The 72,089-nt window shown below is 40.7% G+C and overlaps 1 protein-coding gene across 1 annotated transcript; it reads right to left on the reverse strand.

Moving 5' to 3' along the window:
• Positions 1–19,575: 19,575 nt before the first annotated feature.
• LOC134579052 (chymotrypsinogen A-like) lies at positions 19,576–30,341 on the reverse strand. Its single transcript, XM_063438185.1, has 7 exons — positions 30,243–30,341; positions 30,049–30,152; positions 28,850–28,929; positions 26,183–26,261; positions 23,486–23,666; positions 22,023–22,156; positions 19,576–19,787 (listed from the first exon to the last, which is right to left on the reverse strand). Exons 1-7 carry the CDS (start codon positions 30,292–30,294, stop codon positions 19,626–19,628), a joined length of 792 nt encoding a protein of 263 aa, XP_063294255.1. The 5' UTR covers positions 30,295–30,341; the 3' UTR covers positions 19,576–19,625.
• Between the last annotated feature and the right edge of the window lie 41,748 nt (positions 30,342–72,089).

Below are 72,089 nucleotides of genomic sequence, written 5' to 3' on the forward strand. Positions count from 1 at the left end.
ATCATGTGCCTACGCAATGCAGTTGTACCTAGGTGGGTGTTGGACCTCCCACGACTCAGTTTCCTTTGGCACAGGTTGCAAATGGCATCGCTGTTGTCAGAGGCAGACACACAAAAAAAATGCCACACTGCTGAGCTCTGCAATGACGGCATTCTGGTGGTGGACACAGCATGCGTTGATTGGCGTGCTGTCGGGCTGACCCCGGGTGCCGATGCATGCTGTCTGACTGTGCCACTAGCTCCTTGCGACGACCCCCCCCTGCTTACAACTCATCTCCTCCTCCTCCTCTCTGTCTCCCCATCTGAACTTTCGCCCTGTTCTTCTTCTCTTCTAGCGGGCACCCACGTGACATCCATGGACGCATCGTCATCATCAACCGCTTCGCTTGTATCTGACAACTCAGAAAAGGAAGCAGCATCGGGTACAACATCATCATCACACCGTACCTCCATGTGTTTAATGCTGCCTGCCTGAGACATATCCCTGTTATCTACATCCTCTAGCAATAATGGTTGCGCATCACTCATTTCTTCAAACGGGTGTGTGAATAACTCCTCTGACATACCAAGTAAAGCGGCTGTGGTGCTAGTTTTGGTGGTGGCGGCAGGCGGGTGAGTGCTATCTTGAGAGGTGCCTGAAGCTAAGCTGGAGGAGGATGGTGCGTCAAGGTTCCGAGCGGAGGCTGTACAAGATTAGGTGTCCTGTGTTAGCCAGTCAACTAAGTCCTCAGAACTTTTCAAGTTCAGGGTACGTGGCTTCTGAAAACTGGGCATTATTCTAGGGCAAAAGGGAATCACAGCACCACGACCATGACGGCCCCTGCGGGGTGGCCTGCCTCTGCCTGTCATTTTTTGGGGGATTTGTGGTACTATGCGTGCAAGCTACTGTGAGACCAGATATGATTGGCAATGTGCACTGGAACAGTTCTGAGGAGCACACACTGTAGGCCTGAGACACCCGCTTGAAGACAAGTAACTGTTATTCAATCTATAACAGTGAAAAACAAATTTTGTTTTTAAAAGCATGCTATAGAGACACCAGATATGATTGGCAATGTGCACTGGAACAGTGCTGCAGAGCACACACTGTAGGCCTGAGACACCCGCTTGAAGACAAGTAACTGCTATTCAATCTATAACAGTGAAAAACAAATTTTGGTTGTAAAAGCACGCTATAGAGACACAAGATATGAGTGGCAACTGTCAAAGCACGCTGGCACAGGTCTGCAAAGCACACGCTGAAGTAGGCCTGACACCAAGATGCTTGCAGACAACTAACTGATCTTCTATTACAGTGAAAAAAAATTATTTCTTTTAAATCTAAAGCTTAACCAATTGTTAAAACAGATATGAGTGGTGGCACTGGGCAAATAGGCACAGTATCCAATGTGAACCTCACACAGAAGCTGTCAGGCAGGCACCTGCTCTTCTATTACAGTGGAAACAAAATTTTGGTTGTAAAAGCACGCTATAGAGACACCAGATATGATTGGCAACTGTCAAAGCACGCTGGCACAGGTCTGCAGAGCACACGCTGAAGTAGGCCTGAAACACAGACGCTTGCAGACAACTAACTGCTCTTCTATTACAGTGAAAAAAAATTATTTCTTTTAAATCGAAAGCTTAACCAATTGTTAAAACAGATATGAGTGGTGGCACTGGGCAAATAGGCACAGTATCCAATGTGAACCTCACACAGACGCTGTCAGGCAGGCAACTGCTCTTCTATTACAGTGGAAACTAAATTTTGGTTGTAAAAGCACGCTAAAGAGACACCAGATATGATTGGCAACTGTCAAAGCACGCTGGCACAGGTCTGCAGAGCACACGCTGAAGTAGGCCTGAAACACAGACGCTTGCAGACAACTAACTGCTCTTCTATTACAGTGAAAAAAAATTATTTCTTTCAAATCGAAAGCTTAACCAATTGTTAAAACAGATATGAGTGGTGGCACTGGGCAAATAGGCACAGTATCCAATGTGAACCTCACACAGAAGCTGGCAGGCAGGCAACTGCTCTTCTATTACAGTGGAAACAACATTTTGGTTGTAAAAGCACGCTATAGAGACACCAGATATGATTGGCAACTGTCAAAGCACGCTGGCACAGGTCTGCAGAGCACACGCTGAAGTAGGCCTGAAACACAGACGCTTGCAGACAACTAACTGCTCTTCTATTACAGTGAAAAAAAAAAATATTTTAAATGTAAAGCTTAACCAATTGTTAAAACAGATATGAGTGGTGGCACTGGGCAAATAGGCACAGTATCCAATGTGAACCTCACACAGAAGCTGGCAGGCAGGCAACTGCTCTTCTATTACAGTGGAAACAAAATTTTGGGGTTGTAAAAGCACGCTATAGAGACACCAGATATGATTGGCAACTGTCAAAGCACGCTGGCACAGGTCTGCAGAGCACACGCTGAAGTAGGTCTGAAACACAGACGCTTGCAGACAACTAACTGCTCTTCTATTACAGTGAAAAAAAATATTTATTTTAAATGTAAAGCTTAACCTATTGTTAAAACAGATATGAGTGGTGGCACTGGGCAAATAGGCACAGTATCCAATGTGAACCTCACACAGAAGCTGGCAGGCAGGCAACTGCTCTTCTATTACAGTGGAAACAAAATTTTGGTTGTAAAAGCACGCTATAGAGACACCAGATATGATTGGCAACTGTCAAAGCACGCTGGCACAGGTCTGCAGAGCACACACTGAAGTAGGCCTGAAACACAGACGCTTGCAGACAACTAACTGCTCTTCTATTACAGTGAAAAAAAAATATTTATTTTAAATGTAAAGCTTAACCTATTGTTAAAAAAGATATGAGTGGTGGCACTGGGCAAATAGGCACAGTATCCAATGTGAACCTCACACAGAAGCTGGCAGGCAGGCAACTGCTCTTCTATTACAGTAGAAACAAAATTTTGGTTGTAAAAGCACGCTATAGAGACACCAGATATGATTGGCAACTGTCAAAGCACGCTGGCACAGGTCTGCAGAGCCCACGCTGAAGTAGGCCTGAAACACAGACGCTTGCAGACAACTAACTGCTCTTCTATAACAGTGAAAAAAAATATTTATTTTAAATGTAAAGCTTAACCTATTGTTAAAACAGATATGAGTACTGGCACTGGGCAAATAGGCACAGTATCCAATGTGAACCTCACACAGAAGCTGGCAGGCAGGCAACTGCTCTTCTATTACAGTGAAAAAAAAATATTTATTTTAAATGTAAAGCTTAACCTATTGTTAAAACAGATATGAGTGGTGGCACTGGGCAAATAGGCACAGTATCCAATGTGAACCTCACACAGAAGCTGGCAGGCAGGCAACTGCTCTTCTATTACAGTGGAAACAAAATTTTGGTTGTAAAAGCACGTTATAGAGACACCAGATATGATTGGCAACTGTCAAAGCACGCTGGCACAGGTCTGCAAAGCACACGCTGAAGTAGGCCTGAAACACAGATGCTTGCAGACAACTAACTGCTCTTCTATTACAGTGAAAAAAAAATATTTATTTTAAATGTAAAGCTTAACCTATTGTTAAAACAGATATGAGTGGTGGCACTGGGCAAATAGGCACAGTATCCAATGTGAACCTCACACAGAAGCTGGCAGGCAGGCAACTGCTCTTCTATTACAGTGGAAACAAAATTTTGGTTGTAAAAGCACGCTATAGAGACACCAGATATGATTGGCAACTGTCAAAGTACGCTGGCACAGGTCTGCAGAGCACACGCTGAAGTAGGCCTGAAACACAGACGCTTGCAGACAACTAACTGCTCTTCTATTACAGTGAAAAAAAAATATTTATTTTAAATGTAAAGCTTAACCTATTGTTAAAACAGGTATGAGTGGTGGCACTGGGCAAATAGGCACAGTATCCAATGTGAACCTCATACAGAAGCTGGCAGGCAGGCAACTGCTCTTCTTTTACAGTGAAAAATATATATTTATTTTAAATGTAAAGCTTAACTTATTGTTAAAACAGATATGAGTGGTGGCACTGGGCAAATAGGCACAGTATCCAATGTGAACCTCACACAGAAGCTGGCAGGCAGGCAACTGCTCTTCTATTACAGTGGAAACAAAATTTTGGTTGTAAAAGCACGCTATAGAGACACCAGATATGATTGGCAACTGTCAAAGCACGCTGGCACAGGTCTGCAGAGCACACTCTGAAGTAGGCCTGAAACACAGACGCTTGCAGACAACTAACTGCTCTTCTATTACAGTGAAAAAAAAATATTTATTTTAAATGTAAGCTTAACCTATTGTTAAAACAGATATGAGTGGTGGCACTGGGCAAATAGGCACAGTATCCAATGTGAACCTCACACAGAAGCTGTCAGGCAGGCAACTGCTCTTCTATTACTGTGAAAAAAAAATATTTATTTTAAATGTAAAGCTTAACCTATTGTTAAAACAGATATGAGTGGTGGCACTGGGCAAATAGGCACAGTATCCAATGTGAACCTCACACAGAAGCTGGCAGGCAGGCAACTGCTCTTCTATTACAGTGAAAAAAAATATTTATTTTAAATGTAAATCTTAACCTATTGTTAAAACAGATATGAGTGGTGGCACTGGGCAAATAGGCACAGTATCCAATGTGAACCTCACACAGAAGCTGGCAGGCAGGCACCTGCAATTACATTACACAGGAAAAAAAAAAAAAAGCAGCCTGATGTTATAGCCCTTAAAAGGGCTTTTTGGGGTGCTGTCCTTACAGCAGAGATCAGATGAGTCCTTCAGGATTGTAGTGGACACTGAATACCCTAGCCTAGCTATCAATTTCCCTATGTAATCAGCAGCAGCTAAACTTTCCCTCCTCTCACTAAGCATGCATCTTCCGAATGAATCGAAAATGGATGCTGGGAGGGAGGTTGGAGGGTGTGGAAGGGAGGGAGTGCTGCTGATTGGCTGTAATGTGTCTGCTGACCGAGAGGCACAGGGTCAAAGTTTGCCCAATGATGACAAATAGGGGGCGGATCGAACTGCGCATGTGTCCACCCGCCGTGGCGAACGCGAATACGCTAATTTCGCCGGGAACTGTTCGCCGGCGGACAGTTCGGTACATCACTAAAGGTAAGTAAGATGTTATTGCTTAAAGAAACATGTATGAAAAACAATATGTTCCATTTCTAACACTTTGTCAGTTTGCAATATCTCTTATAGACAAAGTACACAGTTTAAGAAATACAACATTTCATTCTATAACTTCTAATATTTGCATTTGCAACATTAAACAGTAAATGAGACAAGTTACAAATGTTACAGAAATAGTAAGTTTATGAGGACCCTGCTCAAACGAGCTTACAGTCTAGAGGTGGTGGAGTACTGTAACGGATCACCTGGCAACCCGACTGGGTACCTCATTTGAAGGATGCTCCTAGCGCTTCCTGAGGGCTCCAAGCACTCCAGCCGACACCATAACCACCGTAGACTCCTTCCGAGAGCAAGACAGGAACAAGCTCTTGAAAGAGCTTAGAAGTGATTATGCAAGGGAGCATGCAGAACATTGCAGTCCCTTGTAGTGATATAACAATTCCCCCAATAAGAGACAGGACTCTAGATTGAGGGTGAAGAAGAACTGAACTTTTAATCACACACTCTGCTTTTATGCCCATTTTACAAACATAGTACCGCCCACAGGGTTTTGTAAAACAACCAATAAAATACGTCATTACAAAAAAACACTCCCAGCAATTACACACAAACACTGCCCTCTGCCTGTGATATAATTACTGAACACAATGGGTTAAAGTAATTATCACAGGCAGGAAAAATATACTTTTTACACATACACTGTAACTTTAAAAATATACATTCAATCTTCATATTCGAACTCAGCACACTTTAATTACAAATATATCAAAAATTCAGCCAACTCCTTCCAGTAGATAAAAAGTTAGCTGGAAGTCCTTTATGACCGACCGCAAGCACATTTTCCTGCCCAGAACAGTTCCATAGGTTTGGGCTGTGCGGTCGGTCTATTTTGCACAGAAAAATTACTAAGTCCCATTCAAAAGTACAAACGGGGCCGTTCGTGCATTTGGCTCAGTATAGCAGTGAGTTCAAACTGCCGAACGGGACTTAGACTCTGTAGATGAAAACTGAGTGCAGGAGAAGGTAGGGGTCAGCGGTGTTCGTTGAAATGTGTAGCCAATTTTAGTTCCATGAATTTGGCTACACATACCGCTGACCTCGTTCGAATGAACAAAGAAGGCCGCCGCCATGTGTTCGTTTGCACGAACTGCGGCCACCCAGCGGTTGGCAATTTACCTACAGCAGTCTCCCAGCCTGGGAGGTAAATTGTCTGCACACTTCCACTTCTGGGCCTGTGTGGTACTTGGTTCAGTAAGCCTCATTTACTGAAGGCCTGGGGACATAGTCTTAAAGGAGCATTGTTCCCAAAAGTCACACTATGTCCCCAAACGGTTCTTAAAGGGCCAGCACGGTCCAATAAAAATCCATAAGCCCCAATGCTGTTCTTAAAGGGCCATACCCAGCAGGGCCATAATTATGAGGAAGGAGGCTGGCAATTAGACTTCTCCATAAGCCAAGGACACAGGGCAATTTGTCACATAAAATCCCAGTTACAAATGGCAGTTTGTAACAAGTACTAAACTCAATAGAACAAAGAATAGCAATCAAACAAGGTGGGAGTGAAGCAGAACTGGAGGAGAGAATGGAGTGCTGCCCTTTAGGGGAGAGCAAGGGACAGGTATGTGAGGTAGAGGTTACTCTGGGACTAAGCTTACCTGAAGATATGGGTTTTGAATGACTTCTTAAATGATTGAAGACTAGGGGAGAGTCTGAGTCTGATGGTGGTAGACAGGCTGTTCCAAAGGAAAGGAGCCGCCTGCAAGCACAAGTTAGCAGTATGGGTGCGAGCAGCAGATGGGAGAAAGTCATCAGCAGAGTGAAGAGACCAATAAGGGGCATAATTATGAATCAGTGAAGAGATATAACAGGGGATGGAGTTGTTCAATGCTTTAGAGGTAAGGATTCGTATTTTGAATTGACTCCTATAAGATACAAACCGTACGGTGGTTCTGGACAGATGAAATGGAATAAGTCACTGTACTGCTCTTGTTGGTATCTGCCTTCTAAATAACAATCTCTCCTGCAATCTATCTCAGTGCCATCGAGGGTACCTATCCCTAGCTATTAAGGCTTATTCAATCTTGAATAGTCCCTTCCTAAGGAGAGCAAAAAACATGTCGCAAGAGAGTGCTGAGGACGGACAACAGCTCAATTAGTCTGCCTTCGGTGGGTCCCCGCTCAATTCTCAAGCTGGTTTTAGCTCATCTTGTGCCATTACAAAGAGAACCAGACCATGCATCTCAAACTGATTCCACCCAACAGGGCAGAACAGATCCAAAATACAAGCCGGCTCTCTTTGCACGAAAGATGTAGCAAAACCAGACGATCGTTTCAGCCTTGTTAGACATCATCAGTGAGGCATAGCTGATATCTCTCTAGGCACCGTGAGCAAGTTCCTTCCTAAACCTTTAAAATCCAAGAAAACTAATAATGCAGGTGGATCCTTTCAGTTAGGTAGGATTATGTATAACTTCCTGTCCATTTAAGCGTTCATGTTAGTATGCCTGAAGGACGCCACTGAGCCCATAATGCCATTTTGCCACCAGGCTCATCACCAGGCTAATCAGCTCACTAAACTGGTAGATGAGTTTCAATCCTGTGTATATTGCTGATGCCTGACCACTTGTAGTCAAAATAAGAAGGTCAATAAATATTGAGTAAGATATAGTACAAAAAGGAGAAAGATCTGGTTTAAAAGATAAAGGATCTATACGTAATATACTCATCTATACCAGGCTTTGTAGACTTTGATGAAGGTGCCACTAAGAGCACTGAAACGCGCGTCACGCACAATTAGCACGTTAGCACTTTATTCACTTTAAGCATGTCTTGTTACTGTGTCTCTATTGTTGAAAGCAGTGCTTTCATAGCTGTGCCAAACCTAGTGGTATTATTTAAAAAGTGGAGTTATAAGAGAGGCTGATCAGTATAGAGTAAACTCAGATATGTTGTGAATTAGTGTGAGTAAACCTTGTATAGATTAGTGTATTAGAGATAGTTTAATCAACTTGTCAAATCAGCCAAGGGAATCAGAATTTGGATAAAATATGAGAACTCTAAAATATGATTTGGTAAAATGGGAAGACCAAGAGGTTATTCCTGAGACAGGTGTAGGAGAAGGATAAATCGAGGTCTCAAAGGCCAGAAGGGAAATTCTGCTAGAATAAACATCCTTTCTTCCCTGCTTTTGCACAGATATGGGAAGATTAAAAAAAAAAAATAGGAGTGGAATAGTATTTATTATGGGCACTGATCTATCACTTCACAAATGTTGACCAAGTCTTTGATATAAGGCACAACTAATTTTAATAAGCTCTGGGACAGGTTAAAGTAGCTACAACAAATGGAGGGGTATAGAACATGTGTTAAATGGTCTGGTAGCAGTTTCCTGAAAAAAGGGACTTTTTGGGACAATATTCATTTTGCGAGATATCTCACTGCCCAATGGAGGGAGTGATTACCTCTATGGTGTGTCCAAATGGGATGGGTTCTGCTTTGGGGACATTTGCTTTTACATAAATTAAGTGGTTATAAGTGTAGCAATAAAATAAGTTACAAACTGATATGAACAGGAGAGCGCAATCGTAGTAAATAACATTCTTATAATAATAGTATACTTAAGCAGCTAAACACAAAATAACGTTCTTTAAAAATCTTTACCTAGATATTCAAAAACAAAGTGTCAGCGCTATATATGATAACCTTGCATTTAGGCAATCTATAAAAAATGTGGAAATCAACAACTTATCTCTGTGAATTAGTGGTATATACATATTAACACCTATATAACACAAAAAGTTAGAACACGCACATAAAAAATATAAAAACTTGCTTAAGAGTCCAAAAGTTCTGAGTGGGAGTCTTTAGAGGGTTAATCTTGTGCTGCAGCAGAACATGTAACATCCCTGGATACACTGTAGCTCTATGCAGATTGTACCTTAAAAGGATACAAAAAAGCCTTTCATAGTGTAAAACTGCTTTTATTAATAAAAAAAGATTCTCTTCCCCCAAATAGAAACCCTTACATTAGCAAGTGGTGATACTTGTCTCCAAGATATCACAAACACATTTTGACAGAATCAGAGGCTGAACAGCCGTTTACCGTCCACTGGTTTCAGCAGTTCAAAACTCCCGCCCGATCTCAGCGCTGATAAGGTGGAGTATAGCATGTGAACTGAACATCTTGGTGTGTGGTCGATGGAAATCAGGCTGCCGTCATCAGTCCTCTGTATCCTGAATGCCAATAGCACCTCAACGCTTTTCGCCCGCTATAACGGGCTTTTTCAAGATAGTGTATCGGCTGTGGGGAACGTTCTTAAATACGTTCCTGTCTGCTCAGTTCATAATAGACCGCTGGTGGTATCATGCTTTATACACATTGAATACAAAGAGCATCTTCTATTTAAAACATAATACATTCTGACAAGTTATATTCTGTATTAATAAATGAATCTTATCAATAAGTTATTTAAATAGTCAGAAAATACATGATATAAAAATAAAGACTATTATACATAGACTTGGCAATAAGCATATATACTAATAAAAATACAACAGGATACACGGTTATAAATTTACAAAATGAAACATAATATTCATAAAACTGTTATAGAAAAACTTTATTATTACATGCATACATTACTGACACTGCAGGTGAGCTGATTAACTATTTCATTCACATTATATGAATGTAGTGAGTTATGAACATTCTCAATATTAGTGTTAAATAATTTATACCTATTCATCTGTTGATTAGTGCAGACTATGAACGTCAAACGATGCTACCATGTATATCATCTAGTTAACTCTCTAGTGTCCATGGTATATAGTAAAATATGTATTTTCTCCACATTGGTGCTTTATATTATATATTATATTATATCTGTCTATTAAGGCAGAGTGTGGAAATTATCTAGTATAGCCCACACTCCGTCCCTACTTTACAGGTGAACCAAAAATCCCACATATTACAAACAAAGAGCAAAAATAGGAAGAGTCAGTGTCTGCATGCCATCATTTGTCATATCAGTGCCCCCAAACATAGTGAAGAGCAAACTCCCTGGAAAAAAGCATCATCTATCAAGGGATGGGTGATGCAACTAATGTGCATATTAGGGCAAATATCCCATGTTAACCCTTGCAACTCAAAAATTCAATCATAATAATGAAAAAAAAAGAACATATTAATGCATTCAGAGTGGTGAAGAGAAAATTGCCCCAAAAAAATCAAGGGATTATACCCGAGAAGGGCAGTTTTCAATTTTCTCCCCAAGATTCATAAGTACATGACTGAACCACCGGGTAGACCAATTATTTCAGGGATTGGGTCCCTGACCTCTACTCTATCCCAGTATAGTGACACATTATTACAACCCTCAGTCAAGAGTACAAAATCATATTTAAGGGATAGCAGTGAGTTACTCCGCTTATTAGAGGGCATAACCTGGAAAAAGACCTATTGGCTGGTGACGTGTTACGTAACTGTCACTGTGTGTCACTGTACACAGTCATCAAACACGAACTAGGATTAAGAGCAGTAAGAGATACTCTGTATAGAGTCTCAGGACTACAGATGGAACAGATTGAATTTTTGGTGGAGTGCATCAATTTTATTCTTACGCATAACTTTTTTTGGCACAATGATGAGGTTTATTTACAAGTCACGGGTATTGCTATGGGGACCAGGTTCGCACCCAGTTACGCCAACATGTTTATGGCATACTGGGAAGACATGAATATATGGAGCGGCCATCCATGGGTTGTGAACCTGGTCCTCTATAGACGGTATGTGTGCCATTGAATGGGGAGGAGTCAGGCATCCATCTTGGCCGCATGGCTCAGACAAAGAAAGTCTCCAAAAAGGTGCTCACTACTCCCCCTAGTGGTACAATTCTAAAATGGCACTCAACATAATAAACTGTAGTAAGTGATTTCTAATGAATAAGACCATAATAAACCCGTGTCCATTACAGAGGGTCAAAGCTCAATTCTTAGAAAAAGCATACGAATAGTGATGTACCGAACTGTCCGCCGGCGAACAGTTCCCGGCGAAATTAGCATGTTCGCGTTCGCCGCGGCGGGCGGACACATGCGCAGTTCGATCCGTCCCCCATTCGTCATCATTGGGCAAACTTTGACCCTGTGCCTCTCGGTCAGCAGACACATTCCAGCCAATCAGCAGCACTCCCTCCCTTCCACACCCTCCAACCTCCCTCCCAGCATCCATTTTCGATTCATTCGGAAGATGCATGCTTAGTGAGAGGAGGGAAAGTTTAGCTGCTGCTGATTAGATAGGGAAATTGATAGCTAGGCTAGGGTATTCAGTGTCCACTACAATCCTGAAGGACTCATCTGATCTCTGCTGTAAGGACAGCACCCTAAAAAGCCCTTTTTAGGGCTATAACATCAGGCTGCTTTTTTTTTTTTTTTCCTGTGTAATGTAATTGCAGGTGCCTGCCTGCCAGCTTCTGTGTGAGGTTCACATTGGATACTGTGCCTACTTGCCCAGTGAAACCACTCATATCTGTTTTAACAATAGGTTAAGCTTTACATTTAAAATAAATATTTTTTTTTCACTGTAATAGAAGAGCAGTTGCCTGCCTGCCAGCTTCTGTGTGAGGTTCACATTGGATACTGTGCCCACTTGCCCAGTGCCACCACTCATATCTGTTTTAACAATTGGTTAAGCTTTAGATTTAAAATAAATAATTTTTTTTCACTGTAATAGAAGAGCAGTTGCCTGCCTGCCAGCTTCTGTGTCAGGTTGGATGCCTTGCCCATTTGCACAGTCAGTGACACCACTCATATCTGTTTTAACAATTGGTTAAGCTTTAGATTTTAAATAAATAATTTTTTTTCACTGTAATAGAAGAGCAGTTGCCTGCCTGCCAGCTTCTGTGTGAGGTTCACATTGGATACTGTGCCCACTAGCCCAGTGCCACCACTCATATCTGTTTTAACAATTGGTTAAGCTTTAGATTTAAAATAAATATTTTTTTTCCCTGTAATAGAAGAGCAGTTGCCTGCCTGCCAGCTTCTGTGTCAGGTTGGATGCCTTGCCCATTTGCACAGTCAGTGCCACCACTCATATCTGTTTTAACAATAGCTTAAGCTTTAGATTTTAAAGAAATCATTTTTTTTCACTGTAATAGAAGATCAGTTAGCTGTCTGCAAGCATCTGGGTGTCAGGCCTACTTCAGCGTGTGCTCTGCAGACCTGTGCCAGCATGCTTTGACAGTTGCCAATCATATCTGGTGTCTCTTTAGCATGCTTTTACAAAGAAAAAAGGTTTCCAGTGTAAGCTAATAGCAGACAGTCAGTGTTCTTCAAGCGGCTCTGTCAGGCCTTCCTTCAGCGTGTGCCCTGCACAACCCTGCCATCGTACTTTGACAGTTGCCACTCATATCTTGTGTCTCTATAGCGTGCTTTTACAACCAAAATTTTGTTTCCACTGTAATAGAAGAGCAGTTGCCTGCCTGCCAGCTTCCGTGTGAGGTTCACATTGGATACTGTGCCTACTTGCCCAGTGCCACCACTCATATCTGTTTTAACAATTGGTTAAGCTTTAGATTTTAAAGAAATCATTTTTTTTCACTGTAATAGAAGATCAGTTAGTTGGATACTGTGCCTACTTGCCCAGTGCCACCACTCATATCTGTTTTAACAATTGGTTAAGCTTTACATTTAAAATAAATAATTTGTTTTCACTGTAATAGAAGAGCAGTTGCCTGCCTGCCAGCTTCTGTGTCAGGTTGGATGCCTTGCCCATTTGCACAGTCAGTGCCACCACTCATATCTGTTTTAACAATAGCTTAAGCTTTAGATTTTAAAGAAATAATTTTTTTTCACTGTAATAGAAGATCAGTCTGCAAGTGTCTGGGTGTCAGGCCTACTTCAGCGTGTGCTCTGTAGACCTGTTCCAGCGTGCTTTGACAGTTGCCAATCATATTTAGTGTCTCTATAGCGTGCTTTTAAAACCAAAATTTGTTTTTCACTGTTATAGATTGAATAGCAGTTACTTGTCTTCAAGCGGGTGTCTCAGGCCTACAGTGTGTGCTCTGCAGAACTGTTCCAGTGCACATTGCCAATCATATCTGGTGTCTCTATAGCGTGCTTTTAAAACCAAAATTTGTTTTTCACTGTTATAGATTGAATAGCAGTTATTTGTCTTCAAGTGGGTGTCTCAGGCCTACAGTGTGTGCTCTGCAGAACTGTTCCAGTGCACATTGCCAATCATATCTGGTGTCTCTATAGCGTGCTTTTAAAACCAAAATTTGTTTTTCACTGTTATAGATTGAATAGCAGTTAATTGTCTTCAAGCGGCTCTGTCAGTCCTTCCTTCAGCGTGTGCTCTGCAGAACTGTTCCAGTGCACATTGCCAATCATATCTGGTCTCACAGTAGCTTGCACGCATAGTACCACAAATCCCCCAAAAAATGACAGGCAGAGGCAGGCCACCCCGCATGGGCCGTCGTGGTCGTGGTGCTGTGATTCCCTTTTGCCCTAGAATAATGCCCAGTTTTCAGAAGCCACGTACCCTGAACTTGAAAAGTTCTGAGGACTTAGTTGACTGGCTAACACAGGACACCCAATCTTGTACAGCCTCCGCTCGGAACCTTGACGCACCATCCTCCTCCAGCTTAGCTTCAGGCACCTCTCAAGATAGCACTCACCCGCCTGCCGCCACCACCAAAACTAGCACCACAGCCGCTTTACTTGGTATGTCAGAGGAGTTATTCACACACCCGTTTGAAGAAATGAGTGATGCGCAACCATTATTGCTAGAGGATGTAGATAACAGGGATATGTCTCAGGCAGGCAGCATTAAACACATGGAGGTACGGTGTGATGATGATGTTGTACCCGCTGCTGCTTCCTTTTCTGAGTTGTCAGATACAAGCGAAGCGGTTGATGATGACGATGCGTCCATGGATGTCACGTGGGTGCCCGCTCGGCAAGAAGAAGAACAGGGCGAAAGTTCAGATGGGGAGACAGAGAGGAGGAGGAGACGAGTTGGAAGCAGGGGAGGTCGTCGCAAGGAGCTAGTGGCACAGTCAGACAGCATGCATCGGCACCCGGGGTCAGCCCGACAGCACGCCAATCAACGCATGCTGTGTCCACCACCAGAATGCCGTCATTGCAGAGCTCAGCAGTGTGGCATTTTTTTTGTGTGTCTGCCTCTGACAACAGCGATGCCATTTGCAACCTGTGCCAAAGGAAACTGAGTCGTGGGAGGTCCAACACCCACCTAGGCACAACTGCATTGCGTAGGCACATGATCTCACATCACAAACGCCTATGGGATCAACACATGAGTACAAGCAGCACGCCTACTCTAAGCCGCCATCCTCCTCCTGGTCCAGCATCTTCAGCCACGTCAACCACTGCTGTCCTTCTTGCCCCCTCTCAACCATCCGCCACTCCGTCTCCCGCCTTGAGCAGTTCCCGCTCATCTGCCCACAGTCATGTGTTTCTGTCAAGGACATGTTTGAGCGTAAGAAGCCAATGTCACCAAGTCACCCCCTTGCCCAGCGTCTGACAGCTGGCTTGTCCGAACTATTAGCCCGCCAGCTTTTACCATACAATCTGGTTGAGTCTGAGGCGTTCAAAAAATTTGTAGCTATTGGGACACCGCAGTGGAAGGTACCCGGCCAGAATTTCTTTTCACAAAAGGCAATCCCCAACTTGTACTCGATTGTGCAAAAGGAAGTCATGGCATGTCTGGCACACAGTGTTGGGGCAAGGGTCCATCTGACCACTGATACCTGGTCTGCAAAGCATGGTCAGGGCAGGTATATCACCTACACTGCGCATTGGGTAAACCTGCTGACGGCTGACAAGCAAGGAATGCGTGGCATTGCAGAGGAGTTGGTGACACCGCCACGAATTGCAGGCAGTCCTGCTGCCACCTCCTCTACTCCTCCTACTCCATCCTCTTCCATAACCTCCTCGGCTGAGTCCTCTTGTGCCGCTGCTTCTTGCTCCACATCAACGGCACCCCCCCAGCTCCCCAGGTACTATTCCACATCCCGGATACGGCAGTGTCACGCCGTCTTGGGTTTGACTTGCTTGAAAGCAGAGAGTCACACCGGACAAGCACTCCTGTCCACCCTGAACGCACAGGTGGAAAAGTGGCTGACTCCGCAGCAACTGGATATCGGCAAAGTGGTGTGTGACAACGGAAAAAATTTGATAGCGGCATTGAAGTTGGGCAAGTTGACACATGTGCCGTGCATGGCACATGTGTGTAATCTGATCGTACAACGCTTTGTGCATAAGTACACAGGCTTACAGGACGTCCTGAAGCAGGCCAGGAAGGTGTGTGGCCATTTCAGGCGTTCCTACACGGCCATGGCTCACTTTGCCGATATCCAGCGGCGAAACAACATGCCAGTGAGGCGCTTGATTTGCGACAGCCCTACACGTTGGAATTCAACACTCCTAATGTTCGACCGCCTGCTCCAACAAGAAAAAGCTGTTAATGAATATTTGTATGACCGGGGTGCTAGGACAGCCTCTGGGGAGCTGGGATTTTTTTTGCCACGTTACTGGACGCTCATGCGCAATGCCTGTAGGCTCATGCGTCCTTTTGAGGAGGTGACAAACCTAGTCAGTCGCAACGAAGGCACCATCAGCGACATCATACCATTTGTTTTCTTCATGGAGCGTGCCCTGCAAAGAGTGCTGGATCAGGCTGTAGATGAGCGTGAAGAGGAAGAGGAAGAGTTGTGGTCACCATCACCACCAGAAACAGCCTTATCAGCATCGCTTGCTGGACCTGCGGCAACGCTGGAAGAGGATTGTGAGGAAGAGGAGTCAGAGGAGGATTGTAGCTTTGAGGAGGAGGAGGAGGAGCAAGACCAAACACAACAGGCATCCCAGGGTGCTCGTTGTCACCTATCTGGTACCCGTGGTGTTGTACGTGGCTGGGGGGAAGAACATACCTTCAATGACATCAGTGAGGAGGAGGAACGGGAAATGAGTAGCTCGGCATCCAACCTTGTGCAAATGGGGTCTTTCATGCTGTCCTGCCTGTTGAGGGACCCTCGTATAAAAAGGCTGAAGGAGAACGACCTGTACTGGGTGTCCACGCTACTAGACCCCCGGTATAAGCAGAAAGTGGCGGAACTGTTACCGAATTACAACAAGTCGGAAAGGATGCAGCATTTGCAAAATAAATTAAAAAGTATGCTTTACACAGCGTATAAGGGTGATGTCACAGCACAACGGGAATCTAACAGGGGGAGAGGTGGAAGTCATCCTCCTCCTCCTCCTCCCACGACCACGCCGGCAAGGACAGGACGCTTTAAAGACGTGTTGTTGATGGAGGACATGTGGACCTTTTTAAGTCCTATGCATCGCCACAGCCCTTCGGGATCCACCCTCAGAGAGCGACTCGACCGACAGGTAGCAGACTACCTCGCCTTAACTGCAGATATCGACACTCTGAGGAGCGATGAACCCCTTGACTACTGGGTGTGCAGGCTTGACCTGTGGCCTGACCTATCCCAATTTGCGATAGAACTTCTGGCCTGCCCCGCTTCAAGTGTCCTGTCAGAAAGGACCTTCAGTGCAGCAGGAGGTATTGTCACTGAGAAGAGAAGTCGCCTAGGTCAAAAAAGTCTAGATTACCTCACCTTTATTAAGATGAATGAGGGATGGATCCCGAAGGGACTGTCACTGGGTGATACATTCGCTTAAAAAAGGCCTGATGAGATGAGCTGCCTTGGGCTAAAAATGGTCCACACGCTGCTGTATTTTAGCTCTGAATGACGTTTGACTTGCATGACTTATCCGCCACCAACTAGGGTTCAAGCCGCCATGTTTTAGGGCACTTTCTGCCTGTGAAACAAACATAAATTTTTCTGGCCGCTGCTACAACAGCGGCTGCAACAATACCAAATTTTTCAGGCATGTGTACATGCCTAATTTTTAGGCCCACTGGTGCAGCACTGTGGCTTCAAAAACCAAACCAAAAATTTAAATCCTCCAAGATGGCACCAATATACCAGTGGTCTAAGCATCTTCCCACCTTGGCCTAAAAAGGGGAGGTGATTCAACAATTAAAAATCTCTGCCATTTACACGTCCACTGATAGGAGACGCGGAAGTTATTAAACTGATATGAACAATACTCCACTCCTATCAGTAGGTCCGTCCCATTGTGATTTATGCCCCCTACCCAGCGCAGGGATGGGGGCCGGGGGGGAGGAAAGTAGGCCCCCCCATTGTGATTTATGCCCCCCACCCACCGCGCAGGGGTGGGGGCCGAGGGGGGGAGGACAGTAGGTCACCCCATTGTGATTTATGGCCCCCTCCCACAGCGCAGGGGTTGGGGAGGACAGTAGCTCCCCCCAGTGTGTATCATGGTCTCTGTGGACAGGGAACAGTCTCTATTCTGCTCTGTGTCAGTGTGTATCAGGGGTTTTGAGGACAGGTGTCAATCCATATCTGCCAAGTGACCCTATGTAGGGGGAACAGTCCCTATTCTGCTCTGTGTCAGTGTGTATCAGGGGTTTTGAGGACAGGTGTCAATCCATATCTGCCAAGTGACCCTATGTAGGGGGAACAGTCCCTATTCTGCTCTGTGTCAGTGTGTATCAGGGGTTTTGAGGACAGGTGTCAATCCATATCTGCCAAGTGACCCTATGTAGGGGGAACAGTCTCTATTCTGCTCTGTGTCAGTGTGTATCAGGGCTGGGCTTTGAGGACAGGTGTCAATGTTAGGTGATTTCTGCCCTTTATGGATTAAAAGCAGACTCTGCATCAACTGTGCAATTTTCCATGGGAGTTTTGCCATGGATCCCCCTCTGGCATGCCACAGTCCAGGTGTTAGTCCCCTTGAAACAACTTTTCCATCACTATTGTGGCCAGAAAGAGTCCCTGTTGTTTTTAAAATTCGCCTGCCCATTGAAGTCAATGGCGGTTCGCGAGGTTCGCCGGTTCGCAAACATTTGCGGAAGTTCGAGTTCGCCGTTCGCGAACCGAAAATTTCGGGTTTGCGACAACACTAAGCACAAGCTGTTAAGCTGGAAATATAGAAAGCAAGAGGATCAGAAAGTTATTCTGCCAGATCCATTGAGTATGTTGGAAATGAGTGAACATTGAGGGAAGAAAACTGTCCGTGATGTCTCCTACTTATGTATAGGTGTAGAGATTATACTTACTATATACTTTCTAAATGCTATAGAGATTTAACACCCAAAACTATTTTTGTATCACAAATAATCAATATATGGATAAATACTATTGCTAAAAACACTATACTACATTAGTACCTATAACTTAATTTTAATCAATCAACTATTGGTTATATAGATGTGATTACCATAATGTTTAAATCATAAAAAAGATGCATACTGATAATCTTATATAAGCATATTCACGATATGTTAGTATGTATTGATTTTTTCAATACCAAATTTAAAGAACCATCCACTGCCCAAATCAAAACTAAAAAGATATGCATTTTTCATTGGGGGTTAATCTAAAAACAGTTTGCAAAATTTGTAGATCTCTTGTCTGAAGTCTTTGCAAGCCCTCCTCTCCTAATCCCGCCCAGGCATTATGTGGCTGTCCAATCACAGATTTCATAATACAGTTAATCAATGACAAGTATTTGCAAGGTACGTGCCCTGGGCAGTTGTCTGCCTCTTAACTAAACTAAGTGACCAGGAAGTGACAGGACCAGTTGTCTCCGTTACAGCCAAGGGGAAGTGGGTGTAACAATGTTAATTTATAAAAGTGACACTTTTTATTGAAACATGCACTTTTTCTGAAATGGAACAATTAGGATTTTTTACACATAAAACACTTATTCATTACTGACATTTATAATGCTCCAACATATTCCACAGCAATGTAACTTCAGCAAGATAAAGTGCTGTGAGGATCTACAGTGACCTTTTAAATGAAAAAAAAAACTATTTCCAAAACTCTCTTTGCTAACTAGATTTGTTTAGGAAAATGCCTTCAATAGTTCCTCCAAAGATAAAGACACTGTCCTGCCAGCTGTATAAATTTGATTGAATTCTTAGTATGATATGAGTGATCACATCAAATACTGTTTCCAGCTGTACGGTTATTGTAATAGTAATTTGTTTTTGTTAAATCCGTAGGTTCTTTCTTGCTATGTACTCAAGAACAAAAAATAAATTCTGCTGTACACTGATCATCATTAAGCAAATTAATTTCAGAAACAAAATTTAAGAGTCAAATTGTTGGTATAGGAAATTTACGTTTTGCATGTACTGCTGGTATCAAATATTATGCAGCTGATCCATACACATTTACATATATATCCAGCATTAATGTTATGCCAAAAAAAACTAATATAATAGAACCATCACACAGAACTTTTTGTTTTATTATTTGTACTAAAACATGTCTTCTAATTTAACTATGATGGCTGAATTTACATCATTAGCAATTATTTTATTTGTTTCATAAAAAAACCTCAAATTGTGCATTAACCTTTTATTGGGAGTTCAGACACACATGTATATCAATATTTAATTAGCAGCAACAGTCTGATCAATCCAGGATCTGAGAACTGTGACACGAGCGTAAACTCCAGGGGATGATGTGGAGCAGGTGGAACTTCCCCAGGACACAATTCCAGCCAGAGTCCAAGCTCCATTTCTTTGGCATACAAGAGGTCCACCAGAGTCACCCTGAAGGCAAAATGGATTAGTTAGTAAATATTAAAGTAAAAAAATTATAAATATCTAAGTATCGAAAATGAATTTGGTATGCACAGAATTTTTTTTTTCAATATGAATATTCCTCTTTTTAATATAGTCTAGTTTAAATACAATCATGCTAATGCATATACAATAAGGTCCAGACATATTTTGAAACTGACACATTTGTCATACTTTTGGCCCTGTAAACCACCACAATGGATTTGAAATTCAACAACTGAGATGCAATTGAAGTGCAGACTTTCAGCTTTATCTCAAGGGGTTCAAATTCCTGTCCTAATGTGTTTTACACCCCACCTCCTATAGAATGTAAGCTAGATTGAGCAGGGTCCTCTTCAACCTATTGTTCCTGTAAGTTTATTTGTAATTGTCCTATTTATAGTTAAATACCCTCTCATAATATTGTAAAGCACTATGGAATCTGTTGGCGCTATATAAATGGTGATGATAATAATAATAATAATAATAATAATAATAATAATAACACAAATATTGCATAAAATGTTTAGGAATTGCAACTATTTTCATACACAGTCCCCTTCTTTTATGGGCTTTAATGTAATTGGACAAATTAACATAATCATAAATAAAATGGAGAATTATTTGCGGTCAATGACTGCTTAAAGTCTGTAATGCATGGATATCACCAAATGCAGTTTTTTTTTCCTTTATGATTCTTTGCTAGGCCTTTACTATAGCTGTATTCAGTAGTTGTTTGTTTGTGTGTCTTTCTGCCTTAAAGGGAAACTCCAGTGCCAGGAAAACAATCCGTTTTCCTGGCACTGCAGGTCCCCTCTCCCTCCCACCCCCCAATCCCCGGTTGCTGAAGGGGTGAAAACCCCTTCAGTAACTTACCAGAGGCAGCGACGATGTCCCACATCGCTGCTTCTTCCTCCTCGCCTCTCTCTGATTGCATCGGCCGGTGGGTGAGACTGATCCCGCCCACCGGCTGTGGAGACCTAATGCGCATGCGCGGCAAATGCCGCGCATGCGCATTAGCTCTCCCCATATGAAAGCATTGAAAATGCATTTCAATGCTTTCCTATGGGTAAATTGGCGATGCTGGAGGTCCTCACACAGCGTGAGGACGTCCAGCGACGTTCTAGCACTGGTTTTCTATGCTATGATCCAGGAAGTGACCTCTAGTGGCTGTCTAGTAGACAGCCACTAGAGGTGGAGTTAACCCTGCAAGGTAATTATTGCAGTTTATTAGAAACTGCAATAATTACAGTTGCAGGGTTAAGAGTAGTGGGAGGTGGCACCCAGATCACTCCAATGGGCAGAAGTGTTCTGGGTGCCTAGAGTGTCCCTTTAAGTTTTGTCTTCAGCAAGAGAAATGCATGCTTAATCAGGTAGAGAAAAGGTGATTGACTCGGCCATTGCAGAATATTCCCCTTTTTTGCCTTAAAAAATTCCTAGGTTGCATTTGCAGAATGTTTTTGTCATTGTCCATCTGTAATGTGAATCGTCGTCCAATTAACTTTGCTGAATTTGACTGAATATGAGCAGACAATATATCCCTATACACTTCAGAATTCATCTGGTTGCTTCTGTCTTCTGTCACATCATCATTAAACACTAGTGACCCAGTGCCACTGGAAGCCATGCATGCCCATGCCATGCCACAGTATTTTACAAATGATGTGGCATGCTTTGGATCACGAACCATTCCAAGCTTTTCCCATGCTTTTTTCATCCCATCGTTATGGTACAGGTTGATCATAGTTTCATCTGTCCACAGAATGCTGTTCCAGAACTGGGCTGGTTGTTTTAGATGTTTTTTGGGAAGTCTAATCTAACCTTTCTATGCTTTTGAAGTGTTTGCAACTTGTGGTTAACCCTCTGTATTTGCTCTCATGAAGTCTTCTCTTTATGGTAGACTTGGATAATAATATGCTTACATCCTGAAGAGTGTTCTTCACTTGGCTGGATGCTGTGAATGGCTTTTTATCTACCTTGAAAAATAAGGGGGCTACATATTAAATAGCTGTAATTCCTTAACCCTTCCTCAAATTAAAGCTGAGAGGCTGCACTTGAGGCCAATATTCTAACCATATAAGAATAGGTAAACTGTGGTACAGTTTGACCCACCTTTCCTTGTACATAACATTTTTGTGAGTTTTCTTATAATCTGCTGTGTGTTTGCGCTCTTTTATGGTTATATTAACAATGTTATTATTTAAAAACAAAATAAAAACAGTGTACCATGCAGGAGGAGGCTCCAGAAGCTCCAGCACAAACCATGGTGCTCAGGATTTTGCTTCCCCAGTATCTCTGGCAGTCACTGTTGTTTAGAAGAGGCAGAGCCACCTGTTGCAGTTTGGTTGGAGTAACACGTGCTAGAGAAACCAAAAATACTTTAGGGTTAGTTGTGTCTTTGCAATAATAAAAAGCAAAAGCACACACGCCAGAACAACAACATGTATCTTAAATTATGTTCACTAAATTATTACTGATAATGTCTAATAAAAACCCCAAATCATATAATTATTGCGGAAAAAAATAAAAAAGGATACACACAATTTAATAATGCCACTATTAAAGTGAAACTGTCACCTCTGGGATTTACACACAACCTGATAGATAACCAAGATGTAGCTACAGGTCATTCAATTTCTTTACTTTACATTTTAACTTACATTGTTATGTGAATACAAAAAATGCTATATTAATTTGTATGATTAGGCTCAAAAACAATGAAATGCATATGAACAATATCTCCTCTTACTTGCTTACTTGCTCACTCCATTTATGGAAAGTGGGGAACAAATAAAACAGCATTGGAGACATTAGGGTACCAAATAAACCAAAGCTCTACAGTTCAAAGTACCATTGGCCACTTTTTCCCCACTAAAATGTAGGATAGCTAAGCAGTTAATTTTTTAGGGGTGCACTATGTAGTAACCTCCCCCCTTAAGCACCCACCCCCAGAAATTAACAACAATCTCCCAACTTTGCACTCTAACAAGGGGATAATACAACAGAGCTAATACAATTAGCTCTTTATTACAATTCAAAATATATACAAAGCATAAACCAATAATAGACAAGTAGCAGAGAAAAAAAATGCCAACAATACATGAGGTGGGGGAGGTAGAAAAGAAGAAAAAGTCACATAAAAAACGCCAAACAAGCTGGGCATATTTTAGTAACAACTACACTGTCACATGAATAAAAATATACATAATTACCACAGATTTTACCTATCTAGGGGAGTAAGGCTATTTAAGCAGCTGTCTATTCTCAGTACACTCTTGCTCCTTGTTTTTTGCTCTACATAACTTTAAAGGGTAATCCAGATGTGGACCCCTTGCTCAATGTGCCTAGAGAGATATCAGCTATGCCTCACTGATGATGCCTAACAAAGTTAAAATGATCGTTTGGGGTTGCAGTGTCTCTTGGGTAGAGGGAATTTGATCTCTCAACCGTGAACAAAAGTCCAGAGTGGACAAACCAACCAACCCAGAGCTAAGAGAAAATATAGCAAAGCCAAATCAGAAAATTATTACTTTCCCTGTCGGTGTGATCCCATATTCATAAAAACCACAACCAGCAGTAGCACTACACTGGGACAGCCCTACATAGAGGCCATGTGGTGATTGGAAGGTATATTATATGAAATATGTATCCTGCCATGATTTGTTCTTATGGAATGGTAATTTGCTTACATGCAGCATCAATATATCCCCATCCAGTGGTGACACATCTCTCTCCACCATTGAAAGCATCAGCACTTGCAGCAATACACACTGGAGAAACACGATTGTTTAAAGTAGCAGCACTGGACAGTTTCACCAGAGTGATGTCATTGGTTATGGTCAAAGAGTTGTAGGTGGGGTGTCTTAAAACCTGATGCAAAAATAGAAATGGTTACACTTTAAACATATATTAAAGAGCCGACCCATCCTAGGATGACTGTTCTGTCCTGTTTTTAACGACCTCCTACTTTAATCTGTACGTTGTGCTATCTCAATCACAAACATGAATAAAACCCAGCATTAATTGCATCCCCTGCAATCTATTCCAAGAGAACATAAAACAGATAAAAGAGCAAGGGGTACTTCTATACAGCTGGCTTGGTACTTCCATTTAAAGAAAGCTTTTTCCATGTGGCCATAGCCATTTGCTTTTATCTGCAATGTAAAATAAATAACAACTATATTTCTACAACATATTTCATTTATAAGCATCAGTACAAATAAGATGGGACATTCAATTAAATACAATTACAAATAGATTGTGTAAATCTACATCTATGATATTTTTCCACATGAAAAATATTTTAATTAAAAGTATAGCAATGAATTCTAATTGTGTATTTATATTTTGATCACATCACAAATACTTTTCTGCAGATATGAACACACATAGATGAGAACACACTGAAATTATCTCTTCAGTTGTTTTCATAGAGAATAAGAAAATTATATTACATGAAATCTAATAGACAAATGCATATCTAAGCAATCCACATAGGTGTACAGAGACACTAAGCAAAATATTAAGTAGAAAAAGCATTCATACACAAAAAAACAGCACAGAGACAAATTACAAATACACAGAGAGTTACAGAAATATTTTTGAAGGTTTTTTTAAATTGCAGTTTAATCAGGACTTAGCATATTAAGCAAATAAATAATCTAGCAGAAATTGTGCATTTGTAAAACTTTGCAATTGTGTCTCACAGTCTATTTTCAATTGATCATGCACTGTTAATTAGACTTGTGTAATCAAATGTATTCTTCTGAATCACATCAGCAGATACAAAAGCATGTTTGTGATGGAAGAATTTAGTTCATGCAGCTATTCTGCTTGGCTGAATTTCACTGCCCAAAAAAAAAAAATCGAGAATGCTATTTGGGCAGCCAAAACATCAGGAAAAATTAAAACTATGACTGTGATTACATACAAAATTCTTTTCAATATTGGAATGCTTGCCATTCCAATTCCGAGTTGCCACAATTACATTATGAAATATATCTGGATTTAAAAAAAATTGACTGATTTAATATTTTTAATTTTGCTATCTTGTTTAAAGAAAATGCTAAACACATTGAATTGCCTCCTTTAAGGGGAATCAGAATTAGTGCTGCTAATCCCATTACCCTGAAGCTGAATACTAATAATAGTGGTAGTATCAGAGGTGGTGGAGCAGTGGTGGAGGAAGTGTCAGCAATCCTCTTGAATAAGGTATAGGTGTTCAGACTCTAGAAGGTAATGGCACTACTGATGATGGTGGACTGGCGAACCCAACCCCTTCCCCTAACCCCCCCCCCCCCCCCCCCAAAAAAAAAAAATATTTCTCCAGTTATCAAAAAAAAAAAACTTGTAACAACTGTATATTCCAGTATAACAACTGTAAAACCTTTTAATAACTGTATATCCCTTCAAGGGCCCCTGACAGTAGTAGCTAGCTAAACCTAGTCTCACACAAGAATCAATGTTCTTGTCTAACTCACATTTTTGCATATTTCAGCAAGGGTAAAGTACACAGTGTCACTGCTGTCTACAAAGTGTCAATCATCATTTAAAATTATGCTTGGGAGAATAGATTGTTTTACTACTCCCCCTATTTCCCTCTATTTCCCTCAACTGGTCAGTTGTCACTTGATTGGCACTCAAAATCAAAAACCAAAAAATAACTTATTCAGCTGGGAAATCAGAATTTCAGACAATCACCCAATGGCCTGAGTCCAGCACAACTGCAGTTCAGATGGAAATGAATATCCAAATCTACTGTTATTGTCTCAATATAAACCCTAAAAATATGCACACTTACAGTTCTTTATTGGAATATGCACAAGTAAGCAAAAATATGTTGTGCAATCATTCGGATGCATAGTTGGTATAATTTAAGAGATATAAAAATAAGTATTGTAAAAAGCAGGACAATTTTGAATTATACATTTTATATAAACATATTTTAGGCCCTAGTTCCAAAGCAAAATAAGATAGGAAGATATTGAAAGGTAATTCTGTCTATTTGTCTGTCTGTATTCTAACATGTATTTTACGTTTTACATAGCGTAATTACATATAGTTTACTGTTTCTCTTAAACATGTGTGACAATTTAATTGTGTGTCTTTTGTTAAAGTTGCCTAGATTCTCTTGTAATGGTACAAGCTAAAACTAGCTTGAGATCTGAGCAGGGCCAACCAAATGGCAAGATACTTGAGATGTTGTCCAGCCTCAGTATTCTCTTGCACCCTGTTTTTTTGGGTCTTTTTTAGAAATTGGTTACAAAGAAAATGAATCACTCAGACTGTAAATAAATGTATACTTGCTATAGACCTAATTATATAACATTTTTGTACATCAACAAAATATGCATACAGAAAGTGGATTATACATATATTTATATTACCTTGGAAATAGTCTTGGTCTGGATGGCTTCAGCAGAAGAAGACTGATCATATTCACCCAGAATGACACGGTGGGCAGTTCTGTGAAGACACAAAATAATTAAAAAAAATGTTTTAACAATTCTTACTATAGTGATCATGATTTTGTTTCTTCTTTTAATAAGATTTTTGCATTTAGTTATCTCATTCAGAATTGTCACAAGTGCCTATTGAAAACATAAAGATTGTATAATGAATGACACTGAATTCAATTATCAACTCAGCTTGGTAAAAGTCCAGTAGCAAATAAAGTGAAAGAGACACATTTTGGTAAAGAACCTCAAGAAAATAAGAAGGTATTATTGAGGTTATTTGTATTGTGGGGCCATTTAAAAGGCAAATACTCAAAATTATGTTCCTTTTCGTCTTATTTAGTGTTAACTGCAATCGTTTATAGACCAGTTGGTAATCATGATAGTGGCTTTCACTATTGTTGGCAATTATTGTCTACTCCTCTACTATGACATTTAACAGCAATCACTGGCAATTGGTGGTTGTCATGTGTTTTAACATCTCCCAGAGATTATTAATAGGAGACATTGAGCAATAACAGGGTTATTCACTTGTTGTGGTTTGTGGTTTTGGATGAATTACTTTGCGCAATTCAAAGTGTTTCACCATACCTACTGTGTTAAACTTTCAGGAGAACCTAGAGGGCTGCTGACTATGAGCTTCAAAGAGCATCAAGATGGCTACCAGTCTTGTGTCCTGGTGTAACCTAGTTACACTAACAATAGACATCACCTAGTTAAAATAACAATAGACACCAACAAACCCACATATATTTGCAAGCATTTACAACCAACCCTTTTGTTTTGTACAGCTATACTTTAGATTATTAGCTGCTTCTGGTATATTGGCAGAGATATTTCCTAACAGGTAACCCAAATGACAATCATTCAAAGTGTAGCAAAAGATAATGTTTAATAAAAAGATGTTAAATAAAATATAACAAATATTAATACACATATTCTAGCTAAACACTTGTATTACTAACTAGACAATTATCCTTTGCAGTGCTAATATATTTTCCACGATTGCAGTTAAAACATATCAAAGGCTATCCAAGTCATTTAATTTATACACAAGTATAAAAACTATATATATACATTATACAGCTTTATACTTTACATCTCAGGATCTTAGATAATATGGAGATAAAGGTTGCTGCTGCTCTGTATAGTTCAAATTTCATATCCCAAATATGGGACTAGAGCATACACTAGTAGCCTGATAATTAAATAGGCTGCAAGGACCTGTGGAGGCATTTGTGTCTTGTTTGCTACATGCTTCTTTCCCCAAAGCACTCCAAAAACCAACTGTAAACCTACACAAAACAGCTTCACTATAACCATAATAATATGCCACTCCTTCCTGCCTATGTAGGGACACATCAACCTGCCTCCTGACTCTGAACTGCTTAAATGGTTTGTTAATTAACCTTTTATGTGCATAAAACTGGCATTTATGCAGGGAATATCTATTAAATGTTGAACTAAAAACATTTGGAGTTATGTAGAGACTCGGACCTACTAATAACCACAATTCATCCAATAACAGTAAGGACTTGGGATAGCAACTGATATCACTAACAAGTTTAATTAGATTACAACCAGCACCATGTTTACAAGAAAGACAACAACAAGGGCCGTGGACTACATGGGAGACTTAAAGCAGTGGCAGAACAACCCATTTGGAGTAGTCTGGAAGCCCTCTCTTGGAAAAATGGGACAAGGCAGGGATGGTGAAGTAAGTGAACACACAAAATGGAACTCAATACATTTAACTTACGTTGAACCACATATTTAGAAAATGACTTTAAGTAACTTTGGGCTGTATCCACTGAGTCTCAGAGCCCATTTTCAGCCATATTAAAGCCACTATAGTATTTAGGAGGAGTCTGATCACTAGTTCCCCACATTAGTAAGTAGCCTCCACTTGTTGACCACATTAAAATATAATAACTCTTACCCTCTGGCCATAGATAAAGTACCCTATATAGTGTGATTGGTTGCTTGCACAGGTCCTTACTGTCACTTGTTGACTTGTGATCACTATACAAGCAAATATGTGTATAAAACTTTGTGTGAGTTTCAATAAAGATGTAATTGTTATAAAAGTAGGGTTCTTTTCCTTGGATGACATTAACATATAGGGCAGTGGTTCCCAACCCAGTCCTCAAGTATCCCCTAACAGACCAGGATTTAAGTATTACTCAATTGTGTCTAAGGTGTTTTGGGGAAAAAAACAAAAACACTTTAGACACATCAGGGTAATCCCTAAATCCTGGACTGGTAGGGAGTACTTGAGGACTGGGTTGGGAACTCCTGATATAGATTATACCATGGCATATTGTAATCTGCTCTTGTTTTATGTGCATTTAAATAAAAAAAAGCTATATGTTGGTACACTACATTAATACAAATAAAAAAGCTACTTGTCAATGCACCACAACTACAAATGCAGTGCACATTCTTTAATATGTTTGTTAATATTGTCTTCATTATGCATTACAATCTTTATTTTTCATACAAATTAAGACTTAATATTTGTAATGTTTTTGCTACTTGACACAAAGCTGCATATATTTTACATCTGATATTTTACAGCTATATTAAATAACTACTCACGTTACACTGCAGTGAGCGGCAGTCACAACCCACAATGAATTAATCAGTGAACCACCACAGAAATGGAATCCATTGGATTGCTGTAGGCAAAAACAAGTACGATGGCATTGTTTACATTTAGATTTTAATTTTACAATTTTTTAATTATTTCTTATACATTTTTTCCTTCAATTATAGGTTAAAAACCATGGTGTCATGAATCAAATTTTTTGTAATCAAATGAAGTGGAACCCAGTGCTGTCTGGAGGGATAAAGAATGAAAACTGGTTTAATTTATTGATTAAGTTACCCTTGCCAATATGTGCTATCGATGGCCTTGTTGAAATTTTTATGGATAAGCTTTTCAAATGATTTAATATTTTTTAAAAATATTTGATCAAAATATTAAATGAAGTATCAAAACATGTTCCACACATAGAAAATATGGTAATATATAAAGAAAATACAAAAAAGTATTATTATATTTATATTAATATTTTATTTCTAAATATTGAATTATTTTAAAAGTGTATCCAAAAATATTAACTTTTTCACCTGTAATGTATAAACATTTTAATGATTATGGACAGTTTAATATTGTAAAATGTTAAATGTAGGCTGGATCTTAAAAGGATTTTAACATGTATAGCTTGGAGAAAAGACGAGACAGGGAGGATATGAGAGAAACATTTAAATACATAAAGGGAATCAACACAGTAAAGGAAGGGACCATATTTAAAAGAAGAAAAACTACCACAACAAGAGGACATAGTCTTAAATTAGAGGGACAAAGGTTTAAAAATAATATCAGGAAGTATTACTTTACTGAGAGGGTAGTGGATGCATGGAATAGCCTTCCAGTTGAAGTGGTAGAGGTTAACACAGTGAAGGAGTTTAAGCATGCTTAAGACTACCCGAGCTTTAAGATAAGGCCAGGGAATGAAAGTATTTAAAAAACTGGGCAGACTAGATGGGCCGAATGGTTCTTATCTGCCGTCACATTCTAAGTTTCTATGTTTCTATGAGTACCATTCTAATTAAAATTCTAAAATCTTTGATATTTCTATTTAGAACATTGTAGTTTTGTTAGGACAGATTGTGCAACTGACTTTTACATTTGAAAGAAGATATGTAATTGTAAATGTAAATGTAAATGCATTTTGAGATATAATATTTTATTTTATAACTCACAACAACATCATCTGTCTTTTTTGTCATACCTGCAGAGACACTTGCCATGGCCAGGATCCAGAAACTGCATTCTCACCATTTACAATCCTGGCATATCCAGAAATCACTGGCTTAATAGCAGGGACACCACAACCTGCAAGGTAATGTAAAGAGAAAAATAGCAACATTTGAAAGAATTTTGAAATAAATACAGTGTCCTCATAAAATATTGAGTTACACTTACCATAGGTGCTGCCCAAAAGAGCAAGGCAGGACAGGATCCAGAAGAGAGTCATGTTGCTGAAATTTTATTGTAAGAAAAATACCAAGACAATGGGAAATATATATAGTGAAACCACCAATCACAACTCGGCTTTATATTTAGAAGCGGAGCTCCAGATGTGTACATTCATGTTACATACAACTTTATGTAAACATATTATCTGGAGACCTTGAGAATATATTACGTAATTCTTCAGCTAAATTTCTAAGTAAAGGATGTGGACTTAACAGCTGGTAATCTGTTTCCATTTTGACACATAATCTATTTGCATTTCAAAATAAAATTTATATATATAGTTCATACAATGTTAAACAAAAATATGCACACCAGTCAAGCCATAAGACTTGCCTTTCTGCAGGAATTACAAATCTGCAGTGTTGTTACTACTGCTAAGGATTCTGGGTGGGCATATGCAAATTAGTTTAACAAAGAATCAAATTTTTGCCTTATTTCATTTTAAACATGGATTCCTTTGAGTCTGTGTTTGCTGTATACAACAACAAAATATGCAAAGCCAGTAAACCCCTCATGGACAGCTGTTTCATTGTTAATGCAAATCATCAGCATGACGTTGGTTACTGGTTTGCTTATTGAGGAAAGCTCGAGGGGATCGAACTGAAATGTTGACTATATTTCCACGACAACCAGCACTTCTGTTCCGGTCCTTCCTGCCAATTTTCACTGCTTGGAACAGCAGCCCACGGTCCCGGCCTTCAGCGTCTCCGACCCAGCTCCCGTTTCGAGAGACACCGGCTTCTGGCTACAAGACCCGGCATGCTTATTTGTGTAAACGTGGGAACCCGTTTGCGGTGTTCCCACGTTCGGGTCTACCAAACACTAGGATTGGCTCCCATTACATCCGCATACACATGTACCGTTTGTTTGCTTTCGTTTAAACATTCCTATGTTTAATACTCATGTTTGCGGATTTCCACTTGTTCCCATACAGCCTGTTCATTCACTTATCCTTTTCATTCGTCTGGTTCAAGCCATACGTTTGTTTACTTTGTCCCGTTTGTACGTTGTTTGAATCATGCATTAATTTATATAAATCTCAACCTACCTAGATGCTGACACTTAAAATAGCACAATAGGGTCCGGAACACAAACATATATTTCTGACCCTATAGTGTTAAAACCACCATCTAGTCCCCCTGACCCCATCTTCAATCCCTAAATATAGTAAAATCGTACTTGTATTCAAGCCTGAAGCTGCTGTTTTCCCGTTTTCCTCAGAGCAGCAAGCTGACTGCTGACATCATCAGAAGTGTTGTTCTGAGCCAATCACAATGCTTCCCCAAAGGATTGGCCGAGACTGTGAAGGAGGCAGATCAGGGGCAGAGCCAGCACAAGTCAAACACAGCCCTGGCCAATCAGCATCTCCTCATAGAAATGAATTGAATCAATGAATCTCTATGAGTAAAGTTCAGTGTCTGCATGCAGAGGGAGGAGATACTATATGTTGTGATTCAAACTAGGCAAGACTGAGAAAGGAAGCAGCTCTAGCAGCCATCTAAGGAGTGGTCAGTAAAAGTTATCACTAGGCTGTAATGTAAATACTGCATTTTCTCTAAAAACACAGTGTTTACAGCAAAACGCCTGAGGCGAATGATTTTACTCACCAGAACAAATGCAATAAGCTGTAGTTGTTCTGCCTGCTTTACCCAGAGAATGGTATGATGCGAGAGAGAATCAAAGTTAAAAGGACAATAGATTCTTATTCCTCTAGGCTAATCCTTTTAGCAAAAGGGGAAGGAAGGAAGAGGACTGATTGATTTAATTTATTTATTTGTTTATTTATTTATTTTCTTTCTTGGATGGTGGGAAGCGGGATATATTGTGATATTCATGGTGATTGTGAAGGGGTGAATAGGGAATTGAAGGGATTAAAAGAAATGGATCAAGCCATAGTATATTAGTACACGTGGTTTAGTACAGTAAGGCATGTATGGGAAGAAATAAGCAAGTCATATAGGAGTATGCATTGCATAAATGATACTCACTGTAAAAATAAAAATGTAAATCTCAATAACAACATAATAGGAAATGTTGCATAGTAGGATAATATTGGGTTGTACGGCTTTGTATAGGGTCTGAGGACAGCCTATAAGTGTCAATGAGATGTTTAGGACAGCGTAAGAGGACCCATGCTATGTCAAGGAAAATCAGGTTTCTAGTATTAGCTTAAAAATCTAGGCTTCGGGTTGATGGGAGCAGTTGCAGTTTATCCCATGGCCGAATTAGACCTGGGAGAACTGAGCCCCCTAATTAACTCCTGGCATTTGGTAAGTCCAGGAGGCATCCGTTGTGTATATATATATGTTTTGTTTTTGTTTTTTTTCTTGGAGGAGGGGGGTGGGGGAAGGTAGGGTTGCAGGGTTTTTCTCTCTCTCTCTCTCTCTCTCTCTCTCTCTCTCTTGTCTTGGCAGACAATATGCGTATAGGTCTGTTAAATTTATTGGGCCAAAACATCTGCTTGTATATTGGTTGAATTATGATGGATGAGAAAATAATTTCCTTAAATGTAAAAGGTCTTAACTCACCTGCTAAAAGGAAGATAATGTTTAAGGAACTAAAGAGAATGCAGGCGGATATAGCTTTCTTGCAAGAAACTCATCTGAACAGATCTCATGTATTATCTTTGACAGATAAATGGTATGATAGAGCGTACTGTTCGAATGCTATTCGAAAACATAATGGAGTAGCTATTTTGTTCCATAAAAGATGCGAGTTTAAAGTTTTAAATTCCATTCAGGATAAAGAAGGAAGATATATCTTGGTGTCTGGAATAATGGGCACCCGCAAGCTTCATCTAATGAATATATACGCCCCAAACGTTCCAGATAATAGATTTTGGGATACGATAAGCCAAATTATTAATTCTATATCGTCAGATTGTCTCTTGATAGGTGGGGATTGTAACGCTGTCTCTTGTCCAGCAATAGATAGGAGCCATAAGCCGGGAACACTGCGATCTCAGGTAAGGGGAGGACAGGACAAACAGTTCTTTCAGTTTGTGACAGCTCATAAACTTATTGATATATGGAAGGTTCAACATCCTGATACACTCGACTATACCTTTTATTTTTTATTTGCATCCACATGATACGTATTCTAGAATAGATATGTTTTTGACCAATTTAACACTTTCTCCCTATTTATATAGCTCACAAATTAATAATATCACATGGTCAGACCACGCAGATATCACTGTATATATAAAAGGATTATCAGCTAAACCCAACTTTTCTTGGCGACTAAATACTTCCCTTCTGGAGGATCCCCTAGTTAGAGCTGATATTACAAAGGTATTGTTAAATTATTTTTCTGAAAATAATACACCTGAAATCAGTAAAACCACTCTATGGGCAGCACATAAAACTGTAATCAGGGGAGAACATATTAAAATAGCCTTGCATAAGAAAAAGATTAAATCACAATTATTATTTGAGTTACAGAAAGGTTTACGTAAGCTGGAACAAAAACATAAAACAGTCCCCACTGAACAAACTTTACATGATCTAAAAACGTATAGATTAAAGATTAAAAATCTTCTATTAGATGAAGCAGCATGGCAGTTAAAAACAACACGTAGATATTTTTATGAAAAAGCTAATAAAATTGACGCCCCTTTGGCCAGATGCTTAAAACCACGAACACACTTCAAGCCTATCTCAGCTATCAGAAATGCTTCAGGAATAGTGTTGTCGCGAACCCGGAATTTTCGGTTCGCGAACGGCGAACGCGAACTTCCACAAATGTTCGCGAACCGGCGAACCGCGCGAACCGCGCGAACCGCCATTGACTTCAATGGGCAGGCGAATTTTAAAAACAACAGGGACTCTTTCTGGCCACAATAGTGATGGAAAAGTTGTTTCAAGGGGACTAACACCTGGACTGTGGCATGCCAGAGGGGGATCCATGGCAAAACTCCCATGGAAAATTGCACAGTTGATGCAGAGTCTGCTTTTAATCCATAAAGGGCAGAAATCACCTAACATTGACACCTGTCCTCAAAGCCCAGCCCTGATACACACTGACACAGAGCAGAATAGAGACTGTTCCCCCTACATAGGGTCACTTGGCAGATATGGATTGACACCTGTCCTCAAAACCCCTGATACACACTGACACAGAGCAGAATAGGGACTGTTCCCCCTACATAGGGTCACTTGGCAGATATGGATTGACACCTGTCCTCAAAACCCCTGATACACACTGACACAGAGCAGAATAGGGACTGTTCCCCCTACATAGGGTCACTTGGCAGATATGGATTGACACCTGTCCTCAAAACCCCTGATACACACTGACACAGAGCAGAATAGGGACTGTTCCCTGCCCACAGAGACCATGATACACACTGACACAGAGCAGAATAGAGACTGTTCACCGTCCACAGAGACCATGATACACACTGACACAGAGCAGAATAGGGACTGTTCCCCCTACATAGGGTCACTTGGCAGATATGGATTGACACCTGTCCTCAAAACCCCTGATACACACTGACACAGAGCAGAATAGAGACTGTTCCCTGTCCACAGAGACCATGATACACACTGACACAGAGCAGAATAGAGACTGTTCACCGTCCACAGAGACCATGATACACACTGACACAGAGCAGAATAGGGACTGTACCCCCTACATAGGGTCACTTGGCAGATATGGATTGACACCTGTCCTCAAAACCCCTGATACACACTGACACAGAGCAGAATAGAGACTGTTCCCTGTCCATAGAGACCATGATACACACTGACACAGAGCAGAATAGGGACTGTTCCCCCTACATAGGGTCACTTGGCAGATATGGATTGACACCTGTCCTCAAAACCCCTGATACACACTGACACAGAGCAGAATAGAGACTGTTCCCTGTCCACAGAGACCATGATACACACTGACACAGAGCAGAATAGGGACTGTTCCCCCTACATAGGGTCACTTGGCAGATATGGATTGACACCTGTCCTCAAAACCCCTGATACACACTGACACAGAGCAGAATAGAGACTGTTCCCTGTCCACAGAGACCATGATACACACTGACACAGAGTGTCCACGTGAAATAGGGCCGTGAGTAATGACGTCACGGGTAGCCTGCCCATAGTATTGCATAGGGTGGAAGAGCTGATAGGACATCTGAAACGTATTGGGATGGAGATGCTTAATTGTTCTCCAAAATGCTTGACACCACCCCATAGTGAATCTCTGCAAACTTTAATACCATCAGAGGAGGAAGAATGTGGCAGCCCACTGGGATTATTCGAAACATTTCAAATTGATGATTTTCCAGACCCTGGGGTTGACATTAGTCCAGATTTACATCTTGTGACCCATGAGGATGTTCCAGGCACTACTTGTGAAATAAAGACAGATAATAAAGTGAATGATCTTTCTCCTTGAGACTTGCACCCTGTCGTTGAAGGTGGAGTAGGCAATGGCAAGAGCATGCTGTGGGTAGTCAGTGCAAACACTCTCTTCCCGGTGAATAATGAGGAGACTAACTATGATGACGTTATTTGCGTTGAAAGTAATGATGCCAGAGATCTTTTGAAACCATATGGAAGGAACGAATTGGTTAAAAGAAAGGCAAGAGACCACCTGCATATAGACAAGAATACGCAAAAGAGAAAGAAGAGAACAGGTGAAAAAGAGAAGCTGCAGACTGCCTATCTGCAAATAGTTGAGTTATGTCCTGAAGATGTCCGTGTTACCACAGTGCAGACTCTGTTTGATACACTACTGAGGAGAGTCAGAGAAACCCCAGATCTTCACGTATTGGATGAGTCGGTGCGTGGAGTTGCAGAGAACGTAGAACAAGAAATATTTAAACTTTTCCTGTGTACTGACAGCAGATATAAGAATAAATACCGGATCCTCCTTTTCAATTTGAAGGACCCTAAAAATCAGATCCTGTTCCGTCGTGTGGTCCTTGGTGAAATCACCCCACAGTGTTTGGTTCTAATGAGTGCAACGTAAATTGGCAATGTGCACTGGAACAGTTCTGCAGAGCACACGCTGAAGGAAGGACTGACAAAGCCGCTTGAAGACAAGTAACTGCTATTCAATCTATAACAGTGAAAAAAAAATTTTGGTTTTAAAAGCACGCTATAGAGACACCAGATATGAGTGGCAACTGTCAAAGTACGCTGGCAGGGTTGTGCAGGGCACACGCTGAAGGAAGGCCTGACAGAGCCGCTTGAAGGACACTGACTGTCTGCTATTAGCTTACACTGGAAACCTTTTTTCTTTGTAAAAGCACGCTAAAGAGACACCAGATATGATTGGCAACTGTCAAAGCACGCTGGCACAGGTCTGCAGAGCACACGCTGAAGTAGGCCTGACACCCAGATGCTTGCAGACAACTAACTGATCTTCTATTACAGTGAAAAAAAATGATTTCTTTAAAATCTAAAGCTTAAGCTATTGTTAAAACAGATATGAGTGGTGGCACTGACTGTGCAAATGGGCAAGGCACCCAACCTGACACAGAAGCTGGCAGGCAGGCAACTGCTCTTCTATTACAGTGAAAAAAAAAATATTTATTTTAAATCTAAAGCTTAACCAATTGTTAAAACAGATATGAGTGGTGGCACTGGGCTAGTGGGCACAGTATCCAATGTGAACCTCACACAGAAGCTGGCAGGCAGGCAACTGCTCTTCTATTACAGTGGAAACAAAATTTTGGTTGTAAAAGCACGCTATAGAGACACCAGATATGATTGGCAACTGTCAAAGCACGCTGGCACAGGTCTGCAGAGCACACGCTGAAGTAGGCCTGAAACACAGACGCTTGCAGACAACTAACTGCTCTTCTATTACAGTGAAAAAAAAATATTTATTTTAAATGTAAAGCTTAACCTATTGTTAGAACAGATATGAGTGGTGGCACTGGGCAAATAGGCACAGTATCCAATGTGAACCTCACACAGAAGCTGGCAGGCAGGCAACTGCTCTTCTATTACAGTGGAAACAAAATTTTGGTTGTAAAAGCACGCTATAGAGACACCAGATATGATTGGCAACTGTCTAAGCATGCTGGCACAGGTCTGCAGAGCACACGCTGAAGTAGGCCTGAAACACAGACGCTTGCAGACAACTAACTGCTCTTCTATTACAGTGAAAAAAAATATTTATTTTAAATGTAAAGCTTAACCTATTGTTAAAACAGATTTGAGTGGTGGCACTGGGCAAATAGGCACAGTATCCAATGTGAACCTCACACAGAAGCTGGCAGGCAGGCAACTGCTCTTCTATTACAGTGAAAAAAAAATATTTATTTTAAATGTAAAGCTTAACCTATTGTTAAAACAGATATGAGTGGTGGCACTGGGCAAATAGGCACAGTATCCAATGTGTACCTCACACAGAAGCTGTCAGGCAGGCAACTGCTCTTCTATTACAGTGGAAACAAAATTTTGGTTGTAAAAGCACGCTATAGAGACACCAGATATGATTGGCAACTGTCAAAGCACGCTGGCACAGGTCTGCAGAGCACACGCTGAAGTAGGCCTGAAACACAGACGCTTGCAGACAACTAACTGCTCTTCTATTACAGTGAAAAAAAAAATATTTATTTTAAATGTAAAGCTTAACCTATTGTTAAAACAGATATGAGTGGTGGCACTGGGCAAATAGGCACAGTATCCAATGTGAACCTCACACAGAAGCTGGCAGGCAGGCAACTGCTCTTCTATTACAGTGAAAAACAAATATTTATTTTAAATGTAAAGCTTTACCTATTGTTAAAACAGATATGAGTGGTGGCACTGGGCAAATAGGCACAGTATCCAATGTGAACCTCACACAGAAGCTGGCAGGCAGGCAACTGCTCTTCTATTACAGTGAAAAAAAATATTTATTTTAAATGTAAAGCTTAACCTATTGTTAAAACAGATATGAGTGGTGGCACTGGGCAAATAGGCACAGTATCCAATGTGAACCTCACACAGAAGCTGGCAGGCAGGCACCTGCAATTACATTACACAGGAAAAAAAAACAAAAAAAGCAGCCTGATTTTATAGCCCTAAAAATGGCTTTTTGGGGTGCTGTCCTTACAGCAGAGATCAGATGAGTCCTTTAGGATTGTAGTGGACACTGAATACCCTAGCCTAGCTATCAATTTCCCTATGTAATCAGCAGCAGCTAAACTTTCCCTCCTCTCACTAAGCATGCATCTTCCGAATGAATCGAAAATGGATGCTGGGAGGGAGGTTGGAGGGTGTGGAAGGGAGGGAGTGCTGCTGATTGGCTGTAATGTGTCTGCTGACCGAGAGGCAGAGGGTCAAAGTTTGCCCAATGATGACGAATAGGGGGCGGATCGAACTGCGCATGTGTCCGCCCGCCGTGGCGAACGCGAACACGCTAATTTCGCCGGGAACTGTTCGCCGGCGGACAGTTCGGTACATCACTATTCAGGAACATTAGTATCATCACCAGAGGAAGTTTATGGAGTGTTTCGGGAATATTTTTCTAAATTGTATAGTCAATTTATAAATGAGAATGGAGAAGGTACGGACCAGGAGGCAAGACTGAGAGAATTCTTGAGTAGGACGAACTTACCCCAAATCCCTAAAAGTACTTTAGAAGGATTAAGGACAAAAATATCTTTAGAGGAGATTAAAACTGCATGTTCTTCTATTAAAGGGGGTAAAGCACCAGGGCCAGATGGCTTTAGTAGCAGTTACTATAAAATATTCCAACAAATTCTCATGCCATATTTACAAGAGGTCATAGATCAAATTTGCCAAAGCGGAGTTCTTCCAGCTGACCTTATAATGTCTAAAATTGTTCTTTTACCTAAAAAAGATAAGGACCCTGCATCAGTGGGAAATTACAGACCTATATCGCTGATAAATGTTGATATAAAGATAATAGCTAAAGTCCTTGCCCTGAGGCTGTCTCCCTTACTCCCTATCCTGATTCACCCAGATCAGGTAGGTTTCGTTCCGGGCAGACAGTTGTACAAGAATACGCGTAGAGCAGTTAACGTCGCTTGGGTCATGGAAACAGGGAAGACACCATCGATACTCTTGTCACTAGATGCAGCAAAAGCATTTGATAGGGTAGCCTGGCCTTATTTATTTTACTTACTTCAATATTGGGGCTTTCCGGCCAACTGCATTACTATAATTTGAGCGCTATATTCAAATCCCCAAGCAACAATACAGCTCCCTGGCGCAGAAAGGCCCCGTTTGGAATATATAATGGCACTTGTCAGGGATGCCCTCTCTCCCCCATTCTGTTTGCCCTTATATTGGAACCTTTTTTGAGTCACATCAGAGAAAATGGTAATATACAGGGTATCCAAATAGGTAGGGAGATTTATAAAACAGCGGCTTATGCCGATGATATATTAATCTCTATAGAAAACCCTTCTGAATCTATCCCTGAATTGTTTAAGTTGATAGAACAATTTGGAGCTATTTCAGGTTATAAGGTAAACTATAATAAATCATGTGGAGTGACTTTTCATTTATCCGAGGTAGAACAAGATCAACTAAAAGCTAAATGTGAAATGTGTATAGATAATTCGCTAAGCTATTTGGGTATCAGAATTGGACGCTATTACAATACACTATTTAATGATAACTATTTACCTTTGATTAAAACTTTGAAAAAGGACTTAGAGGATTGGCATGATAAGCCAATTTCATGGATCGGCAGAACCCATTCTATAAAAATGAATATTTTACCGTGGCTTCTATTTTTATTCCAAGCATTGCCTATACGGGTTTGCAAAGGGGACCTACTGGGTATCCAGAAAACTATAGACACATTTATTTGGCAGGGCAAGTGACACAGGATAGCTAGAACTCTACTGTATAGACCGAGAGATAAAGGGGGACTTGGTCTCCCCAATTTAATTATTTATTATTATGCAGCCCAACTGGCACAAATTATAGGTTGGCATGCAATCCAAGGGAAATACAGGTGGGCAGATATGGAGGAAGACTTAATGACACCTGACTCACCAGGGTTGTATATGTGGCTTAATAAGGTTTCAAGACCAGTGCTAAAACAAATATGCCCTTCTACCGCAAACTCCCTTCACATATGGGATAAACTCAAGTTAAAACATGGTTTAACTAACTTCCCTTCGCCTATGACTCCTGTTTTCCGGAATAGAAAATTTATTCCTGGCCTGGAAGAATACAATTTTCAAAGTCTAAAAGCAGGAGGAATCCATAGATATGTAGATCTCTGGTCAGAAGGAGAGGTAGTTTTATTTTCTGGACTGTCGACCAGAATAGGGCTGAGGACAGGAGATTTTTTTCGCTATTTGCAGATTAGAGACTTCGCTTACTCAATGGAGGTAAAAACGGCAGTCAAACTCCCCTTTACCAATTTTGAAAAAGTCTGCAAAATAGGAAGGTTAAAGGGAGGTCTTATTTCAGATTTGTATAATCAGCTAAGTGAAGAACCTACGGTTTGGGCTCCATTAAAGTATATATCCCATTGGGAGGCAGATTTAGGTTCTTTGGAAATTAAGGATTGGGTAGATATTTGGGAAACTGCATCCAAAATATCGATATGTGTAATCTCGCAGGAACAGATGTTTAAAATATTATTCAGGTGGCATGTGACTCCCGTCTTTTTGTATAAAATAGGCAAAAACTTGACAGATCTTTGCTGGAGGGGATGTGGTTTACAAGGGACATATTTACACATGTGGTGGGACTGCCCAAAGATTAAAAGCTATTGGGAGGAAATAAGGGAGTTAATTCGGGTGATAACACAGGGAAACATAGAACTTAACCCCTGGATATTTCTGCTATCGAAATCAACAGCAGGTATACCCAAGCACTCGCAGAAATTAGTATTTTTAATTATATTGGCCGCACGCAGATGTATAGCCGCTAGCTGGATAAAACTAGATTTACCATTAATGAGAGAGGTTGAATTAAAGATTCAAGAGAATTATATAATGGATGAATTATCATCGAGGGTAAGACATTCTTATTATATGTTTGGTAAGGTTTGGGAACCCTGGAAGATTTATACAAATAGGAAGGGCATATTCGGATAGAGAGGCGGAGGGGGGGAGAGCTTTTCCTTTTGTGTTTTTTTTTTTTCTCTCCTTTTGTTATTTTTGTTGTGTGATAAATGTAAAAATTTGCATTGTCGAATGACTTAATATGCGATATTAGATTTAAAATGCAATCTTATAGTCGATATTCCTTGTAAATGCATGTTAAAGATTGTATAATGTATAATGAGTTTTTTCCTCAATGTTAAATAAAGAATAATAATTAAAAAAAAAAAAACGTTCGGTTGGGCTTCTCCTAATTTCACAGTTCGTATGTTTTGTAAGCCATAAGGCTTGGTACCAGGTTCACTGTTTGTTTCAGCAGGCGCTGAATTTCACCCCATTCTTGCAGGCTTTTCTGTTTGTTTTTTCCTGCACTTATTAATACATTTGTGGTTTGGTTAAATAAACTTGCTTTTTGCGTTTTTTCCGCTCACTACCTTCATCTGGGTGTTTCATTGTTGTTCACAGTTCAGTACTTTACCAATGTTCTTAAATATACTGCACAATTTAAATTCATATATCCATTCGTGAGGATTTATACGCACTAGGCTATATAGTCTATTTTAAAATTGGTACAGTTCATCTGGGATTCCTGTTCACGATTTAATAGCACAAGGTTGTCACATACACCTGTTTATAATAACGCTAGGTTAAACACTATTTCAGTGCACAAGTCTTTTCTACATATCTATTTTCCCATCTCGCTACTCACTTTGTTCTCCCATTATACCACGTACTCTAAGTGCCCATATCAATTAGTAGCAAACTGACTGGAGAAACCAAGAAGAGTGGTGTTCCTCCAGCAATTTTGTTTCAGGTATTTTATTCCTTACATTTATATTTATGTTAAACACATATATTAAGGCCTCACTCTGCCTTTATGTTTATACGTTGTGCTTATTTAGGCATTGCATCGGATCCATGTTAGGTCCTCAATACGTTTACGTTGATACAGTGACTTCTGTAGTACTATCTGCTTACTAGCTTTTACAATTACTCCATTAGGCCGCTGGTAATTCATTAATTGGGTTTCCTATTAATTACTGTGGCGACCCATTAGTGGGATTACAGTACACCCAGTTTCTAATTATACCATGCAGTGTTTAATATCATCTCTTAAATATTGTATCTTCCAGGTATAATCCGTCCAGGCATGGGCGTCCGCACGACTTTTTCTGGGGGGCGGGATCATAATTGTAATTACATCCATGCTTGGTCTCTTTCTGACAGTGTCATGAAAGGGAAGGGGCATAGTCATTATCACATAAAGCCAGGCTGAATAGTGTTTTCACAACTATGGTGTCAGGAATACATGTTTGTATTCCTGACACTATAGTGTTCCTTTAAGCAAATTAAAGGAACATTCTGGTCACCATAACAACTTCATCTAAATGAAAATGCTATGATGCCAGGAAGCCCCTGGGCGCTCTCTTTCCTTTAAGGGGTTAAACCGCTCTCAAATGGTTTAACTCCAAAGGCTTCCTCCAGCTCCAGCTCTCCAGGTAGCTCAGTGTTATTCAGCTTCAGAAACGGAGTGTCAGGAATTCAGATTGACGTCAGGCATGGGTGCTACAGATTGGCTAGAGTGGTCGGTTGACACTCTAAGCCAATCGCTAGTTCCCAGTTCATAAATATATTTTAAATTTATATGAATAGGAAGCTACTGATTGGCTTAGAGTGCCAACTGACCGCTCTAGCCAATCAGCGACACCCTTACCCAGCGGCACTCTGTGCTTCCTGACACTCAGTAAATAATAGTGAACAAATTAACACTGATATTTTTTTTTACCTGGGGAGATGAGAAGGTCCAAAGTTTCCCTGCCAGGCCCAGGTACCAAAGCCTTATGATGTGGTGTCCAGAATAAAGTGGAGGGTTCACTTCACTTGTCCTTCCTGCTCCAATCTCCTTTTCTTCTCCTTCATTTGATGTCTTCTCTCCTCCTTGGCTCCTTCTGCTCCTTTACCTTTCTGCTACTTTCTGCTTATTTTGCTCCCCCTTCTGCTCCTTTCTCTTTCTGATCCCTTTCTGCTCCTTCTCCTACTTTACCTTTGTGCTCCTTCTGATTCTTTACTGCTCGTTGCAGACCCGTCCTGCTCCTTGCTGACCCTTCCTGCTCCTTGCTGACCCTTCCTGCTAATTTCTGCTCCTTCTCCTACTTTATGTTTCTGCTCCTTCTGCCCCTTCTAGCTCATTGCTAACCCTTCCTGCTCCTTGATGTCCCTTTCTGTTCCTTTCTGTTCCTTCACCTACTTCACCTTTGTGCTACTTCTGTCCCTTCCTGCTCCTTGCTGACCCTTCCTGCTCCCTGCTGACCCTTCCCCCTCATTTCTGTTCCTTTGTGCTCCTTCTCCTACTTTACCTTTTGTGTTCCTTGCTGTGCCTTCTAGCTCCTTGTTGCCCCTTTCTGCTCCTTGATGTACCTTCCTGCTCATTTCTGTTCCTTCTCCTACTTTACCATTGTGCTCCTTCTGTCCCTTCCTGCTCCTTGCTGCCCTTTCCAGCTCCTTGCTGACCCTTTCTGCCCCTTCCTGCTTCTTGCCTACCCTTCCTGCTCCTTGCTGACCCTTTCTGCTTCTTGCTGACCCTTCCTGCTCCTTGCTGACCCTTCTTTCTCCGTGCTGACCCTTCCTGCTCCTTGCAGACCCTTTCTGCTCCTTGCGGCTCATTTCTGTTCCTTTTTGCTCCTTCTCTTACTTTACCTTCCGGCTCCTTGCTGACCCTTCCTGTAGGCTGTCTCCACCTTCCCTTACTTACCTGATCTATAGGCTGCCTCCCCCCATCCCTTACTTACCTGATCTATAGGCTGCCTCCCCCCATCCCTCACTTACCTGATCTATAGGCTGCCTCCACTCATCCCTTACTTACCTGATCTGTAGGTGGATCCCCCATCTCTCACTTATCTGATCTATAGGCTGCCCCCATCCCTCACTTACCTGATCTATAGGCTTCCCCCATCCCTACTTACCTGATCTATAGGCTGCCCACCACGCCTCACTTCCCTGTCTATAGGCTGCCCCCCATGCCTCACTTCCCTGATCTATAGGCTGCCCCCTATGCCTCACTTCCCTGATCTATAGGCTGACACCCCTATGCCTCACTTCCCTGATGTATAGGCTGCCCCCCATATGCCTCACTACCCTGATTTATAGGCCTCCTCCCCATTTGCCTCACTACCCTGATCTATAGGCTGCCCCAACATGCCTCACTTCCCTGATCTATAGGCTGCCCCCATATGCCTCACTTCCCGGTATTGCAGTGTATTTTCAATCTCACATGAAAAATAGCAGAACAAGCTGAAAAATCCAAGTGCCCCCCCTTGACCTCCCCCCTCCCATGGACGCCCATGCGTCCAGGTGTACTCTTTCATTAATTACAGTACCAATTCAGATTATAGTACTGATTCTCCTTCTGTTACAGTAATACTATGTTTCAAACGTCATGTGATGTTAAACTGGCATTAGGTACGTTTCAAATACATGAGCTACCAATCAAACACATCTACGTCAATCACTACAAGTGCGATTCAGGTTTAAAGCCATTAGCATGTCTACTAAAAGATATGGTAAGCTAGAGTTTCCCACTTGCTTCATATCAAATGTCAAGGCCTCACTCTACCTTCATTATGACCACCGAATACAATTCAAACCCTTAACATTTACTAGGGGCTTGGCTCTGCATGCCTGACCCTTGTAAGGTCCTCCATGTGCATTCAATCATAAGTTACGCAAATTAATATTACATACGTTTTACTATGTTACTTTACGTTTCCAGATATCCATAGGGATATTGACTTTCTGTCATGCTATCTGTTTTTTTTGTCTAGATGTTTTTACACCTATAGGCATCTTAGGATACAGACAATCTGCGATCCCAAGCCTATCAGGTAAATGATTATGATGTATTTATCATACCAACACATATCATCTTTAAATTTAAACCACAATCAGACTCTCCTCTTCATGTTCCGCTCATAAGAGCTAATTTTCTCCCTTCTGTTAGTCACTGTATATCCCTTCTTTTTTTTGTTTCACATCACGACCATCACTGCAGTTTCATCAGGTGCCTTTTTTACAGTCCTTCTCTCTATGATTCTATCCAGTTTGTTCAAGCACGTACGTTTACGCTCATTCACAAAGAGACAAGCCCCGCCTAGGATAAGAAAACTGACTTTTAGGCATAGGAGTTGGCCATAGTCTAAAAAATTAAACATACTGGTCCTGTGAGGCCAACTCCCCACCTCAACATAGAGGTTTTGCCCAACGGCCCAACTCTTAGTTAGTGCTTCTGCAGGTTCATAGTCAGGACCTCACATGTCACAGCCACACATATTAGTATAGATTCAGAGTGTTGTCATTTAAAACTCAGTGAAGAGCAGTTTAGTTCCTATCCATATCAACAAATACTGTCTATGAATCTTTTCAACACATATACATAAACATGTTTTGAGAAATTACTAATTTCCAGGACGAAAACAACATTTTCTTCCCAGGATGTGCAGGATCACATATGATGGGGCACAAGCTGTCGTCATCATTGTTATCTGCACTGGTGGTAGATGATTGAAAGAGTCCCCTTAAATATAAATAAAAAAGTAAAAATAAGACCGTTCCATCAATCCCAATTATATTTGACTATAATAATAAAAATAGAGACATCAAAAAAAAATATTCAAAAACTTGGCACATTCTATTTCAAGATAACATCTTGAAGGATATCATCCCCACAAAACCAAATATAATCTTTAGAGTTGCCCCTAATTTTAAAAGCCTTCTCACAAAAACTATACAAAAAATAAGAAATTAAATCCTTTACCTTATCCAATGCTAAAGACTTTTTTAAATGTAGAAAATGTATCATATGTAGAACTACAAAAGATTTGGTTCCAAACAAAACCACTCATTTTAAATCAAATATCACCAATAAAACATATAATATAAAGCACTTTATCACATGCAACACAAAAAAATGTAGTCTACCTATTGGAGTTCCATTGTGGCTTCCAATACGTAGGCATGACATCCAGATGTTTAAAAATTAGGATATCCGAACATTATAAAAAATGGTTATGAAAATCATACGGTTTCCAAACATTTTCTGACACAAATGGCCTAAATGAGGATGTTGACCTTTTTAAATTTTCTCCTATAACAATTTTTTATAATCATAAAGATCAAATATTAAATAAACAATAGGATGTACATGTTTACTCTCCACAAAATGATATATTTTTTCTCCAATATGGAAATCCTGTTAATATGCCTAATTGTATTTATCTTTAACTGTTAATGATGTATTTTATAAGAAATAGAGTATATATATGCTCATTTTGTACATAATTCCCTATATTTAACCTTAGTGGCCTTTTATTTCAGTATTTACTTTGCCTCTATTCTATTATTTGTAAATCCCCATTTCCCTTAACATAAACAGTATATTGCTTTTGTTTTCATTGGACAGATGGGGGGATTATGAACTTGCGGCCCTCAGGGATTAGGGATATTCTGCTAGTGGCACATAAGCCCACTGAGCTGTTTTTCCAACTCAAATCTACACTTGCTGAGTCAACTATGTAACATTGTTTTTATGGTTTTTAGTTTTTCTACTTCCTGTTTATATGTCCTTTGACCTTTGAAACATGTCATATGACCTCATTTAAGGTCAAATAAGACACCATTTTCAATTTGATGATTGTTTGGACCCTATATAAACCCACATGTGCGAGGCTAACATTATGTACACTTGAAGAAGCCCCTTGTGGCGAAACCCATTGTGTTTTAATCTAAATAAAAGTATTTTTTCTGACTGCCTAATATTTTGGTTAGTCTCTTTCATTTTATATACTTTTATATTTATCCTTATTTTTTTATCTGGCATATCCTAACAGTTTTTATACCATCCAAAGAATCCATGGCGGGGATTGTTCCACCCAGGCGCATCACACAGAGCGGTTTGTCTGCTCTGTAAATTGTAAGTACATCTCCTATTTTATCGAGCACTTTTTTAATATAGAGAGGACTATGGGCCTTCTCTTGTGTTTTTATTTCATATGACTAGTGATGTCGCGAACACAAAATTTTCGGTTCGCGAATGGCGAACGTGAACTTCCGCAAACGTTCGCGAACTGGCGAACCGGGCGAACCGCCAATGACTTCAATGGGCAGACGAATTTTAAAACCCACAGGGACTCTTTCTGGCCACAAAAGTGATGGAAAAGTTGTTTCAAGGGGACTAACACCTGGACTGTGGCATGCCAGAGGGGGATCCAAGGCAAAACTCCCATGGAAAATTACATGGTTTTAATCCATAAAGGGCAGAAATCACCTAACATTCCTAAATCACAATGGATATGGATTGACACCTGACATATGACATATTGACACCTTGACATATGGATTGACACCTGTCCTCAGAGACCCTGATACACACTGACACAGAACAGAATAGGGAATCTTCCCCCTACATCGGGTCACTTGGCAGTTATGGATTGACACCTATCCTAATGATCCCTGATACACACTGACACAGAGCAGAATAGAGACTGTTCCCCCTACATAGGGTCAATTGGCAGATATGGCGTGGTCGTGGGAGGAGGAGGATGACTTTCACCTCTTCCCCTGTTAGATTCCCGTTGTGCTGTGACATCACCCTTATACGCTGTGTAAAGCATACTTTTTAATTTATTTTGCAAATGCTGCATCCTTTCCGACTTGTAATTCGGTAACATTTCCGCCACTGTCTGCTTATACCGGGGGTCTAGTAGCGTGGACACCCAGTACAGGTAATTCTCCTTCAGCCTTTTTATACGAGGGTCCCTCAACAGGCACAACAGCATGAAAGACCCCATTTGCACAAGGTTGGATGCCGAGCTACTCGTTTCCCATTCCTCCTCCTCAGTGATGTCAATGAAGGTATGTTCTTCCCCCCAGCCACGTACAACACCACGGGTACCAGATAGGTGACAACGAGCACCCTGGGATGCCTGTTGTGGTTGGTCTTCCTCCTCCTCCTCAAAGCCACATTCCTCCTCTGACTCCTCTTCCTCACAATCCTCTTCCAGCGTTGCCGCAGGTCCAGCAAGCGATGCTGATAAGGCTGTTTCTGGTGGTGATGGTGACCACAACTCTTCCTCTTCACGCTCATCTACGGCCTGATCCAGCAATCTTCGCAGGGCACGCTCCAGGAATAAAACAAATTGTATGATGTCGCTGATGGTGCCTTCGGTGCGACTGACTAGGTTTGTCACCTCCTCAAAAGGATGCATGAGCCTACAGGCATTGCGCATGAGCGTACAGTAACGTGGCAAAAAAATTCTCAGCTCCCCAGAGGCTGTCCTAGCACCCCGGTCATACAAATATTAATTAACGGCTTTTTCTTGTTGGAGCAGGCAGTCGAACATTAGGAGTGTTGAATTCCAACGTGTCGGGCTGTCGCAAATCAAGCGCCTCACTGGCATGTTGTTTCGCCGCTGGATATCGGCAAAGTGTGCCATGGCCGTGTAGGAACGCCTGAAATGGCCACACACCTTCCTGGCCTGCTTCAGGACGTCCTGTAAGCCTGTGTACTTAAGCACAAAGCGTTGTGCGATCAGATTACACACATGTGCCATGCACGGCACATGTGTCAACTTGCCCAACTTCAATGCCGCCAACAATTTTTTTTCCGTTGTCACAAACCACTTTGACGATATCCAGTTGCTGCAGAGTCAGCCACTTTTCCACCTGTGCGTTCAGGGCGGACAGGAGTGCTTGTCCGGTGTGACTCTCTGCTTTCAAGCAAGTCAAACCCAAGACGGCGTGACACTGCCATATCCGGGATGTGCAATAGTACCTGGGGAGCTGGGGGGGTGCCGTTGATGTGGAGCAAGACGCAGCAGCAGAAGAGGACTCAGCCGAGGAGGTTATGGAAGAGGATGTGTAACCGCTGGCGGTTCCCTTATTTACCACTATAATGTCTTAAAGCATAGAACTTAGTAGGGCTAACCATACAGATATCTTAGCCATAATGTTATATAGTTAGTAAGAGATCCTCTATTTAACATATGTAAATAATTGAGAATACAATATAAAATAAGGATTGTCTTGGAAGCAATAGTTTTGTCTTTTTGGATATTTATTATATAAAAATATAAATATAAAATCCATTATAGCAGAGTTTATAAGATGAAATTAAATGCTTGCAAATAGCATTAATAGGTTAACATACCCTTCTGAACATGTCATCTTGTCAGCCTCTCAGTCATTTTAATATGGAGCAGCGTCTGTCTCCAAGTCTCTGCTCTGTGTGTTAACATTTAAAAGTACACTTATTTATACCTTAGGTGTCGTCATTTTAGAGTCACCATAGTTCATATATGAAAAAGTAACTTGTCTACTTTAAATCAATTTAGGACCTCCCTTAATTTGGCAAAGATACAAGGCAATAACTAAAGGGTGCATACGTCATGGAAATTTTCCTGACTTAGTTCAAGATGGCATCTTAAAGTCTGAATAGCTTATCTGTTGTTTATACTAAGACGTAAGTGCACAGTCGTGGGAGATTCCCAGATTTGGGGAAGTTCCATTAACTTGGGGTTACCACAGTATATTGTGTACTGAAAGAGTCGTAGGCCTTGAAGCTTGTTTATGCATTATTGTTATTGTAATTCGTCTGGGACAAAATTGCGCAAACATATTCTGCACTGAGGTTATTGCTTAAAGAAACATCTATGAAAAACAATATGTTCCATTTCCAACACCTTGTCAATTTGCAATATCTCTTAAAGACAAAGTACACAGTTGAAGAAATACAACATCTCATTCTAAAACTTGTAATATTTGCATTTGACCATAACAGATGGAGTAGGAGGAGTAGAGGAAGTGGCAGCAGGCCTGCCTGCAAGTCGTGGCGGTGTCACCAACTCCTCTGCAGAGCCACGCATTCCATGCTTGGCAGCCGTCTGCAGGTTTACCCAATGCGCAGTGTAGGTGATATACCTGCCCTGACCATGCTTTGCAGACCAGGTATCAGTGGTCAGATGGACCCTTGCCCCAACACTGTGTGCCAGACATGCCATTACTTCCTTTTGCACAATCGAGTACAGGTTGGGGATTGCCTTTTGTGAAAAGAAATTTCGTCCGGGTACCTTCCACTGCAGTGTCCCAATAGCTACAAATTTTTTGAACGTCTCAGACTCCACCAGCTAGTATGGTAAAAGCTGGCGGGCTAATAGTTCGGACAAGCCAGCTGTCAGATGCTGGGTAAGGGGGTGACTTTCTGACATTGGCTTCTTACGCTCAAACATGTCCTTGACAGACACCTGACTGTGGGCAGATGAGCGGGAACTGCTCAAGGCGGGAGACGAAGTGGCGGATGGTTGAGAGGGGGCAAGGGGAGAAAATGGTGAGAAAGGATAATAGGATACATTGGATAGGTATGAGATCTCAACTAGTATAAACTGCCCCCCATAAAGGCATGAAAAGTGAATGAACAACTATAGTTACTAAGCTCTAAACGTATCAGGAGATCTAGTAATAGAAACAAATGGGAAGCTAGGGAGATGAAATGGATCTGGAAGGCAGAAAAAGTAACAACAATATATAAAGAAAAAATAAATATTAGACTGAAAATCAAGGTGCAACAATAAAAAATGGATACAGAAATAGATGAAAAAATGTAAAAATAAATATAAAACTCAAAATGAATATAAAAAAAATAAAAAATATAGAAAAGATAATAAAAATAAAAGTAAAAAATAAAAATAGGAGATAAAAGTACAAATAAGCCTACATAAAAATAAGAAATAACAGCAGCAGTCAAATATATGACAAAGAAGAGAGAACAGGTAGAATGGATAAGGAACTAAAACATTGTTGATATAGATACAAATGGGTAAATAATCAGACTGAACAAGGTGGAGCAGGAGAATATGCGCTTGAAAGAGTTAAAGTAGGTGAAACAGCATAAAATAGGACAAAGAAAAAGTGCAGTTGGTAAAACTAAATCAATAGATAAGTAAAAATTAGATAAGTAAAAAATAGAATGAAATACTGAGTGGTGAATAAAATAGTAATACTAACTGCAATAGGGGCAGAAAACTAAATGTCTGACCATGACATGCAGTAACTAAAATGCATATACACACAACGAAGGACAGTGCAGTGGAACAATGGAGATTCAATATGTGGTTTAGTAGCAAAGATAAACAAAGTCCAGTATAAGGAACAACCAAAAAAGGTAAAAGCGTACACACACACCAAGAGGAGTGATTACCTGAAATATGACAAATAATAGGTATCTCCTCCTTATACACAATGAATGGATTCACTTATAGAAAATCCCTATACAAAAAATATAAACACAGAGAAGGACATAGTGCAACCTATATATTATATACAATACACCGGGAAATTCTGAGATGGAATCACTCACACTTTAATGAGCCGTTTAGAAGTAGGCTCAGGACTTATGCAGCTTTCATGTCACTTAAATGGGACATGTACATTTCTTTTGAATCTTCAGGCAGGTTCCCCTTGAGTCTTAATAATCGTCAAGTTTGGAGTCAGGAGCCAGGAGCCAGGAGTATCAGGATAAGTGATTTATTTTCAAAAAATAAATAAAAGATAAGCAATAAAAAGCAATATTGCACAACGCGTTTCAACCAACTGTTAGTGGTCTTCCTCAGGTGCTCTTCTAAACTACAATGAATATACCACAGCTTATATAGGGGGTGATATTGCAAGGCTTAATTACTCAATTTGCAACACTTGTACAGGTAATTACCTTATATGGTCCGGACCGGATGTGGTCTGCCACCTCCAATATGGCTGCACATCCGGTTCGGAGACATACAAAAATAGACAGAATAATACCCAAATGACAGGAAACATAAAACAACAATATTGATAGTTCATATCCTCCTCCCATCATAGTCAACATACACGATATGGTAAGATCGTGTGTGACTATAGAGATGGGGGTGTTTCAAGTCCGTTCCGGTATTCTGTCACGTCACTTCCGGTGACGCGTACAGCAATGGCGTCCGTCCGCCGCGTCACTTCCAGTGACGTGTGCAACAGCAAAGTCCGTCCGTCACGTTACTTCCGGTTTCGCTGGAAGTCAGACGGCAGAAAGATAAAATGTCTATATTTGAGCAAAGACAAAATTGGTGCAAATTGGCACATGAAAATTTTGGGGAAGACACTCAGACGACTGAACCTAAAATTACTCTGAGTGATAACCTAGACGAGAGTATGTTTCAATTAGAAAAATTACTTATTCGTGAGTTAAAAATAAAATGGGAAATCTTTACTCTTGAAAAATACCTTGAGAGGGAAATCACCCCTAGGGGGCTTAGGTTTACTAAGTTCCCTACGTTTAATAGGGAAAAAGAGAGTTTTATTAAGTTATGGACTACTGCCTTGGAATCTTTTTCAATTACGATGATTAACATCATTGTCACAGAAAGAAGGGATAATTTACGAGAAATTGATGAATTAATTAAGGGAATCAAAATAAGATTAGAACCCTTTTTAGGGACTAAAGACTTTGAAAGTCTCTCAGACAGAATTAGTAACAAAATAGGCAAAATTGAGAAAAGCCTAATTTTCAATAAAAAAAAGAAATTTAATAGGGATCTCGATGACTATGCTAATAATAAGGTTAGGGTGTTACCTAACCCTAAAAAAGAGAATTATCATCAAAGACAAAAAGAGAGACTAAGGACCCCAGAAGTTAGAGGGAAACCTTCTTTTCCACATAGGAACTTTGATACCCATCAGTACTCGAGGTCCCATGATAACTATAGATTTAGAAAAGGGGTTCCTCAATCTCCAATTGAGGATAACCGTGTGTCTAACCAAAGAAAACCCTATTTTCAGGAAAACATACCCTTGAAACCTAGGAGGACCTCACAATCAGAAACACTGAGATCTGATTTCCCTGAACCTGCGCCACTTCCCCAGAGATGGAACAGGTTTAGGGAAAGGAAGACCTCTCAAACTAGGAGGAGAAGTCCATTCAGAAGGGATTCCCCACATATACCTTTAAAGAATCGTTTTGAGGCCCTTAGAACAGAACCTAGGGAGGATGTTTTTTTAGGGAACAGAATGGGGAGAAAGACCCCGACAAAAGAAACCCCAAGGAAAAGGACCAGAAAATCAGAAGAGGAAAGAGAGGAGGGAGAGGAGGGAGAGATTATGCCAGGAAAAAGGAGGCAGAGGGAAGTGAGATAAGGATTTTTAATTTGTCTAATAGGGTCCTTTCCGAAGTAGAAGAAAGGATTCTATCTAAAAGTTTTAAATTTGTACCTAGCTGTCCAGCAAATAAATTTGAAGTATTTCTTGATCTCAACCGCTATACTAGAAAACTTTGTTTAAAAAATTTTTTTAACAGACATAATCCCATCACACCAGAAGTAATGGCCAATAATGCTTTGGTGAGTGAAAGTCCGGGAATCGTACATACAGATTTAAAGAATAAATCTGATTTTTTTTCCCACTTTTCTCAAAACAGATACTATTAAGGTTTTTGAGAACTCATGTCTTGAAGACATACATAATATTAAGCCCCTTACCAAATTTGAACAGAATATTTCTTTTCAAGAGAGAAAAGCCATAGATTCAATTAAAAAAGATAAATCGATAGTTGTTAAACCAGCAGACAAGGGGGGAGGAGTAGTCATCCTTGATAAGAGTTGGTATATACAGGAAATATATAGACAAGTAAACGATATAACTACATATGTGAAACTCAAGAAAGACCCTTTAGAAGGAATTAAAAATAATTTGAGAATATTCCTGGAGAAGGGTTTAGAGGATAACATTTTAGACAAAAAGGAATTTTCTTTTCTACTTCCTGAATATTTGAGAGTTCCTGTTGTATATATATTACCCAAAATTCACAAGGATGTAGCCAACCCCCCAGGACGCCCCATTGTCTCAGGAATCAATTCAGTTTTGTCTGCATTATCCCAATATATCGATCACCACCTCCAACCTCTAGTTAAGAAGACTCCAGCTTTTCTACAAGACTCTATGAGTCTACTTAACATTTTAAAAGATTTTAGTTGGCATGATGACTATCTACTTGCAACATGCGATGTGTCAAGTCTCTATACAATCATCCAACACGACAAAGGATGTAAAGCCGTTGAATTTTATCTTGAGGCTTCTAATGTATATGGAGAATCGCAAAAAAACGTCATTCTAGAGGGAATACGCATGATTTCGCACAATAACTATTTTTGGTTTGAGGAGGAGTTTTTTATGCAAATTAAGGGTACGGCTATGGGGACCAAGTTTGCGCCAAGCTATGCTAATTTATTCATGTCCTTTTGGGAACAATCTTTTGTCTTTGGGGGACATGATTTTGGCGCAAACTTGGTCCTCTACAAGAGATATATTGATGACATTTTTATTATTTGGAAGGGGTCAGAAAATTCTTTTTTACAGTTTTTTACTTATCTTAATGATAATGAGTGGGGAATTTCTCTCACGCAGAATGTGAGTAAAAACAGTATTGATTTTTTAGATCTTAATGTTTTTATTCAGGACCAAGTTTTAATGACTAAAACTTTTTTTTAAAAAGGTAGATGTCAATAGCTTTATTGAACTAGATAGCTGCCACCATCGTCCTTGGCTGGATAACATACCCAAAGGACAGTTCCTTCGGATACGCAGGAACTGCACTAAAAAAGAGGACTATATTAGTCAGGCTACGTCCCTTAAAAATCAATTGATGCAAAAAGGGTATGAAAGTGAAGATCTGCAAGAAAAAATAGACCAAGTTGGGGACATGGATAGGTCTCCTCTGTTGCAATATAAAAAGAAAAATGAGTTAGGTGAACAAAATAAACAGATCCCCCTTATTTTTAATTTTTCTAGTAATATTGGTGCCATTAAAAAAATTATTAATAAGAATTGGCACATTCTACAACATGAGGAGGATATTAAGCAGTATATAGGCAATAAGCCCAAATTTATATTTAGGGGTGCGAAAAACCTTAAACAAATGGTAACATCTAGTTTCATTAAAACAGAAGCACCGAGAAACTTTTTAAGTGACTGGACACAAGAACAAAAGGGTTTTTTCTACTGTGGATCTTGTAGAGCCTGCTGCAATACCTTAAGACCAAATAATAAGAAAGTAGAAAACTTCCATTCATCAGTTACCAAAAAAGAGTATCATATTAAAACTTTAATTACTTGCCATTCTACCTACGTAATTTATCTCTTACAATGTAGTTGCGGATACCAATATGTGGGGAAAACGTCCCACCAACTCAAAATAAGGATTAGCGAACACCTTAGGAATATTCAGAAAGGTTTCCCGAACCATAGTGTATCCAGACACTTTTTACAACACCATGGTTCGGATCCCAAGTGTCTAAGTTTTTTTGCCATTGAAAAAGTGGTAGGACACTGGAGAGGTGGGGATATATCCAAAGCTCTCAGCTTAAAAGAATCCAAGTGGATCTTCGAATTACGTTCCCTGGCCCCAAGAGGATTAAATATTGATTTTGAGATCAATAAGCTGCTATAACAGATGCTATTTGAGTTAGTCCGCACATGAGAGTATTATCATTTTTTTATGACTCTTATGGCCCTTTTTAGTACTTTTTTAGCCTATTTTTTATAGGTTTTATTTATTTATTAAACATATTTATTAACATACCTCCGATATGGAGAAGTTTTGACTTTTTGGTTTTAGCGATTGGGACAAGAAATTGCTGGACAGCTAGTTTTGTATATATAGGATTTTTAGTATTTTTGTACAGTGACCCTATATTGGGTCCATCTAGCACTTTAATTTCATGCACTTTAAAGATAATGTAGTTCACTTATTATTTATTTTAGTGATCTACATAAGAAATACATTTATTTAAGTTATTTAATTTATGATGGATGATGTAATTAGTATGTATAATTATACCTTTTTTTCTTTCTATTTTGTATGCAATATTTGCTTTGCGGTATGAGTATTCATATATGGGGACTGTCCGCCCACTCTAAAGATGGCCACCTTGCCCTCAAGTTGAAAATGGACACTCTTATATTCCTAGAAGAGGGAAGATCTTTCTGCCATCTGACTTCCAGCGAAACCGGAAGTAACGTGACGGACGGACTTTGCTGTTGCACACGTCACCGGAAGTGACGCAACGGACGGACGCCATTGCTGTACGCGTCACCGGAAGTGACGTGACAGAATACCGGAACGGACTTGAAACACCCCCATCTCTATAGTCACACACGATCTTACCATATCGTGTATGTTGACTATGATGGGAGGAGGATATGAACTATCAATATTGTTGTTTTATGTTTCCTGTCATTTGGGTATTATTCTGTCTATTTTTGTATGTCTCCGAACCGGATGTGCAGCCATATTGGAGGTGGCAGACCACATCCGGCCACCTCTATACTGTTTTTTGCTAAAAGTCCAGTATAAGACTCAGCTTAATAAAGTTCAGATTGCTCTAGCAGCAGATGTAAATCTGTCCCAATACGTAGAGATCCTTGTATTCGGCAATAAGATACAGTTTCTGCAAACAATGTAACAGCTTATATAGACTAATAGTAGCAGAATAATAATGAGTACCTGCCACACAGTATCAGTAGCTGTAATAATATAACCTCAAATGGTGAGCAAAGACTGATAGTGGTTAGTCATGCAGCAACAACTGAAGAGTCACTAAATATATCACTGGCAAAGATCTAGAGTGTTACGATATTCCCCTCATGGATCAGCAGGATATAGCAGACACCCATCGTCTAAATAAAAGATCCAAATTTATTAATTAAATAACGAATAAAATAAACTCACAGTGAATGTGAAACCAACACTTATTTTGTTTTACCTAATAATCCATGTGAAGACTATAAGAACGAACTACTTTCCTTACTGGAAGATGGTAAATCCAGAGGGATTCTGGATAAAAAGGATTTCGATTTATGTCAACTGTAAACATCCGAGGCTGGCTGTCTTCTATCACCTCCCAAAAATTCACAAGAGGTTAGACAACACCCCGGGAAGACCCATCATTTCGGGCATTGGTTCTTTGACGTCCAATCTCTCTGAGTACATTGATCAATTTTTACAAGAGCCTGTAATGAAGCTGAAGTCTTATTTGAGAGACACCACGCAAATTATCAATATTCTCTCTAAGATTAAATGGCAGATAGGATACATTAAAATAAATAAGTTAAACTGGAGCGCTAAGTATATACAAGCTCTATAGGGGCAAAATTAGAGCTATTTGTAGGCTTTGATGTATATTAACAAGTATTTCTCAAATTCCAGCTACCACACTCCAAAGTGTTCCCTTCACCACATACACAGTATCCAGAGTATAATATTAAGAAGTGGAGCGATATGAAACCATACTAAGCCCCTCTCCCACATGCAACCAAGCTTGTAAAAGGGAAAATGTATACTTATAATCTTCATTGGATAGTATTCCAATGCATATTTGTCATGAAAAAATAAAATAAAAAGTATAATAGTACAGATCTGTATGGATTGCTTGCACTTTTTAAATAGTGCTGGTTGTCACATACATTTACTAGATCAGCTGGGTATTAAAAGACAATTTATTACTAATGTATTACAATATAAAGTATACAAAACAAATTAATTCATGAATACACAAAATATAAAGCAAGTCACTGCTTACTAGACAGGGTGGTGAGTAGAACGGTATACATTCCCGTTACTCACAACTAAGCTTTCCCACACTGGGAGATGTCTCCTGTATGAAGGGATCGGTGGAGTTGCTTTGATAAGGTCTGGGTAGCAGGCGAGTAATCAGCAGCTGCTTTTCAGAAATTCTGGCTTGTTAACAGGCTCTGCCTCCTTCTCGACATGCTTACGTGTTTATGCGTTTCTTCGTTCACAGACGGCTTCGTCAGGACGTAATGTGCTGAAGTCCTTTCCACTATCGGAAGTTTTTATATAGCAGATCCTGCACGTAATTGGTGTAATCTATCTGACTTCATTTACAGATGTGGGATGTCCAGAGGGAGTGTCAGGTTCGGCAAGTCCATCACATAACAGTAACTGGCTGCTTCACCCTCGCTCAGAATGGGCACCCCACTTTTAATACAAAGGAATATTGCAGTGATGTGTACCTTCACAAATTCATCATACTTTTACATATGAAACACAATTAAATATAGGTTCAATTATAATATACAGGTTTAATAACAATATAAAACAGATATATTTACTCAATAAATCCAGCTGATTTAACATACATTTCCTTTTTAAATGCCTAATTCATAAAATATTAAATAAAATAAAAGAGAGTGTAACAAAACCTTACCTTTGCCTGGGAATACTTATTGCTAAACCGGCCCTTTAACAACTAACCAGGTACATGTACAATAACAGAGACTATAACCACAGTGGAATGTGCTCACCTGGTTCGTGTGGATTACTTTTTTCACAGTTCGGGACTTTTTAACAACATTTGTCTATTTATACAACCCGTACGGCAGAGACTCCGTATGTATAAAAACGAACCCAAACTACCGAACACCGGACCACCCTGCTATTTAATTATGTGGTATTTTACCTCCCAGATCGGCACTTACCATCCGTATGAAACGCACAAACTCTTTGTTTCAGTTCCTAGGTGGCCGCCATTTCGGGACTTTTACACGTGTTCACGGCCATCTTAGTTCACGAACAGCGGTGATTTGCCGTTGAGTGTCTGGAACCAAAATCGGACACTCGAGTAGGCGAACACCGCTGAGACCTCCATAAGACCGTAAATTCGTGCTGGAACCACCGACCGTGCTGCCGTTCGGTAGATAGACTATACCACATAGAGGGATTTTACCATCAGGAAATGCACGGATGGCAAGATTTTCGTACCTTTTCACCACACGAACGAGGACCAACCGCAAGGCCAAAACTTATGGAACTATTTTCGGCTAGTGTGCCTGTGCGGTCGGTCAAAACGTTAAAGCCCCATAACTCCCGAACCCCTTAACCGAATGGGATGATTTTTAAATATGTTGTTCCCCCAGATTGGGGCTATCTGGGGATACTGGAGTTATAGATTTACCCCAAGTATTTGGGGTACATCCAAAACTCGGGTAAAAATGTGTGTGTGATAATTATGTTAACTGTTTATCTGAGTGGAGGAAATGTGTGGGATGTACCATGTTTGTAATTGGTTACTGTCCTAATTATGTAGGTGTCTCCCTTTTATGGGCAGTATCGCATAAAAGGAGAATCCTTGTCATTAAAATGTAGTTCTTCTTGACCCGTCAAAACGTAGCCTCGTCTCGTTCTTGGAAGGGGATTTACTGCATTATTACCTTGCTTTTTAACAGCTAAACCTGACTCTCCTCTTGGATCTTGTAGATGGGAATAAGCAACTTCATTACTATACAGCAGCTTGCTGGGAAAAAGAAGGTCTCCAACGGCTACCTGGGTAGCCGTTACAGAGAGAAAGAACATATGTTAAAAACATTAACGTGTTTCCATCATTATTTCTATGCACATATCTTGTGGTTCATCACCCTCTTAACTGTGAATCATTAAAGTTACATAGTGACACTCTCATATAGAAAACAAAGTGCATTTCATTTTCCATATGTCTAAATATGTTTATGTACATAGAAAGGATACATACTCGTTACAGTGGATGTGGCATCACTATATACAATGATCGAGCACCTACAAGGGTGCGAAGCAATTCAATATTCCCTAGCCACATACACGGAGCTCAAGAACGGGCAGATAGACTTTCTGGTCAGATGTGTGGCGTTTATCCTCAGCCACAATTTCTTTTGGGCAAACGGGAAATTTTACCTGCAGACTGAAGGCACTACCATGGGGACCAGATTTGCGCCTAGTTATGCCAACTTGTTTTTGGGAAAATGGGAAGATGAGTTTATTTGGTCCCCATCCCCTTTTGGTGCAAGTCTGATCCTCTGGCAAAGATATATCGACGATGTTATTTTTATATGGAGGGAAGACATTGTCTCTCTGGACTCATTCAAACAGTATTTAAACCATAATCCGTACGATCTCCAGTTTACATTTAATCAATCATACGAACAGATTGAGTTCCCAGACCTTGATATCTACATTAAAGACAATATGATTCACACCAAGACCTTTAAGAAAACAGTTGATTGTAATAGTTTTATCCCAGCCAACAGCTATCACAAAAAAAACATGGCTGGACAACATTCCCTATAATTAGTATAGGAGAATTAGAAGGAATTGTTCTGAATTAGACATAGCCAAAGCGCACATGAATGACATGACACAATGGTTTTTAGCCAAAGGTTACTCTGCTGAATTACTCAATAAAGCATCCCAACAAGGTCTCGATCTGCCAAGAGAAACTACCTTGACAACTAAAAGAAATGGTCCATCAGATTCTTTTTCTCATCCTGCATTTATTACTAACTACAGTAAGCAAGCATGCCACATCAAGAAGATCTTCCTACCATTTAAACTATACCAAACTCAGTAAGGAACTCAACACCATCCTCTTAAATTGGAGACATACATTTATATCCTGGTCAGGCCACATAGCAGCGGTAAAGATGGTGATATTACCCAAATTACAATATTTATTCAGAACACTTACCTTGACAATACCGAATACTTATTTCCTCTCTCTCCAAAAGCAGATTAATCTATTTATAGGGCAGGGTAAAAGACCAAGGGTAGCCCTGTCTACGTTATACCGGCCGGTGAAGACAGGAGGAATGGGCCTTCCTAATGTGCAGCTCTATCATAAAGCAGCAGTATTGGCCACTCTTTTCCCTATCTCCCAACTTGCCTCCCCTCCCCAATGGGTTTCCATTGAACAACATTGGTTGCGCACTCAGGATCTTAATACAGACATATGGTTGCCACCTCTCCTACAGGGAAGTACCTCCACCGCACTTCCAGCCACTTTAGCAACCCTAAAGTTTTGGGACACATCCCGTAGACTCCTGTGTGGCTGCCACCCAATCCCTCTCTCGACTCCTATTAAGGCCCTGGCGCACTTCATACCGGACTTTAATTATAAAGTATGGAACAGATGTGGGGTGCTCCACCTATACTCCTTGTTGGATAGAGGCAGGCTGGCCACTTTTTACCAATTGAAAATTAGCCATACACTACCGAACACTGCCTATCATTCTTACATGCAGATGTCCTCATGGTGGAGAACGCATCTACCGCACCCTATGTCAAGTACTGCCGCTGCCCTCACACCTTTCGAAAAGATCATGATGGCAGGCAAGCCGGCAAAAAAACCTATATCCACTATATATGCATTGCTACTGCCCAGAAAAGGTATAAAATCCCTCACATGCGTGCGCTCCTGGGAATTAGACCTGAACTGCACTCTGTCAGAACAGACTTGGTTAGCCTCGGCTAACGCAACCAAAGGCCTCACATTTTGCGCATCCCATTTAGAAACTACCCGAAAGCTTTTCTACCGCTGGTACATGGTCCCCACCCGCTTAGCCACCATAGACCCAAAAGCTTCTGGAGTCTGTTGGCACTGTAAAAAGGAGTCGGGCATGTTCATACATACTTGGTGGCAATGTTCGAAACTTCAACCTTACTGGAAAGAGGTTATCTCACTAATACACCAACACACCTCGATCAATATACCGAATTCTCCGGCCTCCCTGCTCCTACTCATGTTTGAAGCCGAATACCCTAAACCAATAAAATACCTGGTTCTCCACATACTCATAGCAGCCCAAACCCTTATTGCTAAAAAATTGGTTGTCACCCACCATTGCGTCAATGCGAGAGCTGATCCGACACCTCTCCCAAATTGGGAAATACAAATCGAACCTATCCCTAATCCCACCCAATAAAGGTTGGAGACATGAAGTATGGGAGAGCTGGGAGTTGAAACACCCAACTTGAGACTGGTGTGACTTCCTTATCCCACTTATATGATGGACATGGGAATGCAGGCCGCTTTTAGCTTAGCTTAGTGATATGAGACGGTCTTCTGACCTGAATACAGAGCTTAAAGCTTCTATATTAGTAAGTTCCTGTTCTTCTGTACCGGGAATCGGCTGGACAATAACTCCCCCCCCCCAGTTATCTCCATCCCTCCCCTCTCCCCTTCCTATCACACAACACAGGCAGCTCCTCCCCATTACTTGCCTCATGGAAGAGTACCCCGCCACACCACGTACACGTAACGGGACATGAAACTATAATGTCTTGAATTACAACTGTTCTTCTCTTTTGTTTTTTGTTCGTGTGAAATGTGTAAAATGTTGCATGTTCTTAACATGCCCCTGATATGTACTTGTTATCACTATATAATTAGTGTTGTCGCGAACCCGAAATTTTCGGTTCGCGAACGGCGAACGCGAACTTCCGCAAATGTTCGCGAACCGGCGAACCGCGCGAACCGCCATTGACTTCAATGGGCAGGCGAATTTTAAAACCAACAGGGACTCTTTCTGGCCACAAAAGTGATGGAAAAGTTGTTTCAAGGGGACTAACACCTGGACTGTGGCATGCCGGAGGGGAATCCATGGCAAAACTCCCATGGAAAATTACACAGTTGATGCAGAGTCTGCTTTTAATCCATAAAGGGCATAAATCACCTAACATTCCTAAATCACAATGGATATGGATTGACACCTGACATATGACATATTGACACCTTGACATATGGATTGACACCTGTCCTCAGAGACCCTAATACACACTGACACAGAGCAGAATAGGGACTGTTCCCCCTACATAGGGTCACTTGGCAGATATGGATTGACACCTGTCCTCAGGGACCCTGATACACACTGACACAGAGCAGAATAGGGACTGTTCCTCCTACAAAGGGTCACTTGGCAAATATGGATTGACACCCGTCCTCAGGGACCCTGATACACACTGACACAGAGCAGAATAGAGACTGTTCCCCGTCCACAGAGACCATGATACACACTGACACAGAAGCTGGCAGGCAGGCAACTGCTCTTCTATTACAGTGAAAACAAATTATTTATTTTAAATTTAAAGCTTAACCAATTGTTAAAACAGATATGAGTGGTGGCACTGGGCAAGTAGGCACAGTATCCAATGTGAACCTCACACAGAAGCTGGCAATTACATTACACAGGGAAAAAAAAAAAAGCAGCCTGATGTTATAGCCCTAAAAAGGGCTTTTTGGGGTGCTGTCCTTACAGCAGAGATCAGATGAGTCCTTCAGGATTGTAGTGGACACTGAATACCCTAGCCTAGCTATCAATTTCCCTATCTAATCAGCAGCAGCTAAACTTTCCCTCCTCTCACTAAGCATGCAGCTTCAGAATGAATCGAAAATGGATGCTGGGAGGGAGGTTGGAGGGTGTGGAAGGGAGGGAGTGCTGCTGATTGGCTGGAATGTGTCTGCTGACCGAGAGGCACAGGGTCAAAGTTTGCCCAATTATGACGAATAGGGGGCGGATCGAACTGCGCATGTGTCCGCCCGCCGCGGCGAACGCGAACACGCTAAGTTCGCCGGGAACTGTTCGCCGGCGGACAGTTCGGTACATCACTATATATAATATACAATTGGCGAAAGATAAGTATTGTACAAGTGCCGACATACACTGTTTAACCCCCCTCTACCTCTTTTTTTTCTGTACCCCCAATATACTGATTTTCGTATGACAAAATAAAAAACTGTCAAATTGAAAAAAAGAAGATCTTCCATAAAAATTGGACCATTTTGAAGGGCGACACTACCCTGGATAAAATCTTAGGGGATAGATCAAGAAGGATTTATTCAAAAGTCCCTAACCTCAAGACCTTGCTAGCTCCTACAGTCAGAAACAACAAAAAGAAGACTTACAAAGGCCCATTACGTGAATTCACACAGTGTGGAAAATGTATAGGCTGCAAACTTACTGCAATATCAAGAACAACAATTAAAGAATTCCGTCACGAAGATACTAAGGAAGTTTTTAAGATCAAGACAACTCTTAATTGTGACTCCGCTGGAGTTATTTATCTACTGAGCTGTCCATGCAACAAACAATACGTGGGCAGGACAAAAAGGAAGTTCAGGACTCGCTTGAGCTAACATGTTAGGAACATCAAAAGAGTAATAACCTATCTCGACATTTCAGTGAATTCCATTTTAGTGATCCTACTGGTCTCAACTTTATGGCAATTGAGAAGGTCGAGACTCACTGGAGAGGAGGCGACCTTGAAAGAGAACTGGACAAAGTGGAGGTAAAATTGATCTTCAACCTAGATACCCTTGAACCTAAAGGCCTCAATATAGATTTTGAGTTAAATGTCTTTTTATAATTATTTTCCGCTTTGTTCTAAATATTCTCTGATTTCACGATTTTTGTCTCTGAAGTTGTTAGTTGAATATCATTACATAAGTCATTACATAAGTCCAGTTATGCGGATTCTGATAATAGCACATTTTATCATTATCTGTATTCCATTTTAATGGTGGCCTGTTTATATATGAGGTTTTTCTTGGATTTTTTACCAATATGCTCTACAATACATTTTTTCCTATAGATTTGTGAATATCTTCATCTCTCTGATTAATGATTATTATGTTTTAGATGTTTTTATTATAAGTAGACCCTTTTAGTTATTTCATTAGGGACCCCTGCCAACTCAGTTTTACATATATGTAGATCATTATTTTTATATCACAAATTTTTGGATGGTTTTTATCCGTTAGAATAAAGTCATAATCATTTTATAGAGTAGACACAGCCTATATAGGTAGTTTGTAAAGAAAAAGTTTTACCCCTTATTTTTCTTTCTTTATTTTATTATATTTTATTTTATTTTATTCACCTTTGTTTCATTTAGTATGGTATCCTTTCTTACTATATACTAAATAAGTAGATTTTTCAACCGCCTAAATTTGGCAACCATCTTTAGTCCCTTCTGTTTGTCAGTAAGAATTAGATTTCATTCATATCCAGTAACTGCCTTTTGTGCCATGCATTCTAACTCCTATCACATTTATTTAATACGCATGCATTTTTCTCCCTCCGTATAATTCAAATATTGCCAGACCTATGTAAGTGCTAGTTTCTATGAATTAACAATATGTTGGGAACATTTGTGCCACACAATAGTTTTTTCCCTCTCTCTCGATTTAAACGACATTCTTATAGCACAACACCATATATGCTGAAATATAGTGAAGGCTTACTCACAGTCACGATAGACTGTATCTGGCCACTTCCACCAATACAAATGTCGGAGATATATATGCATCATTCTTTTATTCATATTAATAAATTTTTTTTATTTATTTTTTTAAATTCATTTTTCTATACTTATATATTTTTTCATCTGACTTCTATTTTTTATGTCTACTGTCACTGGTATTATTAGTGTTTTTTTACTAATTTCCAGTTTTCACTTGTTCTCCCGTTCTGTGATCGTGACATTTTCTCTGCTCCTGCATATTGCTAACTACACATTAGAGCCAAGTCTACTTCACCTAGAACAAGTCTATGGGCACTCTTTACTTTTCTATTTCCTTATTTCTTCATTCTATTTTACTTTTGCACCAAGCCACTAATAGAAACTATTTTATATACTACATTCAGATTGTACTCCTAACATACATTTTGCAGTCCGGTCTCTTAATGTGCAAGTTATTCATATAGTTTTTAACATTTAGCCCATCTGTGTATGCCATTTGCTACTTTATTAATTGGTACAGTCCGTTTGCAAATACCGTACTTATCGGCGTATAACACGCCCCGGCGTATAACACGCACCTCATTTTCAGAAGGAAATTCCAGGAAATTTCCACCCCTCCCATAGTATCCCCACCCCCTCATCCCATAGTGTTCCCCCCCTATCCATAGTATTCTCCACCCCCTCCCATAGTATTCTCCCCCCCTCCCATAGTATTCTCCCCCCATAGTATTCTCCCCCCCATAGTATTCTCCCCCCTCCCATAGTATTCCCCCTCCCTCCCATAGTATTCTCCCCCCTCCCATAGTGTTCACCCCCTCATCCCATAGTGTTCCCCCCTTCCATAGTATTCTTCCCCCCTCCCATAGTATTCTCCACCCCCTCCCATAGTGTCCCCCCCTTTCCATAGTATTCTCCACCCCCCATAGTGTGCCCCCCCCTCCCATAGTGTCCCCTAGTGCACTTACCCTCTTGTCCCATATTTACTTACCTGTCTTGAAGCGTGGGCCGGCTTCACAGCGCGCACCGTGGTACTGGAACTTAAATTTCAGGTTCCGGTTTCCGGCGGGACTAAAAGAAAGTGTGCACACAATAGTGTGCACACTTCCTTTCAGTCCCGCCGGAAACCGGAACCTGAAATTTAAGTTCCAGTACCGCGGTGCGCGCTGAACACCGGCCCACGCTTTAAGACAGGTAAGTAAATACGGTATATCGGCGTATAACACGCACCCATGATTTTCCCCCTATTTTCAGGAAGAAAAAGTGCATGTTATACGCCGATAAATACGGTATATGCTTTTGATGATATATATTTTTAAACATTTTTTATGACATGTCAGGAACCATTGAACATGCATTATCTGTATCCACTGACATTTGTACAAAACGTTTATATATTTTTCTCCTATAATCTTCCAGTTTTTTGTTTTTTGTGTTTTCTGTTTTAACTGTATGTATGAATTAATAGTTTTATTTGATTGGTCTAATGAGTGCTGATTATGAGACTAATTGTCACAGCACAGTGTTTAGTCATTCTGATTGCATCAACCATTATGTTACTCCAGCTATATAAAGCAGATTAACAGCCTCACTGGATTACAATCCTCTGAAGTGACACCATCCAGTCACGAAATGCGTAAGGCATTTTACGGCAGGAGCCACATGCACGCACCCTTACAGAGACTTAGTGGAATGCAGATCGGGAGTAAGTGGAACGCACGCGAAGGCACAGACATCAATCCTCCCGGCATTTCCACATTCTTCTACCTCTTGACTGGCCTGAGGTGAAGAGATTCTGTTCATCCCTAAGGACTCAGGACTCTCTTTATACTTCACATTCACTGTGAGTTTATTTTATCCGTTATTTTATTTTTTTAAATTCTTTATTTTGGTGTGCAGGTGGTCACAATGTATCGACACACGCCACAACAGCGTATTTCAAGTTTCATACAAGTTAGACAGTGACATGCTATGTTGCACAATTTTTATATTTAACATGCTTAATTAGACAGTTGTTTTGTCCGAGTAGGGTTAGATGAGATAAAATAAAACATAAGCGCAAATACAGATATTGTATGCTTAACATTGCTAGGTCACCTATGATGTAGTAGTTGTGGTATGGGCACAATTTAAATCAAGGCTGTAACTGGTTACGTAATACCGTATATATATTCACTGGAGCCTAAATATAACTCACTAGTCTTTTGAACTAAAACGCTCGGTCAACGCTTATGATAAACAATATTATTAATAGATAACATCCTCATAAGAAGAATTATGCTATGGTGACTGACTTAGTAATCGGCCCCACCAGATGTGACATCAAGTGTGAGTATGCGTGGCGACATATACTTAAGCTGTTGCTATGCCTTGCAATTCACGACTCTAGAGAGCTATAGCACTGTCAGGTGAAGTCTGTTAGTTAGATCAAAGTGTGTCAGCCCCCAAAGCTGCAGCTACAAGTAGGTTGTAGTTAGCGTGTTATATGTGTGCATCAGTAGCTTGATGCGTGTGTTGCGAGCATTTCCTCTAGTGAACCCGCAGGCTTGGTGTGATCCCTTATAGGAAGGTTGAAAGCACAGCCGGACAACACATGACTCCCTAGGAATAAACAAAAGTAACCACAACATGAAAGAGAGAAAAAGAAAAAAAAAATCAGTCAGGTCAGGGATAAGGGTGTAGCCTGGAGTAGCAGGTTTAGCAGGTTTCAGTGGAGCATGTGAGCTCGACAAGCTGCTCCAGAGGGTTTCAGCCGATACCAAGACATGGAAAGACCTTGAGGTGGCCCGGAGGCAGTCCCAGGCCTGGGCTATGTGTGGCCTCTTTCCAGCCCCGGGCCTTGTTGAGGGCCTGCTTCATAGTGCCATGGACTAGGGGTCTCACAGTCGAGGCCGAGTCCTTCCTCTGACAGTAACTCTGGGTGGTGGGTCGCCGCTTGTGGTGTTTGCGCTTCTGCCGATGTAGTAGATGCACTGGGAGAAAGTCCCTGGTGGTTCTCAGCCCAGGTGGGTTCAGTGTGTGAGGCTTAAATGCTTGGTGGGAGGTTGTGCCCGACTGGGGCCTGTACACTCCATCTCCTGCCTCTGTCGTTGCTGCTGTTGTTGTTGCTGCCATTCGTGCCTCTAGCTGCTCCCAGAAACGGGCGAAAATGTCGTTGATATGTCTCAGCATTCGGTCTATTGTGGCACACCCGTCTGGTTCTGCTGACTGTGGCCGGGGCTCGTTGGGAGAAAGGGCGTCCGCCATTTTGAGGCAGTGAGTGCTGGAGCTCGATACCCTGCAGGATTAGGTGCTTGCGTTCAGCTAGGTGAGTGGGGCTGATCGGTGGGGACCGGGATAACCCCCGCCGGTCGGGGGTGGGGGGGAGGAGAGATATTCACTGGGGTCCCAGCTTCAGCTAAAGAGCCAGGAGAGCGGCCGTCTCTCCGTGGCTCAGTATCATTTAGGCCGCAAGCTTCAAATGTGTCTGTGTGGCTTCGTTTAAGCCCGGAAAAGGTACCGCCGGGTACAGCGATCCTTCCCGAGTAGGTTGAATGGAAGCTGCGGTCCGTGGGTGTAGATTACTGGGTAGGGCACCCCCGATTTTGGTAGTCAGATGCGGGAGCCCTTGCTGAGCACGTCTAGGCTGTTTGGCTGCCAGGCTCCGCCCCCCCCATTTTATCCATTAGTTAATTAATAAATTTGGATCTTTTATTTACACGATGGGTGTCTGCTATATCCTGCTGATCCATGAGGGGAATATCGTAGCACTCTAGATCTTTGCCAGCGATCTAGTTAGTGACTCTTCAGTTGTTGCTGCATGACTAACCACTATCAGTCTCTGCTCACCATTTGAGGTTATATTATTACAGCTACTGATACTGTGTGGCAGGTACTCATTATTATTCTGCTACTATTAGTCTATATAAGCTGTTACATTGTTTGCAGAAATTGTATCTTATTGCCGAATACAAGGATCTCTACGTATTGGGACAGAGTTACATCTGCTGCTATAGCACTCTGAACTTTATTAAACTGAGTCTTATACACCTACTTTAACTCTTTCAAGCTCATATTCTCCTGCTCCACCTGGTTCAGTCTGATTCTTTACCCATTTGTATCTATACCAAAACATTTTTGTCACTTATCCATTCTACCTGTTCTCTCTTCTGGTCATTTATTTGACTGCTGCTGTTATTTCTTATTTTTATGTAGGCTTATTTGTACTACTTTTATCTCCTATTTTTATTTTTTACTTTTATTTTTATTATCTTTTTCTATCTTTTTATTTTTTTATATTCATTTTGATTTTTATATTTATTTTTATATGTTTTCATCTATTTCTGTATCCATTTTTTATTGTTGCACCTTGATTTTCAGTCTCATATTTATTTTTTCTTTATATCTTGTTGTTACTTTTTCTGCCTTATTCCAGATCCATTTCATCTCCCTAGCTTCCCATTTGCTTCTAATACTAGATCTCCTGGTACGTTTAGGGCTTAGTACCTATAGTGGTTCAATACGATATAATAGGCATAACTAAAACATGGTGGGATGAGACGCATGACTGGGCAGTTAACTTAAATGGGTACATGTTATTTAGAAAGGATAGGAAAAACAAGAAGGGTGGTGGGGTATGTTTGTATGTCAACCATGATTTAAAGCCAAATCTTAAGCAAGTGGAATGCGATGAGGAAAATGTGGAAGCTTTATGGGTAAATATCTGCTTGGGAGAAAAGAAGGGAAAGCAACTATTGGTTGGGATATGTTATAAACCACCTAATGTTAATATTGACGAGAAACAACAGCTGTTTGAGCAAATTGAGACAGAGGGACTAGTAGCTCAGCAAAGGGAATTAGGTTTTTAAACTTGTTAAATGACACCTTCATGTCACAACTTGTACAAGCACCAGCTAGAATGGACCTGGTTTTAACAAACAACGTTGATCTTTTGACCAACATTCAAGTATAACCTTGGGAAATAGTGATCACAATATAGTGTCCTTTGAAATAAACTAAAAAAAAACAAAAGCACATGGGGTATACTAATACATATAATTTTTAAAAGGCCAATTTCAATAAGTTAAGGGCAGCTTTACAATATATTGACTGGCATAATCTCTTTAGTGAAAAGAACACTGAGGATAAATTGTTCATCTTCCAACAAATATTAGAAAGGTACATTTCTCAGTATGTACCATTGGGTAATAAATATAAAAGAAACAAATTAAAACCAATGTTGCTTAGTAGAGAAGTAAAACAAGAGATTAAAAATAAGAAAAGGGCATTTAAAGCATTTAAATTGGACAAATCAGATGCATCTTATCAAAGATATAAGGAAGCAAATAATGCGTGCAAAAAGGCAATTAGATTTGCTAAACTTCAAAATGAAAAAATGATAGCTAAAAAGAGCAAAACCAACCCCAAAGCATTTTTTAAAGTACATAAATTCTAAAAAACCCAAAAATGAAAGTGTAGGTACACTAAAAACTGAAATGGGTGTGTTAGTTAATGAAGACCAGGAAAAGGCAGGAATTTTAAAGAGCTATTTCTCCTCCGTATATATTAAGGAAAAAACAATGGCAATAGATGTGCAAATGATTGCTACTAAAAACTTGCAGAATAATTGTAATTGGTTAACTCAAGACAAGATGCTGCAGCAACTAAATAAAGTTAATATAAACAAAGCTCGGGGGGCGGGGCCTGACTCGCAAGCAGGCCAGACGTGTTTCTATGAGCTCCTGCAAATTTTTGCAAAAACAAGCTCTAAAATCTATTAAAATCGACTAAAATTGCATCTAACAAGAGCAGAAAACTCTGCAATAGCACAGCAAGCAGCTCATGCGACGGGGTCTCCAGGGATCCCACTATTATGGATCACAGAGACATGGCCTTTTTTGAGGCCTTGAGGCCTACCAGGACGGCGGGCTCGACAGCGGGTGGAGGCGGACGATCCCCCGCGGGAGAATACGCTGTCCGAGGTGCAACTACAAACACCCCGCTACCCCCCCTTTGGACCGGTAGGGGTTATCCTGGTCCCCTCTGGGCACAGCACCAACCTATACAGCCCGCAGCCACTTGAGCCAGAAACCGCGTGGCGATCCTGAGATGGCTGCCACTCAGGGGCCCTCCCTGCAGCACACAGACAAAGAGACCCTGAACTGGATGCGGGACTTTGAGGCCAGATTTAACAAGGTCTGCCGTGACTTCTGGACCCGCATGACCAGCAGCCCCAAGATCAGCGTCTCATCTAACCAAGACCGTCGCAGACAGCGGAGGCCGGCCACAGCATCACTGCCCCAGCCCTACGCACCGAGAGGCAAAGCCTCGAGACCCGCTGGGAACCCTAACACAAAGGCACCAGAGGGTAAACTGAGGCAGATATCCCGTGCCCGGCTGTGGCGCCGACTCCACAAAGACCCACAAAGACTCCACAAAGCTTCCGCCCAGCACACGGGAAGGTTCCCGGCACAAAAGTGACCCGCAGGAGGCCCACAAGCGACACCATACACCAGAGCACTCACCTTACCTCCTTGCGGCACTCGCCCAGCGTGGTGAAGTGGGGGGAGTCGAGCCCATACCCGCGGATCATCGGGTCGCCAGGCAGGCATCCGCTCTTCGAGGAAACCCGGGCCTGAAACATGGAACATGCCCT

This window comes from Pelobates fuscus, chromosome 12, assembly GCF_036172605.1.
Source record: "Pelobates fuscus isolate aPelFus1 chromosome 12, aPelFus1.pri, whole genome shotgun sequence".
Lineage (NCBI taxonomy): Eukaryota > Metazoa > Chordata > Amphibia > Anura > Pelobatidae > Pelobates > Pelobates fuscus.

Coding starts and splice junctions, on each gene's coding strand:
- LOC134579052 (XM_063438185.1), bottom strand. CDS start 30,294: ATGACTCTCTTCTGGATCCTGTCCTGCCTTGCTCTTTTGGGCAGCACC. Junction 23,667..26,182: donor AGACCAAGACTATTTCCAAG/GTAATATAAATA, acceptor TTTTTGCATCAG/GTTTTAAGACACCCCACCTA. Junction 19,788..22,022: donor CTGGAGCCTCCTCCTGCATG/GTACACTGTTTT, acceptor TTTTGCCTTCAG/GGTGACTCTGGTGGACCTCT.